Source organism: Mustela nivalis (assembly GCF_964662115.1).
Source record: "Mustela nivalis genome assembly, chromosome: 1".
NCBI lineage: Eukaryota > Metazoa > Chordata > Mammalia > Carnivora > Mustelidae > Mustela > Mustela nivalis.
The window spans coordinates 169,916,380-169,977,327 of record NC_139020.1 but is presented as its reverse complement, the minus strand read 5'-3'; the positions used below and the strand labels follow the sequence as shown (position 1 = coordinate 169,977,327).

Here is a 60,948-nt window from a genome sequence, read left to right as displayed (position 1 = left end):
AATCCGCGACAGAAAAAGAGTATGCAAGAGAAGCCATCAGGGCCTGGTGCCAGAGAAGGCTTGCCAGAGATAGAACAGATAAGGAGGAGTAGTCTGGTTGGAGTGGGGAAGAGGGTGACACTGGTGCTTCTTATGGGTTGAACTGTGTCCCCCACCCCACCCCCTGCAAAAAAAAAAAAAAAAAAAAAAAAAGATGTTGGAGTTCTAACACCCTGATATCTCCCAGTGAGAACTTATTTGGAAATAGGGTCTTTACAGAGGTAAGCAAGTTAACCTTGCTTGAGGTTATTAAGGTGGGCCTTCATCCAATAAGGTGTCCTTACACAAAGGACAGTGTGGACCCCGAGACAGACATGATACAGGGAGGAGGCCATGTGAAGACGAAGGCAAAGATCAGAGTGATGCATCTCTCAGCATCTCTTAGGAGCCGATTCTCCCTCGACGCCCTCAGAAGGAACCCCTGCCGACGACAACTTGATTCTATACTTTCTGGTCCCTCACAACCTGAGAACATAAATTTCTGCTCTGGAAGCCACCTAATCTGTGGTCCTCTGCTACCTCTGTTGCGAAAGCCTTGAAGGTGAGGGGTGTGAGGCCAATTTCAGAAAGCAAGCCACCCTGGTTGGAATGCAGAGTCACCAATCCCTTTATCTCTAATGAGAGGAAAGTGGGTCGGTGAGGGCGCCTCGGGCAACTATAAAAAAATAATAAAAATAATAACCACCTTGAAGATGGGTAGAATGCATGAGATAAGCTCAGGGAGGCAGGAAGTGACTGGACTGGGTGGAAGTTTCCTTGTGGGGATGAGGACCAGAGCCGTAACCCTAGGAGAGAGAGAAATCTATCAGACTCACAGGGCAGGAGACCTGGAGTCTTGGAGCTGTGTGACATTGGGCAACTTGCTTTCTCTGTGTTTTAGCTCTTCAAGCTCTTTCCTTATCTGGGACATTCCATGACCATGTGACTAGCAGCGTGCTTGATGCTGACACCCTGTGTGTGACCGGCAGGGTGAGAGCGAAGAGAGAACAATGAAAAATAGTATCCAACCTCATTTTTGTTCTTAGGGAGCTTAGAGTCTACTTGAGGAAATGGCATTCGTTCAGGCCAGTATACAATAAAAGTATGAAGTGTGGTAAGACGACAGCATCAGCTATTCTCAGGGGCTGAAGTAGGGGTTTCCCGTATTGGTGTGGAGGGGTGGTCCTGATACCTGGATCAAGGCCCCCTGGTGGTTACACCTGTGCTGTGCAACTCCATCTCTCCCACCCCTCCATTGGCTATTGATCCAGGGAATAAACACATGACCTAAACTGGACCAATCAGAGTCTTTCCCTGGGATTTTGGATCTAGGGAAGAAAATTCAGTTTCTTTCTAAGGAAATAAGATTTTTTGGTGGCCACGTTTCCTGCCACATAGAAGGGGCCAGTCTGATTTCTCTCTGTCAAATAAATAAATAAAATCTTAAAAAAAAAAAAAAAAAAAAAGGGCGCCTGGGTGGCTCAGTGGTTAAGCCGCTGCCTTCGGCTCAGGTCATGATCTCAGGGTACTGGGATCGAGTCCCGCATCGGGCTCTCTGCTCAGCAGGGAGCCTGCTTCCTCCTCTCTCTCTGCCTGCCTCTCTGCCTACTTGTGATTTCTCTCTGTCAAATAATAAATAAAATCTTTAAAAAAAAAAAAAAAAAAAAGGGGCCAGTCTGAGGGAATGAAGCTGACAGGCAAATTCAGAGAGAGCAGCAAGTCTGGGGACAGAGAGGGCTCATCTCAGGACCCCGATATGGTGACCTGAGCAGAAAGCAAGAGTCAAGTGCTCAACCAACTGAGTTACCCAGATGCCCCCAGAATTCCCTTCTTCTTAAATCAACAGAACAACTGCTTTCATGAATTGAGCGCATTCTCTGTGGCCTGCACCCTTCTTACCTTATCTCCAGAATCATCTCATCTTCTGGTGTCAGAGGCTTGTCTAATCACCCTTTGGGACTCCTTCCCCACCCCCCAACGCCCCGCCTGGCAGTTGGCAGTCTAGAGCAAGGTCAGCCTCCATGGCTGTTCTTTTAAAAGCCATGCAATCTTCCTTGATAATGACCAACATTTTTAAGGCAAAAATTGACAAATATTTAGGACACACACGGGCTTCACGAGCTAAGGAAGCCCAGAACTCCGACCTGTGAGTTGGACTAGTCCATCCAGGATGGTGGATGAGCCACAGTGGGAATGGCAGAGCCCAGGGCCATCGCTTCATCTGCTGGCTGCCTTCGCAGGGGGACTAGATTTCACTCGCTATCTCCACTGGTGATCTCTCGGACACCCACTTCACCCTGGTGTGGGAACCCGCTGCTTATTAGTTTGAGGCCAGGCCAACCAGACAAGAAAAGGCACATCCCAGTTTCAAAGGGCTGCTGCAGAGCTGGGCAGAGGCTGGTGCCACCTCCCTCCACCCCCACACCCGACCTGCGGTGAATCCGGCTGCACCAGGATCCAGCCAGCACTAGGCAGGCCGGGGTGCTGCTCTGCGGGCTGGAGGGCTTTCTAAGTTGCCAACAGATCGGATGGAAATTCATTTTCCAGGCAGCCTCATCTTTCAGGAGAACAACCTCTGAGGTCTTTTTGGGAAGTCCCAGGGATAAAAGTCCTTTTGGAGAAAAATGGCCCTTAAAAAAAATGCACCCTCACTCTTAGACACATGAACTCTTAAATAACTTTAGAGCATTTCTTTGTTCCTGGTACTATGCTAAGCACTCTATATACACGGGACCTCTCTCACTCCTTAGGACCCCTCATGCAGAGAAGATGACTCCCCTAAACTAATGGTCAGATTTTTTTGGAGGTCATATGGCTAATAAGTGACAGAGCCGGGGTCAAACTCAGGTCTGACTTCAAATTCCTTGCTCTTAACCATAGTACTGTGTTGGGACCTATTATGCATACATTCATTGAAACCTAGATGTTTCCTTCTTGTCCCTTCACACAAAGTGTAGTTCCTAAGGACCTACTGTGTGAGGAGTACACAGTACTTAAATAAAACAGACACAAACCCCTGCCGTCATGGAGCATAAAATACATCAACAAAATTGGAAAGCAGCATTAAAAGTCAGGGATCAGGGGCGCCTGGGTGGCTCAGTGGGTTAAGCCTCTGCCTTCAGCTCAGGTCATGATCTCAGGGTCCTGGGATCGAGCCCTCGTTGGGCTCTCTGCTTGGCAGGGAATCTGCTTCCTCCTCTCTCTCTGCCTACTTGTGATCTCTCTCTCTGTCAAATAAATAAATTAAAATCTATATTAAAAAAAGAAGTCAGGGATCATTGTCTCCACTTGGTAGACGAAATAACTAAGACAGGTGTTCAACATGGTCTACGTAACCTCCCCCAGCTTGTGCTCTCTCTCTAATAAATAAAATCTCTTTTTTAAGGATTTTATTTAAAAGATTTTATTTATTTACATGATAGAGAGAAAGGGAGAGCACAAAGGGAGAGTGAGAGGGAGAAAGAGATTCCCAGCTGAGCAGGAAGCTCAAGGTGGGGCTCGATCCCAGGACCCCAGGATCATGACCTGAGCCGAAGGCAGATGCTTAACTGACTAAGCCACCCAGGTGCCCCTCAAATAAATCAAACCTTAAAAAACAAACCAAAAAAACCCAAAAACAAACAAAAAAAACCACACACTCATGGAGCCATTATTTCATTTGAATTCATCACCATCTTGCAAATCTACTGATAGGTCAAAGGCTTCTTTCCACTTTATAAATGAGGGATGAGCCTTGGAGAGCTTAGATGCCTGGCTCAAAGCCAGGAAGCTGGTTAAGACCCAGGGCTATGACTTCTGCCCTAGAGTTGATTCCAACGAACCTTGGGTCAGGGGTCACCACCAAGAGAGAGAGAACAAAGGGACATCTACAGTCCCAGCACTTACACTCACTTGGTTATTGACACAGGGCTGGCCTTGCCCCTTCTGCTTTAGGTTTTTCTGAGAAACAGCCTCGGGGCAGAAACCAGTACAGCTTGGGTCCCGGAGCAGCAGCTACAGGTTAGGAAGACAGTGAGCAATCTGACAAGAATGTAGATGCCGTAACAGCAGGACCACATCCGTTTCGGTGCCCCCCGGGGGCCCCAGTGCCTAGCACAGCGCCTGACCCCGAGTAGCCTGTCAAAGAATATTTGTTGGACAGCAAAGCAGGAAGGAATGGATGTGGAGGTTATGTAGACCATGTTGAACACCTGTCTTAGTTACTTCGTCTACCAAGTGGAGACAATGATCCCTGACTTCTTTTTTTAATACAGATTTTAATTTATTTATTTGACAGAGAGAGAGATCACAAGTAGGCAGAGAGAGAGGAGGAAGCAGATTCCCTGCCAAGCAGAGAGCCCAACGAGGGCTCGATCCCAGGACCCTGAGATCATGACCTGAGCTGAAGGCAGAGGCTTAACCCACTGAGCCACCCAGGCGCCCCTGATCCCTGACTTTTAATGCTGCTTTCCAATTTTGTTGATGTATTTTATGCTCCATGACGGCAGGGGTTTGTGTCTGTTTTATTTAAGTACTGTGTACTCCTCACACAGTAGGTCCTTAGGAACTACACTTTGTGTGAAGGGACAAGAAGGAAACATCTAGGTTTCAATGAATGTATGCATAATAGGTCCCAACACAGTACTATGGTTAAGAGCAAGGAATTTGAAGTCAGACCTGAGTTTGACCCCGGCTCTGTCACTTATTAGCCATATGACCTCCAAAAAAATCTGACCATTAGTTTAGGGGAGTCATCTTCTCTGCATGAGGGGTCCTAAGGAGTGAGAGAGGTCCCGTGTATATAGAGTGCTTAGCATAGTACCAGGAACAAAGAAATGCTCTAAAGTTATTTAAGAGTTCATGTGTCTAAGAGTGAGGGTGCATTTTTTTTAAGGGCCATTTTTCTCCAAAAGGACTTTTATCCCTGGGACTTCCCAAAAAGACCTCAGAGGTTGTTCTCCTGAAAGATGAGGCTGCCTGGAAAATGAATTTCCATCATTCCAAGCCTGAATTGGGGCTTGATTTTAGGACCCTAGGATCATAACCTGAGCTGAAGGCAGCCACTTCACCAGCCAAGCCACCCAGGCACCCCTCCATGAGCACTTTGGATTTTTCTTTTGGGTCCTACATTCTGCACTAGTGTCTTCCAGTTTTCACTTCCTGTTACCACAATGCTTCAGAAAGGATTTTAGGAAGTCATGCACCTGAAGGTATAAGTAACTAATGAGCATTCAAGTCTTCCTTTCGAGGCCTTGAAAGGAAGGCCTTGAGCCTTTCCTCTTAAAGAAAAACCGATTCTGGACAAAATAGAGTAACAGAGGCCAGATCTACTCTCCCACCTGAAACAGTTAAAAAGTGCCTTCACTGTGTCCTGACAAAACTCGATAGTTATTCATAAGAGTGAAAAAATATCTAGCACCCAGCAAGACAAAATTCCCATCTACCATCCATTTGGAAGAATTTCCGGTGGAAATATCTTGGACAAGAATATAAGACCCCTGAGGGCAGGGATTTTTGTCTGTTTTATTCCCCGGGTCCCAGAAAAATGTCTGCATTTTTCATCGCAGGCCTGCAATAAGTCCTTGCGGAATAATGAATGAATGGCAGGGGATGACAAGCATCCGTCTGGGCAGGGGTCTCCCAGAGTCCGAGAAACCACCCGCTGCTTACGGCCTGCCCGACTGACCCAGTCCTCAAATCAGCCCACGTGTGGGAGATGAGACCCTCTGAATAGTGACAGCCTTTGGGGGAGGGAACTTCTGCCCTGGGGAGCCCTGTCCTCATGTCCGGAGGAAAAGGAAAGCTTTTACTCAGTGATAACCATCGCTGTGAACTCCTCCCCACAGCTCCCCCTCCCTGCAAGCCCCCGCCTGTTTACTGGAAGACACGACCCTGTGCTCTACATCCTGATCTCTGAGAGGTTTCATCACTGGCTCAAGGCAAGACAGAGAAGCTGGGTGTCAAGGTGACAAATTGTGTCAGATCTGGGATGGTTGGGGAGCTGTGGGGGGTGGTGCTCATTCATGTGTTAATCCCTTCATTCCGCACAAAGGGATTTGGGTCACACCTCATGTGTGCATGGGGGCTCCGGAGACAAAAATGAAAATGGTGGTGATGAAAATCATTATAAAAGTCCTATTTTCTGGAAAGAACCAAGATGCCCTTCAACGGACTAATGGATAAGGAAGATGTGGTCCATATACACTATGGAGTATTATGCCTCCATCAGAAAGGATGAATACCCAACTTTTGTAGCAACATGGACGGGACTGGAAGAGATTATGCTGAGTGAAATAAGTCAAGCAGAGAGAGTCAATTATCATATGGTTTCACTTCTTTGTGGAGCATAACAAATAGTATGGAGGACATGGGGAGTTAGAGCGGAGAGGGGAGTCGGGGGAAACTGGAAGGGGAGGTGAACCATGAGAGACTATGGACTCTGAAAAACAATCTGAGGGGTCTGAAGTGGCGGGGGTGGGAGGTTGGGGGAACCAGGTGGTGGGTATCATAGAGGGCACGGATTGCATGGAGCACTGGGTGTGGTGAAAAAATAATGAATACTGTTATGCTGAAAATAAATTAATTTAAAAAAAAAGCCAAAAAGAAAAAAAAGAGTCATATTTTCTAAATGATTACTTCAAAAGGCAATGTGCTGGTGTGGCCAAGAGCGTGGCTGTAAGCCAGTCTACTTGGGTTCCTAATTTCAGCCCTGTATCTTACCAGCCCTGGGACTCTGGGCAAGCTACCTAACCTCTCCAAGACTCCATCTCCTTGTCTCTAAAATGGGGTTGTTGTAACGAAATGAGTTTATATATTCTTCGAACAGTATCTGGCATCCTGTTAGACACTACCCCAGGCTTATGCTGGCATCCTGTTAGACACTACCCCAGGCTTATGCTGGGGTAGCCAGTGTTGTCGTGGGGGGTGGCAGCAGGGGAGTGCGGAGGGCTGGTACTGCCATCATGAGCTCTGAGTTGGAAGCTGGGTACCCCCTTTCTCACTGTGTGACCTTGGGCAGGTCCTTACCTTCTCTGAACCTCCCTTCTCTCACCTGGCAGGTGATGCAAAGTAAACTCAAGGAGGTCGGAGAATTCTGTTTGTTCACTGCTATCTCCTCAGGGCCTTAAACCATGCCTGGCTTAATAAATACCTCTTGAATATTTGGATGAATAGCTCATAGTCAGGTCCAGCTCCATCACTTGGAGAGCCCAGGGTAAAATGAAAAGGTGGGGCTCCCTCGAGACTTGATTCAAGATTGATTCAAGATGGCGATGACTGAGTATAAAACCAAGCATGGGGCCCTTGGAAGTGCGGGGTGGCCCTGTGTGACTGTGTGGGCCACACGCCCATGAAGCTGGCTCTGACGCTAGCTTTCCCAGGCTGTTGACACAAGGATAAACTGAATTAATGCCCGTGAAGCAATGAGCATGTGCCTGACCCAGAGCAGGGTCTCAGGACATGCTGATATTCCTCCTATCCTGATTTGTGTTTACCCACATCCCTACGAGAGCTCACAGGTGTTTGCCCACTTCACAGGGAAGGGAAGCGGGGCTTGGAAAGGTGATGAGGGCCCTTGCCCACTGTCCCACTGGTGAGGAGGGTAGGTCTTATACCCAGGTCAGGCCAATGCTGACTCTACCACGAGGGCACGGTGAGTGGAGGCAGGAGAAGACGCAGAAGTTACAGGAGGCCAGGTTGGAATGGCTTCCTTAGGCCTGACTGTCTGATCACAAAAGTTTGTTCCTGTTGTTCACTGGGGGAACCCACAGGCCTACGGATCTACGATTGGAGGGGTCATGGCCAGCAAGGACCCAAGGGAGTCAGGACTGAGGCCTGGGCCAAAGGGGCAGAGTCTGGGCTGGCCATGGAGGCCTGAATTTATGGATGAAAATCCAGCCTCTGCTACTGACAGCCCCTCACAAAACCACCCCTTTCCTGCGGTCTGGAAGGCTGCTGTGACCAAGCCCCGCTGCCCCACCCTCCCGCCTCCCATGCTTCCCCTCGCTCACCTCCATCCCCCCTTGGACCTCCTAGAAACCCACCAGGTTCTTTCCCACCCCAGGGCCTTGGCTCTCACGGTTAGTCCTGCTGAGAGCAGCCTTTCCCAAGTTCCTTCCCACCCATCCCACCAGAGCTCTTATGGTACCTCTGAAAACAAAAGCCTTCCCTTACTGTTTTTGCTAAAACACCACCATGCTCATAATCTCTATTTTCTTGCTTTGCTTGCTTCCTATCGCCATCTATAATTGCTCTCCTTGGTGATTTGCTTCCTTGTTCACCCTTCACTAGAACTAGAACATACACAAATAAACTTGGTAACAGGAACTGTACTCAGAGTTCTATTCCTCTCATCTACGATAGTGGCCATCACATGGGATCGATACCTATTTGTTGAGTCCACGGACAAATGAATAGCTGTATGACAGTGGGTGGGAAAATGACTTATGCTCTTTGAGCCTTAGTTATCTCATCTATAAAAAGGGATTAATACCTATTTCTTGGGCGGACATGTGGATTAAAACAAGGCTCCCTGTGTGTCAGTCACTGTACTAGATACACGAAGCCTGGCATCTAGAAAGTGTTTGACTAATGACAACTATTACTTGCATTACTACCAGTGTTAACTACTACCAGACCCCACAGGTCGGGCTCCCTGAACTGACAAACTGAACCCAGGATCCTGAGACATCCTCCAGGAGGTTTCATGGAGTCTCAAGGTAGGGAGACAGTCCCGCAGCCAGAGGCGAAGGTGACACTCTGGGAAGGAAAACTAGTCTGAAATTCTCTGGGGTTCCTTCTTTTTGGATTTCTCTTTTCTCTCCTGACTATCCCATTCCACTCCACCCCTGTTCAGCCCCGCCCTTCCCAACCACACACCAAGAATAAACCTCACACCCTGGGTGCCTTCGTGTCACAGTTTCCTGCCTTTATGGTCACGGGCTGCTTGGGCTCTGAGGGATTTTCCAGCTCAGGGCAACGCTAGTGGGACCCAGGGCAATGTGACATAAGAGGAGCTCTGATACAGACCCAGAACCAGGAAAACCCCCAGCAGGCACCGACAGAGAACCGGAGTGGGGCCCCTCAGAGGGCGCCTGAGGCGGCAGCCTCCCCCACCCCCGCCCCGCCCCCTCACTGCTCCCCACCCCCAGCCGCGGGAAGGGGAACCAAGCCTTCTCTCTGCCTTTACCCTCTGCCTCACAGCAGGCCGCCAGAGGCTTGCTGGCAGTGAAGGCTTTCCTGGCTTATGGCCAAGGGTCTCCAGACTGACCAGGCCCAGAACCAGAAATTGCACTTTGTGGCTGAAAAATTCATGGCCAGGCTGGATCCAGATGGATTCCCATTTAGAGACCCACCCATTCCTTGAGGAAGTCCTGTTTTCTCTACCTTCTCTTCCCCTTCAGATAGTTTCCAAGGACTGTCCGGTGTCCTGCGCTAACCCCTAGCAGCCTCAAGGATAACCATCACCCTCAGATACCATCTTGAGAGAGCTATTTCCCCCCTTGCTCTTTCTCTTCTAATCTCCACTCCTGATATCTATCTACTTCCAAACCTGTCAAGGGACCTGGTTTCCAGTCCTGCTCTGGCTCTGACTCACTCAGTGACTTTGAGCAATTTCCAGCCTTTCTCTGGGCCTCCATGACCCATCTGTAAAATGAGGCCCCACGTGGTCCATTTCAGCTCTGACCTTCTAGGGTTTGAAGTTTAGAGATTCAATCACCAGAATATTTACTGGAAGGAATATTTACCTTCCAATAAATGCTGCTCCCTACCGTGTCTCCATACCCTTAGGATTTGAAAGATTCACACACAGTATGACCCACTCCCTGCCCACCTTCTTGGCAATGTGATCATGGCTGCTGTCGAATGGACAGATGACAAGGTATTTGGAAGACTAAAAAGGCAAAATGTCTAACACAGTGCTTCCTAACACCTAGCAGGTGTGCATTAAAAGGAAGCCATTATGAATTGAGTAGAAAAGAACAAGAGGACAGAAAGTCTAAAGGGAAAAAACACGGCCAAAGAATAATCCAGTCAACAAACATTTGGAGCATGTCCTATGTACACTGGGGTTACAGAAATGAATATGGAACTCAAGAACTCAGAATTCAAGGTACTGAAAGTAGAGGAGGCAGATTTTTCAACAGTTGTTTTATAGCACTCTGATTTCTCTATTTCCCAGAATCCAAGTCCATTGTGTGCAGTTGTACACGTTGTCCACTGCACAAGGGTACAGGCTCAGAGTTAATGGGTGCTGAAATTCAAGCCACGTTCCATTTTCTAAGCATGGGTCTAGAGGGCTGTGTCTTCCTTGAAGGGTGCTTTCTCCTACTTCTCACAAATGTGCCATACGAGCTAGCTAGCTTACGCCCAGCAGCATCCACATTTGCCCGGCTGGGAGCCATTCAAGCCCCCATAACCAGAGAGATCATTTCAGGTTTAAAAGAACAATGTTACCTCCCCCCCCCCCCACCACACTACCTCATGAGTACCTCATCATCCTTAACTTGGCCTTCAAGCTTCTTTGCTGTCTGCCATAGCTCCTTCTCATCCAGCTCTACGACCTCCTCCCTGCTCATACTCCTTAAGACTACAGAATCCACACTGTATTCCTTCACTTCCTTCTACTAAGCCAGAAGGCCTTTGCTGGTGCTGATTGCTCTGTCAGGAATAACCTCTTTTCCCTGTTTGACCAGCGAATGCCTCAAACCTCCAACTCCCAGTTTAGACACTATTTTCTCCAAGAAGCCTACTTTGAATCCTCTGCATGCCCCCACCCCATCAGACCTCATTCTTCCTTATGTGCCCTCACAGCTGCCACACTTCTCTAAAGCACTCGTCAGACTCATAATTCAACCATTAATAGTGTCAATAGTTTATGATTGCCTTTCTCCCCTAGGAAGTTAGAAGCCCTTAGAGCATGGGTACAAAGTCTGTTCCATGCTGTGTATGTTTTCTATGCCCTCTATCCTCTGTCTATCGACTTGCTATGTGCTATATCTCCAATGCATATAGTTGGTGATCAATCACTGAGTAAATGCCCGACCACAGCTGAACAGAATGAAGGCCAATAGAGAGGTGAGTTCTTCTTGCCTGAGGAAGAAGCTGTTACAAACAAGGAAGATTGTAAACAGGAGGAATCCTTGTTTTGGAGGGAGTCTGGAGGGACACATGGAGCTCCCAGGGCACCTTGGGTGAAGGCAAGGGCAGAGGGCACTAGGCCTCCGGGGGCCTGTGGAGAGGGGCCACTCCAGATAACTTGGCTGTTGTGTGGGGGTCAGAGATCTCATCTTCCCTAGTTTTCTGAGTGCCCCGGATATGTACAGCCCCTGTCCCTTTGCTAGCACATTGATAGGAGACTCCCCAGATGTCCCCACTGGGTGAATATGAACCCTGCATGGTTCCAAGCCCTGGCACAAAACCACAGCGCGGCTTCAGGAACCCTCTCTCGCATCGCCGCTTGGCTGGTGGGTTGGGGGCAGAGTGCTCTCTTGGATGCAGGGAGGGCCCTTGTGGTCCAAGGAGAGAACCCGGAGGCCATAATGATGCCTGCTCCAGGCGCCCTTCAAGTTCTTTTAGCTGTAGGGCGGGGTGACACAGTCCCCGCCTCAGCCCCCCCACCGCCTCCACTCTGGGACAGGGCCTTTCTGGGGGCCCCTTTGCTTCTCCCGAGTTAATTACGCTTTACACACCAAATGTAAATTACGTTTTGAAATGACCAGGGACATTTCAAACACGTTCGCAATGGGAGAGAACCGTGTAAGGAACCTCCCACCCAAGACCCAGCTTCAAGAAATGCCCATTCCTGCACCATTTTGCTCTATTTATATACCCTCCCCCTGCAATTGGATTCATTTAAATAAAATTCCAGACAATGTATCATGCTATCTAGAAATGCTTCGAGAGATTGCTCCCTTTGAAAATGCAAGTAATCCGGGACGCCTGGGTGGCTCAGTGGGTTAAAGCCTCTGCCTTCGGCTCAGGTCATCATCTCAGGGTTCTGGGATGGAGCCCCACATTGGGCTCTCTGCTCTGCGGGGAGTCTGCTTCCTCCTCTCTCTCTGCCTGCCTGTCTACTTGTGATCTCTGTCTGCCAAATAAATAAATAAAATCTTTTTAAAAATGCAAGTAATCTGCGTTGTTGACAAGGGGGGCAATGTTTTCCATTAAGAGAGGAAGAAAATGACACACAGCCCATCACCTGGTGTTTATTTAAATGGGGTGGCTCTGGCAGGAGTCACTCAGCATTGGGTTTGAAACTCTGCTTTGCTGCCTGCAGTAACGCGACCCGGACCAGGTGCCCCTGCAGGCCTCCGCTTCTGTGGTTAGAAAATGCACAGAGGAAGCATGTGTGTCTCACCTGGGCTTGTTGTGAGGAGGAAAGATGTGCTTAACATCGGCTCGTGCTCAATCAGTGCTGAGTCCAGATGGAGCACCCTGCCTGGTCTAAGACCTGCAACGTGCTTGGCATCAGAACTCTGCAGAAGGCACAGCTGCTTCTCCCACAGAATGGGAGCAGGATCGCTCAGGAAGGGAGGCGGCCCAGTGTGGGAGGGAACAGTTCTGCTTGCCTGCAGGGTCTAGGAATCTCAGATCCCCGAGCCATCTTCAATTGCTTCCAGAGGCTGACCTCCCGGCTGGGTTATTCACGAATCCACACACCATCTGATCAGGGTGACATTTGCCTTCAAATTCTATACCCTCTGGAGGGAAAGGAAGAGGAAGGGCTGAACGGAGGTGTGGTCTAAACACGTCCACTTTGCAGATGGGAAAACTGAGGCCCGCCAAGGGGAGCCACCAGGATCCCAGAGCAGCTAATGGCAGAGCGAGGGCCAGAGAGGCCGGGCTCCAGCCTCAGTTTTGCACCTATAAAACCGAGAGGCTAAAAGCCTGAGAAATGTCAATTCTCATGGGATCCTGAAGGCATAGCAGGCAGAGAGGGTCCACCCCTCGGAACCGGCAAGAGAGCAGCTGAGACGTTTATGCAGTTGGGGTGAGGGCAGCTTCTAAGAATCAGGGCCATGTGTTTTTTCCCAAGAGACTTTTTGAAAGCAAAGCTTGCAGGGACCCTTCTCTTCGAGACAGGAGGTCATAGCCGAGGTATCTGGCCAGATGCAAACAACTTCCCTCTCTGTTCTTGTGAACGCTGATAAAAAGGCTTCCTTCCGCATTCTCAGGATTGGCTTTTCACCCCTTGCTTTGGCCGACTCAGCCACCAGTCCCCTTCGTGTCACACTATCCTCCCACTGCCCCCACCCTCTCGCCGCCCTCCACTTGACCTTGTCCTAGACCGTCCTTTTGGCAGGATTTGGGGGCCGCTCGGCTCTCTTCACCTCAGCTGCTTCCTTCTCTTCTTTCTGACACTGGTGGGTTTGTGTTTCACTTCTCCACGGGGGCAAGGGGTGGAGGCCGGCATGGTGATACGCCGCCTTATTTCTGGCAGCTGTGGTGGGCCTCGGGGGCAGAAGATGTCTAGTTCTGGTTCTGCCGGCAGACACGCCTCTCCACCTGGCCAGCTCTGGTTTCCTCTTTTGCACCCTGGGGATGGTCTTGTCTGCCTTGTAGGATTTGGTGGTAGAAACTGGTGCTAATGACTAACACAAACTGAGCACCTACTATGTGCCAGGGACAGCATGGGACGGACCTCATGGAAGCCTCGGGGCAGCTCTGTTGTACAGACGGACTTGCCCAGCATCATGTAGGGAGTGAGGGGTGGAAGCAGGATTTGGAGCCAGCTTTGAGTCTCCAGGGCATGAGCTCTGTACCTCATCACTGCACTGTCTTCCTAAAAAGTAAGATCTGTATGATCCACCTGGAACTACTGTAAGCAGAAGCTGCAGGTTTTTTTTTTTTTTTTAAGATTTTATTTATTTATTTGACAGACAGAGATCACAAGTAGGCAGAGAGACAGGCGGTGGAGGGGGTGGGGGGGATGGGGGTGGGAGGGGGTGGGAAGAGCAGGCTCCCTGCTGAGCAGAGAGCCTGATGCAGGGCTCGATCCCAGGACCCTGGGATCATGACCTGAGCCGAAGGCAGAGGCTTTAACCCACTGAGCCACCCAGGCACCCCAAAAGCTGCAGTTTTTACAAAGCATAAAATATCTCCTCCATTTGCATGCCCACCGTATTTCAGTGACAACTGTAGACGGGATCCCCTACCACCCTCTCTCACTAAGTAGAAAGCCTCTACTTTTACTGGCTCTATCCCATTGTACTGATGAGGGAAGCGGCAGCTCAGAGTGGTTAAGGGACTGAGCAAGGTCATATAGCTAGTTGGGGGGGCGGGGAGCAGCAGGGAGAGGTGAAGGCATCCTGATTCATTCATTCCATTATTGAGCTCTGACTGTATACCAGCCTGTGTGTCCAGTGCGGTTCCAAAGTGGGGTCCGCAATGGGGTTCCTGCCCTTTCAGGGCTTACACTTGAAGAGGTGGGTGGGCAATAATCTGGTGACAGATCTTGGCAGCGAGGCTGATACCACTCTGCAAGGCTGTTTCCCTTGCACTGTCCACATTGAAATCACGAAAACACTCAGCAGCCATTCATTGCCAGAATGGACGGAGCCCCCCCAAGCCACAGAGCTCTGGAGCTAGACCCTGTGGCCCCAGGTCATCTGCAGTGAACTTGAACGTCCTGCTGTGCCCCTGCTGCCTTGCTCTCTCCTGATAACATCCAGCAGCTGCCAGGCTGCAGGGGAGAGGCCCCCTGGGGCTGGCAGCCCGATGGGTGGGGCCTTGACTCTCTGCCACCAACTGTGTTCCATAGGAACATTCCCCTTCCCCCTCACCAGAACACCCATTTGGAAACCAAGGTGAAAAGAGGGTGGAGCCCAGTCCGGGATTTGAGCCTAGGCATTTACATCTGTGGTCTTTCTCTGTCCTGTCTCCTCCTCCTTCCTTCCTTAGTAAATACACATTCATTCGAGGAAACCCCACCAGGCCCAGGCGGCAGTTCCAGACTGAAGCTGCTGAAGGGTCACCTTGCATTTTAAAAACTCTCTGTCACCCCCTCTTCTTTCCTTCCCCCTCTCAACCTCCCCTCCTCTGGCCACTGACTGACTCCCGTTTAAGTTCCCTCCTCTCTTTCCCCTCTGCCACGCATTGCCCTTCATTTTTGGCACATGTTGCGGGCGATGAGGACTATTTTCTCCAACCCCATACATTTTCTCCTTGTTTGTTTGTTAAGAAAAAGTTGCCTCTGGGCACCTGGGTGGCTCGGTGGGTTAAGCTGCTGCCTTCAGCTCGGGTCATGATCCCAGGGTCCTGGGATCGAGCCTTGCATCGGGCTCTCTGCTCAGCAGGGAGCCTGCTTCCCCCTCTCTCTCTACCTAACTCTCTTCCTACTTGTGATCTCTCTCTGTCAAATGAATAAATAAAATCTCGAAAAAAACAAAAAAAGTCGCCTCCCCCCGACCCCGTCTTCAAATATTCCAAGACTACCCTCTCCCTTCAAAAGACATTCGTTTCATATACTTCGATCCCAGTCACTGGCGGGATTGTTTTTGTGACACATGTCCTTTGGTCATCCTGCTCTTGCCGAACAGAAAGACACATTCGCCTGTCAGGCTGTTGGAACGGAAGGCCTGAACCCAGACCAGCTTCCCCATCAGCACGCTGTCTGGTGAGAGGCTTCAGCCCCACAGCAGCTTTTCTGACTAGGACTGAGGCACAGGCCGGGAGTGGGGAGGGAATGGCATGTGCACTGGAGCCTGAGTCTCCCTGCTCCGGGCCCTCGGACCTCTGTCCACAGGCCTGTCCTCCATCCTCAGCAGAGTGCACAGAAGGCACGGTGCCTGGCTTGTCGGGTTCCTACAAGCCATGACCAAAGCAGAGTTACTGAAAACATAGTTTTCGACCACAGGGTGTTTGTTTAGTCCTGGTGGGTAGGCCAGAGGGAGCGGAAGAGCAGGAGGAGCAGGAGGGAGAAAGAAAGGGAAGCAGAGACATGGCAGGAGAGCAGAGACCGTGAGAAAGTCCAGCCAGAGAAGGAGCGTGAGGAAAACGGACAGAAACGCCATTCGGGAACAGGCACAGGAGACAGCAGTGATAGAGGCAAAACCTCGAAGGAGAAAAGACGCAGAGGGAGAGAGTGGGAGAGCCAAGGGAGCCCGCCCAAGAGTCAGAGAAGGGACAGGACCAAAGGAGGGGAGCTCCGGGGCGGGGGGAGGGAACAAACAAGGAAAAAAACCACAAAGAACCATAGATTTTTAGAGCTGAGAGGGGCCTTGAGAGTTGCTTCCTGATTTGGCCAACACAGAGTCTTCTAGACCCAGACTGCCTTGGTTGCCCACTTCCTAGCTGTGCCGTGGAGCGGGGTTACTAATGCGTCACGCCTCGGTGTCCTCAACTGCAAAATGCAGACAGGAGTCTCTACCTAAGGGTACTTGGGAGGACTGCCGGAGTTAACACACTTCACAAATGGTCCAGAAGGCCAGTTCTGGCGGTTACCAGTGATGGAGCATTGATGTGGCAGGAAGTGTGTAGTGTGGGACCCAAAGATGCCCCAGAGCCCTGCCCTATCGTTGGGGGCGGGTGGGAGTGGGGTCAGGGGTGGGGGGATGTATGCTCTGGTTTTTTCCTGGGCTGTCTAGTTGATTTGTAGGTATAAATAACATCCCCCTTTCACTCTCAAAAGTGCCCAGATTAAGAAGATAACTTATCTCACTGGATTTCTGGGGCAGAGGGTGTGAGCTAATTGGACTGGGTTGGGCCTGCCGCAGACAACGGCTGGAGCCTGTGGAAGGTGATACTGTGCGGGTACCAGGTGCCGGTGATGATGGTGGCTTGGGTTAGCACAGTTCCTAATTTTCCAAGAAAAGCTGGAGATCTAGGTTTTTATGTAAAATCATTCTATTTTTTTTCACAGACTTTATTTTTTTAATATATTATTTCATAGCTTTTTTAAAGAACTGCCTCCCATCAAAATGTTTCCAAATTCCCTTGTAGTCCACACTTAAAGCACACCTGTGGTTTGGGCTAGCAAGCGGTCCATTTCCAACCTCTGCTAAAGGAAGTGACAGTCTATTGAGACTAGTAAACAGACCGTTACCACACAGTTGATAAGGGTGGTGACCAAGGTGAGCTCAGGGTGAGTCAGAACCCAGAGGAGGGGCAGCGACCTCAGCTGGCAGGTGGGAGTCAGGGAAGGCTTCCTGAAAGAGGTGACAACGGAGTTGATTCCTGAGAGATGAGTGGAACAGTTCCCAGAATTGATAATAATGACGGGAGTCTTTTGTCTTGCTGCTTTCTAGATGTTTGGCACTGTTGCTAACAACCATACAGGAATCACCCCCACTTAACCAGCACATATCACCCTATAAATCAGGTACCTCTATTATTCTCATTTCCCAGAAGAGAATGAGGCACAGAAAGAGTTAAGTAACTTGCTGCAGGGCACAAGGTCAACATGTGCCATGTGATCCATCATGCAGGCTCTGAAGCCGTACTCTAGAAGATTCTGTGGAGGAGCAGAAGGACATGCCCTAAGAACTGTCAGCCACGCTAATGAACCTGAAGGTGGGCCATTGCAGCTGAAGCTTGAGATGTGTTTATAACACAAGGCAAGGAAGTGGACGGCGGGCTGGGACACAGGAGGCTGCCGGGACTGAAGCGTGCCCCTGCTCGGGAGCCTGGATTCTTGAAGACTAGAGCGAAATGCTAGAAGATTTAAAGATCGGCATGACACACCCCCCACTTCCCTCTCTCCATTTTACAGAAGAGAAAACCGAGGCCTAGAGCACTTCCCTCACTTCCCCGAGGCCACACAGGCTAGTTCAGGGGCCAAACCTGGGCTCCTGACTCAAACCGGACAGAGCCCCGCCTTAGGGAGTTGTCGAGTGGGAAAGGAGAAGGCCCAGAACCGTGGCTTTCAAGACTTTACACCGAAGATTAAAGAGTTATCTAACAGAAGTTAATCTGCTTGGGTTCTGTTCCCTCGCACGCCCTGGGTGGACCCGGGTTGTTCTTTAGGCCTCACCCTCCCCACCCACCGGCCTCTCGTGGAGGGAGAGCTTTCTCGAGAACAGAGCTCTTCCTTAGAAATCCTGGGTCTGGGCTTTCTCAGGGCCCGCCACTACGGAAAGGCGGTGGATCAGATGGACTGCAGCCAGCCCTTTGAAACCACTCCTGGGTGGTAAATAAAGTCCTTGGAAACCGAAGCAGCCTGATCTGTGAGAGGCCTGACAGGGTGTGGCTGGCCAGGCAGGCAGAAGACCGACAGCCCTTCAGAGACAATTCCTATCTCTGCTCCTGGGCCTAATGGCTGCCGCTGATAGATCGACTCGCGTGCAACTGAGAGGGCGACCCGGCCTAGACGAGTCTGTCTCGTTCCGGCTTGATCGCAGGGCGGAGCAGTCTCATTGCACTCTGCTGTCCTCTCAGGCCGCTGAGCCTGGGCTAATTTGCATGGATGCATTCAAACCACCTGGCTGGCTCAGGGGGTTGGGGAGATCCTCTGAGGATACTGCAGAGGGTCATGCATGCTAGAGCTGTCCTAGGTGGCCTAGAGTGCACAGCAAGCACTGTCCTAGGGCCCACGGGTGGGCAGCACCCCTCGGTCTCATGGGACTCGCATTCTAGGAGAGGGAACAAAAACAATGAATGGGCAAGTAATAAACAACGTCAGAGACAGTGGAGATGACTCTAGACCAGACTTCTGCAACGCTGGCACTACTGGCATTTTAGTCTGGATAATTCTTGGTTGTGAGAGGCCGTCCTATGTATTGCAGAATATTTAATATCTCTGGCCTCTGCCTATTAGATGTGAGCAGCAACACCCTCAGATATGACAACCAAAAATGTCTCCAGGCATTGCCACATATCCCTTGGAGGGCAACATCACCCCTGCCTGATTGGCACCCCTACTCTAGACTAGAGCTCTTCAATGAAAATATACTGCAGGCCACATGCACAATTTAAAATTTTCTAGGACTCGGGCGCCTGGGTGGCTCAGTGGGTTAAGCCTCTGCCTTCAGCTCAGGTCATGATCTCAGGGTCTGGGATCGAGGCCCGCATCGGGCTCTCTGCTCAGTGGGGAGCCTGTTTCCCCCTCTCTCTCTGCCTGCCTCTCGGCCTACCTGTGACCTCTCTCTCTCTCAAATAAATAAATAAAATCTTTTAAAAAAAATAAATAAAAATATAAAATTTTCTAGGACTCACATGAAAAAAAGTAAGAAGATGCAGGTGAAATAAATTTTAGAATATATTTTATTTTACCTGGTATATCTAAAATACTATGATTTTAACGTAATTCATACAAGAAGTTTTTAGAGAGAGATTTTACATCACTTTAGTTTTACTAAATCTTCAAAATCTGGTGTATATTTTATACTCACAGCACACCTTAGTTGTTTTTTTTTTTTTTTTTTAAAGACGTATTTATTTATTTGAGAAAAGAGAGAGGGTGCCTGGTTGGGGAGGAGCAGAGGGACAGGGAGAGAATCTCAGCAGACTCCCAGCTGAGGGAGCCTGATTGGGGTGGGGAGTTGCTCAATCTCAGGACCTTGAGCTTGTGACCTAAGCTGAAACCAACAGTCTAATGCTTAACCTACTGAGCCACCCAGGCGCCCTTTCACGGCTCATCTCAGTTCTGAGAGCGTAATGCTAGACTTCCCATCACTACTGCTTGGGTACTGAGCTTAAATGTACTCTCTCCCAGGCTCATGGGAAAGGCAGCCGCAGACAGAGCCTGGCTGCTCGGAGTGTGGTGCCAGACCAGCAGCGGTAGTGTCACCTGTCCTGTCAGAAATGAATCTCAGGCCCCTCCCAGTACCTGCTGAATCAGAACCTGCGTTTTAATGAGCTCCCTGGGTCGTGTGTGTATACATTAAGGCATGAGAAGCGCTGGTGAGGAAATTGAAGTGCCTGGTGTCAGGCATCTATCTTGGAGGGGACTGAGGTCCATGAAATAGTTTGGTGAGCAGACACTGCATGTTCCTATTAGCTGACCTGGGGGGTCTCAGTTTGCTCATCTATGAAATCGGGATTACAAATGCTCTGGGTTGAGGTGGCCCTAAGTGGGAGCTGTGCCAGACCGCCTTTCCTCAGCCCACAGCTCCCCTGTCCAAGGGCCTTCCCTGTAGGCTGGAGAGGAGTGAACAGAAAGTGATTGCTGCTGCTAGTGGTGGTTCCCCAAGAGGGGAGACCCTGAACCCCACTGCAGGGCTTGCGTAGGTAGGGAACCCATGTAGAGGGACCTAAGGGGCTTGATCATGGGGCAGGCCCTCACTCCAAACCAGGTTTATGGCACGTGCAGGAAGACTTACACACTCTCACACCTCTCACACACACTCCGTGAGTTGTCACGGGGGAGCCTGGGAGTGGTGGAGATTTTGAGGGTGTTGGGGGAGACTCTGCCCACCGATGTGGACTTCCTGTCCCCAAGGCCAGAACTCTATAAAATGATTATTAAGGAGCTAGCGGTTTACTGTTTTCCAAGTCCTTGTCCTTCCTCAGGAGGGCCATATGCTAGGGGTCAACCTGGCATCTACCGGGGAGACTCGGGCCCCCCACCCCCAGCAGCCCAGGATCTGTTCTCTCTGCTGAATGTCAACTCCTCTGGATTTCTAGTTACAACATGTCCAAGTGAAAGGTGCTTATCTCAAAGCCCCAAGGCAGTCTTCGCTTGGTGCTCACTTCCTTTCTCTTTCAGGAGGCCTCTGGGCGGACTCTGAGAGGTCAGGCAAAGGCCGGAGCCAAAACCAGTGTGAGAGGGTGTTCCTGCAAGTGCCGGACCTCCGTCAGGGTAGAGATCAGCCAGCACGGAGGTGTGAGGTGGGCACTGAAAGAGTGCTCTCTGCCTTGATTTTCCCCTTCCCAGTGAAGTACAACTTAATCTTGGGCAAGCCAGAGTGCTGCACTGGGGTTCATGGCTGTGGGTTCCTTTGGGGTGCCATATTTGTGAGGATGAGTGCTGTAAAGAACCAATAAAGCCCCAGTGCTTACCCTGCCTCCATTGTGATGCGTAAATAGTGCCCTGCACCAGGTCAGGACTTTAAAAAGAGGCTGGAGAGGGGCGCCTGGGTGGCTCAGTGGGTTAAGCATCCGTCTTCGGCTCAGATCATGATCCCATATCCAGCTCCTTGCTCAGTGGGGAGACTGCTTCTCCCTCAGCTTGTTGCTTCCCATGCTTGTGCTTTTTCGCTCACTCTCTCTGACAAATAAATAAATAAAAATCTTAAAAAAATAAATAGAGAAGAAAAAAATGTTGGGGTCGGGGAGAAGGAAGGGAGAGTGGAGAGCGGGAGGGAGGTAAGGGAAGAGGAAGAAGGAAGGAGAGGAGAGGGAGAAAGAAGGAAAAAATCAGGACCACATGAAGTAACCAAAAAAAGAAAGAGAAAGGGAGCGCCTGGGTGGCTCAGTGGGTTAAGCCTCTGCCTTCAGCTCAGGTCATGATCTCAGGGTCCTAGGATAGAGTCCTGCATCCAGCTCTCTGCTCAGCGGGGAGCCTGCTTCCCTTCCTCTCTCTCTCTCTGCCTCTCTGCCTACTTGTGATCTCTGTCTGTAAAATAAATAAATAAAATCTTAAAAAAAAAAGAAAGAAAGAAAGAGAAAGGAAGCAAGGGAAGACAAGAGTGGAAGAAACAGACAAAGAAAACTAGATCTACTGCCTACTTCATATTGTTATGGGCATTTTACTATTATTTCTCCTTTTCCTCTTCATCTTCCTTCTACCCCTTTCTTCTCCATCTCATACCCTTTTGCAAGCAAGGAGAGGGAGACTCAGAGAGCCCACTTTGAGCCAGACTGCCTTGGGCTGAAGTGACCCTTACTAGCTTAATGACCTTGGGTGGGTCACTTAATCCCTCTGGACCTCAGCTTCCTCATCTGTAAAATGGGATAATAATAACGACCTTGCAGATTTGTTGAGTAAACAAGATAACACACATAATGCCTAGCAACTGTCTCATGTTCAAAACATGGTAGTTATTATTAGCTTGATTACTTTTAAGGAAATTGTCGGAGGCCAGAAAGCTAGTGGAAAGCCAGAGTTTTGACTTGGGGCTGCTGAGTCCAGAGCACAAACATTTCACCCCAGACTGACTCACTGACAAACTAGGAAAGTGGCACCTCAATTGTAAACCCTCTCTCCCACAGGTGTACATTTATGCCAGGGGAGAATAGACCTATTATTTTTGCCTGCCCAGCAACCATTACCTTTTATTATGGAAACAGCAGCTACCTTTTTCTCAGTCTGTGAGGTTCTTAGTCTGCGAGATAATTTTTTTTAAAGATTTTTTTTTTAAAGATTTTATTTATTCATCAGAGAGAGAGAGAGAGAGAGGGAGAGAGAGCAAGCACAGGCAGACAGAATGGCAGGCAAAGGCACAGGGAGAAGCAGGCTCCCTGCCGAGCAAGGAGCCCGATGTGGGACTCGATCCCAGGACGCTGGGATCATGACCTGAGCCGAAGGCAGCTGCTTAACCAACTGAGCCACCCAGGCGTCCCATTTTTAAAGATTTTTATTTATTTATTTGATAGACAGAGATTACAAGTAGGCAGAGAGGCAGGCAGAGAGAGAGGGGGAAGCAGACTCTCCGCTGAGCAGAGAGCCCAATGTGGGGCTCGATCCCAGGACCCTGAGATCATGACCTGAGCTGAAGGCAGAGGCTTAAACCACTGAGCCACCCAGGCGCCCCAGTCTGCGAGATAATTTTATTGGGAAGGAAGATTTCTTTAGAATAAGGTCTTAGACCTATAGATGTAAGCCCAGAACTATTGGAAGATTTTTTTGCTAATTTTGTGGGCTTATGAAGGCAGAGTTCAGAGTTCTAGATCAACAGATCCCTAACATTATCATTTGGGCACCTGGATACAACTGTGCCTGAAGCCATCATTTGGATTTTTCCCCTCCTAGGTAATCTGAATGCATTTTTATGTCCCTTGCAACCTAGTGTCTCTGCCTAATATAAGGCTTGTCTTATGCTAAGATTCATGTACCTTAAACCATACCAGGTTGACTCAACACTATAGAGACCAAAGAGGAAAAAGACAAAAGAAATAAATCAAAAACTTTCTCTTTCTCACTCTCTTTCATTTTATATGCATGGTACCTATGCTAATGGTTGCTAGATGAGTGTACAAACATGTCCAAGAAAGTCCCTTCATGTTACCACTTATTAATAACCTAATGACCTGCATAATAAACATCATGGTTCTTTGTATTGATACCAAAACTGTCCACATGAAGCCTGTGTCTGTTCCACAAAAATATATCAAGCTCTAATTCCGATGTCTCTTTGAGAAAACCGGAGTTGGTAAAACCTAAAAATATATATGTTTTACTATGAGTTTGGGATTGTCCTTGTGGCTGAACTCCTCCAAAGTAAGAATCATTTACCGAATATTTACTGTGCTCTTCCATGTGCCACTGTCTCAGGGTGTCTTAATCAGGATAATCAAGATAAGTAAAACAATTCCATCATTTCTTAGATATTTAGCATTCCAGCAGAGAACAAGCTCTCTCCTCTCCCTTCCCAAGGATGTATGTCTCCCCTCTTTTGCTTATAGACCATGACTTGGCAGTCCAGGGTCTCGACCTCAGAGCTGGCTTTGATTACCAGAGCCTTCGTGAACCCATCTGCTGGGGTGTTGAGTCAGAGAGTCATAAAGAGGAATGTTTCCCACTGAACCTCACACCAGGGCAGCTAGACTTGGAACTAGGCTGGCTGTTGACTTAGCTGCCCTGGAGGGGAGAAGATGGGAGACGTGGGAGGTAGGGAGCCTGCTCGAGGCAGACGGTCACCCCATGATGACCTCACCTGCCAAACCAGTGACTCACCCCCAGTCCTCCCCCCTCCCTGCCAGATCTTGCTCATGTGGAATACCTGAGGGGAATACCAGGCTCCTGTAGTTATCGAAAAGGCACAACTGTGAGCTATTTTTAAAGGTGTGACGTTTTCTTACTTTCAAGTGGAGGCAGCAACCCCTGCAAAGTCAAGAATTGGGTCTTAGGTTAAAGCCGTCTTAATAAATGCAGGAGAATCTTCTTTTAAAAGACAGAGTAGAAAGGAACGGAGAGCACTGGGGTGGTTGGTTTTCTGTACATGTTTTTTCATTGTGGCAAAATAATACATAACAAAATTGACCACTGTAACCATCTTATATACATGTATACAAGTATACACGTGAGTGACCTTCAGTGCATTCACCATGTTGGGCAACTATCACCACCATCCATTTCGAGAACTAGTTGCCCCTCCTGAGCAGAAACTGTAGAGGTATTAAACAATAATCCCGTTTCCTCCTCCCCCCACCCCCAATGCCAGCCCCTATAACTTCCATTTATTTAACTTTCTGTCTTTATAAATCTGTCTGTTCTAGGTACCTCATAAAAGTGGAATCCTACAAAATGTGTCCTTTTGTGACTGGTTTATTTCACTTAGCATAATGTCTTCAAGTTATCCATGTTGTAGCATGTGTCAGAATCTGTTTTTTTTTTTTTTAAGGCTGACTAATATTCCATTGTGTGCGTATACCATATTTTATTTATTCATTAATGAATTGATGGACATTTGGATTGTGTCTACTTTTTGGCTATAGTGTGTGGTTTAGCTTTGTGTCCTTGAAGTCCACTTTTTAAAAAGTGGTTAAAAGGTTTTCTGAAAAGAAAAGTTTGCGTGTAAATTGGGGCTAGGATGACCAGTTCTTACTACTCAGGAGTGTTGTGGAGATGAAGTTAGGTTCTGGGGAGCAAAGTACTTTGTAAACTCCAAAATGTCCTATAAAAATATTCTCACTTTGTTTCTAATATTTGCTTAGCAACTCCCCCCCGCCCATGGAGAAAAAAGGAACCGTACCCTAGCCCGTCTTCATATTATAAGAAATCTTAGGTGGAAGAGGCACAAATGAATGAGGTTTGGGGGATCTTATGTGCACTGCCCTCTTCCTGTTCTTTCTAAAGCAGAGTGCAGTTGTATTGAATGCTTATTATGGACCAGGATTTGATTTTATTAGTTACTAAGTATTAAGCTACTAGCTGTAGGACATAGACAAGTTACTTTACCTCTTTTTGCTTCAGTTTCTTAGTCTGCAAAGTACGAATCAAAACAATGAAACCCACCTCAGAGAATCGTGGATATTGAATGTGGTAAAATGACTATAGAGGATTTAGCAAAGTGTCTGACATTGGGTGGGCATTCAGTCACTGTTAGCTGCATTTATTTAGGTTGTTATTGTAGATTTCTTATTCTTTCTTTAGGATTATTGCTGCCCTGATCTTCTCAATCATTACTAACACATAATTAAAGACTAAATGCCTGGTCTCTGTATAGTGGAAAAAAAAAAAAAAGCGTCAATTCAAGGCACAGGCTAGATGCTCCATATTAAGCTTGCCCAGAATGACTTAAAACAAACACTGTACCGAAGGTGGATGAAGCCAGGGAATATTCTAAAGAGAATCGTAAGAAACTGCTCCAAAAAGATTAAAAAAACAAAAACAAAACAAAACAAAACAAAAAAAGCCCCCAAGAATTCAGAGTATTGAAAAGTCTATTTTGCCAGGCACGTCCTGTCTTGGGGTTGTTCTTTGTGTTTCGATTTGCGGGGTGGGGGGAAATGTTTCTTAGCCAAGGGTTGGGTGAGAGTGCTTTGAGTCCTGATAATCCTGCATAAAAATAACAAGAAAGGTGGCCCTGCAGGCGTCCCCAGGGGAGCAGGCGGGACCTGCAGCCGTCTCACTGGGCCGGCACCGAAGAACCCGAAGAGCTCGCGGTTTCCCGCAGTTGGTCCGGGTCACTTCTGAGGCAGGTTGGCCTCACCAAGACTGCCAGGATGCTGTCGTCTCCATGACTACAGAGTGCGAACCGGAGACGCAGCTTGCCAGTGGTGTCATCCTCCGAAACCAAAAGCCCCCGCCCCCACACCGCCCCAGCCGCTGGCCGCAGGCAGTGGAATTCTTCTGGGAAGGCGGCTGACGTCGCTGGCGGCCACTGCCCCAGCCCTGGCAGCGCTGATGCAAGCACAGCCCCGCGCCTGCAGGCAGGCAGCCCCCTGGGAGAGCTGGCGCAGCGCTCCGTCTTGTTCTCTTCCGGCCACCCCGCCCGGTTTTCCCTGCGAGGAGTCAACAGCTCCTGGGTGGTTCCTCACCGAAAGGTCCAGTGCGGGTGGGGGTGGGAAGGTGTCTTTGCCTAAACCAGTTCTTCCCCCTCTGTTCTTCCCAGACTTACTTGGAGAGTCAGAGCATCCCAGTCTGACCACGTGTGGGTCAATATGAAGGGCTCTCGGGCTCCCAGCCGCTCCCGGGACATGGCCCGGGTTGCCTGAGACACCTGGTGCCAACTGGTGCCAAGGCAACCGCCCGGATCACGAGGGGATCTGATGTCTGAGTAGGGAGGTGGTGAAGGGCCTGTGAAGTGCAAGGTGTCCACCCAGGGCTGGTCTCCATCGCCCTCTGCTGGGCAAATGAGAGAGTTACTCTAAAGTTCCCGCTGGGACCTCCCGCGCACTTGGGGTGGGGGTGGGGGACGGGGATGGGGCTGGAATAGTAGAGATCACGCTCCTTATGAAACAGACCAGGAAACTGAGGCTGAGAGAGGGCACGGGACCTATCCATCGTCCCGCTGCTAGGACCAATTTGGGACCAGGAGTCACACTGACATCCTCTCTGCACAAACTCTATGTTGTTTCAAGGGAGTGAGAAGTCTTCCCACAGAGGACTCATCATAGAGAACGTGTTTCACGTCCGATTTCCCTGTGACGCATTTCCTCACCAGGGCCTCCCAGCACCGGTCCTAGCGGCCTGGGGACTCCGACCCTTCCAAGGTATGCAAAACCAAAACCAGCTTCATGACAGCTTTAAGCGGCTCTTTGCCATTGTCCCTGTTCCTCTCCGCAGTGTGCAGTAGAGTTTTCCAAAGACCGTAAGACAGGCGGTGCAGCAACAGACTGCAGAAGCAGGTAGGAGAATACAGCCGTCTTCTATGAAGGCAACGTTAAAAGAGAGACGCAAACAAGCGCCATTCTGCTCATGAATTTTTGTTTCATTTTGTTTTAGAAAGCATAGCTGCTCCCACAAAAAGTATCTTGGGGCGCCTGGGTGGCTCAGTGGGTTAAACCTCTCCCTTGGGCTCAGGTCATGATCCCAGGGTGCTGAGCACGGAGTCTGCTTCCCCCTCTCCCTCTGCTACTCCCCCTGCTTGTGCTCTCTCTCCTTGTCTCACTCTCTGTCAAATAAATAAATTCTTTAAAAAAAAGTATGTTAATATATAATATTTACTATGTTTCAAGGAGTTGAGAATATTTAAAACATTTCTTTGTCCTATCTTCTAGAATGGCAAGTACAGATAGGTAGAGCTTCCATGAAAAAAAGCTCATTAGGGTCCTTTGGGATCATGAAGACTGTAAACAGCTCCTGAGACCCGTAAACTTTCAGAGAACAGTTGCTGCCTGGAAGGTGGCCTCTTCCTAGTCACTGTCCCATCCCCCTCTTTTATTTCCTTCCCTGTCCTCTTCACTGAAGAAATGACCTCGTTTCTTATTTATTTATGACTCATGGTGGGGGGTCTTGTTAAAATTCAAATTTGGATTCAGTAGGTCTGGGCTGAGGTTGAGGGGGTCCTCATTTTCCAACGGGTTCCCAGGGACCACACTTTGAGAACTTCTGCTTCAGTCTTGCTCTGCCCTTTCAGATGGTGTGATGCCCGCCTCAAGACAAAACAAATCAGATGGTTATTCAGTGTCATCAGTGAGACTGTTTACGCAGGTGGGACCAGTTTGTGTCTGCTCCAGGGTAAGGACTGTTGAAAAAAATTGAGGGTCAGCTAATATGCAAATTGGGAGAGGGAGCAACAGTGAAGTCAGGCCTCAGAGGCGTTGGAGCTACCGTTGAAAACAGGCGTGGAGCTTTGAACAGTAAACTAAAGGGCAATCGATTAAGGAGCATTAAATCAAAGATGCTAGGGGCTATGTTGCAGCAAGCTACTCATAAGACAGAAACGGTGCTTCTTCAGCTACAATTCTAGAATCAGCTAGAATCGTCCCCAAATCTCAAAGCACATGGTAGACAGTTGAATAATGGGAATTTTAGTTGTCATAAGGGAAAAAAAAAACCTTTACTGTGAGAGGGGGAAAGAATCTAAATATGCTGTATAACATTTTTGCATTGGGGTGGAAAATGTATTTAAAACCAAACTGCATGTAACTGTTTCTGCTATCTAATTTGGGGTGGTAGTATAATTTACATCAGTGGAAAAATGAATATCTCTATACTGGGTCTTTCCACTTACAGAAGGGAAGGAAGAGGACTGACGTAAAACTTGTGCCAGTTGGGTTATATCGCCAGAGAAGGGATTACAACTCAGATGCTTCCAGAGGCCAGACTTTTGAGTCACACAAAGCCAGGGTTCTGGTGGATTCTGGTGAAGAGTAACCGTCTCGCCTGGCAGAAGGGGCAGCTTGCTGCTGCCACATTTGATCAGGGAGCAATCCCCCACCCCCGCCATGTTGTCCTGTCCTCCCTAGGTTTTTGAAAGAAGACGGAGACCAGGGTTTTAGGCGAAATGCGTCCATTTTTTTAATATCGGGGAAAGAAATAAAATCGAATACACTATTGAACAGGTTTTTGTGCTGAGCCAAACAGAGCAAATCCTCCAAACTCTGAGGCAAATGAAGTGGGGAGCCAGGTTTGGTGGGTCTTTCTTCAGCTGAGCGCTGACGTTCAAGGCAGATAATATCTGAGGGGAGTGTGTGTGTGTGTGTGTGTGTGTGTGTGTGTGTGTGTGTGATGGTAAAGTGTCTTGCCTAATCAGATGGGGGAAATTTCAGTATTTCTGTGGGAAAGGAGCAGCTCAGAGGGAGGGCAGTCTTGGGGAACAGAGGAGCAACAAGTTTGAGGAATAAAGGGGGTGGGGGAGATGGTGAGCGTGCAGGGACGGGCCGGCATGGTGGTGGGGACGTATGTACCTCTGTTAGGTGAGGGAGTTTTTGAGGGGGTTGGCGTGAGGATGAAGGAAAGGAAGCTGTGTTCCACCTGCTGTTGGAGCTGCGCAGATAGAGGTTATGAGCCGCCTGAGGTGAGATGCAGCTGAGATAAAATAGTAGGAACAGGATTCAGCCTGGCGGCTGAGAGAACACAGCGTTCCAGGAACTACCAGAAAAAGTTGGGCTTGCCTCCGGGGATGGGTAGGGGCCTTCAGTCACTTTTATGTCTGAGGAGCAGGCAAGACACAGCAGGTAGCCTCTGTAGGGTGGTGAACTAAGGGATGGACCCTTCGAGCCACTGATTGTCTCATCTATAATTTGGGTAAAGTCATTTAACTTCTCTGGGTTTCGGCTTCCCTTTAAAATGAGTAATAATAACATCCGTGTCACCTCCCAATAAGGTTCCTGTAGGAGCAGTTAAGATATTATACGAGAAATGTTTGGTAGAAAAAGAGAACTAGGGACATGTGGGTGGTTCAGTCGGTAAGCATCTCCCTTAGGCTCAGGTCATGATCCCAGGGTCCTGGGATCGAGCCCCGCATCCGGCTCTTGCTAGGTGGGAAGTCTGCTTCTCCCTCTCCCACTTCCCCTGCTTGTGTTCCCTCTCTCGATGTGTCTCTCTCTGTCAAATAAATAAAATCTTTAAAAAGAAAAGAAAAAGAATTAGAATAAATGTGAGGTGTTGGCTGACAATGCTAGTGATTATGGACAGTCACTGAGCACCTACAGTGTGGGGCTGTGCCACACTAAGCGCTTCCCGTGCATGGTCTGATTGAAACTTCCTAGCACTGGCAGAATACCTCGATATCCCCATTATACAGAGAAGAAAACAGAGGTACAGAGAGATAAACTAACTTGCCCAAGGTTACTTAGCTGACATACTGGTAGAACTAGGTCGGAGTGACTCTGAATATGACCTTTGTAATTGCTCGGTGACAGGCTGCCTTGACGTGCATTCCTAATTTTATGCTGGCCTGCATATTGGAGAATATCAATCCTTTGTGCTTTTCAACACTACTATGTTGGTATATACAGGAATACAGGTTCTTCTTCTTCTTCTTCATTATTATTATTATTATTATTATTATTGGTATATACACGTTCTTATTCACTAGAACTTTAAAATATCATTTTGGTCATTCATTCAATCACGGATCTAGATCTAGTGAGTGCCTCCCGTGAGTCAGGTGTAGTGTTACTAGTAAGAATACCTCCACAAACCAAAGACAGTCTCTTGCCTTCCCGAAACTTACAAAGTAACTACAGAGAACAGAATTCAATGGTTACAGATACCGGGTGGGAAAGGCAAGTGCTTTGGTCTGAGGAAGGAGAGGACATCCTAGATAAGGCCTGAAGAATCAAGAGGAGGAAACCAAGGAAAGGTGTGGAGTGAGACAGTGTCCCAGACAGAGAGAATCTAATAAGAGAGAAAGCCAGGAGGTGAGCAAGTGCTGGGGGCCATGGAGGGAAGGAAGGTCAGACTCTGCCCAGCATGGAGGGTTCAAGGGCCAGTGGTGAGCGACGATGCTGGGAGGTGGTCAGGGACCCTCAGATCACGGAGGGCCTTGAGAGTCATGTGAAGGTATAGATAAATAGATCTACATTCGGGGCGCCTGGGTGGCTCAGTGGTTTGGGCTGCTGCCTTTGGCTCGGGTCATGATCTCAGGGTCCTGGGATCGAGCCCCGCATCGGGCTCCCTGCTCCGCAGGAAGCCTGCTTCCCTCTCTCTCTCTCTCTGCCTGCCTCTCTGCCTACTTGTGATCTCCGTCTTTCAAATAAATAAATAAAATTTAAAAAAAAAAATAGATCTACATTCATATGTTTTGTGTATGTTTTCATTTTTTCCCTTAAAAACCAAACCAGAATCATGCCTAATGCAGTATTTTTTAAAGACTTTAATTATTATTTGAGAGAGAGAGAAGATTTTATTTATTATTTGAGAGAGAGAGAGCACGGGCACATGAGCAGAGTGAGAGGCAGAGGGAGGGAACCTGACTCCTTGCTGAACAGGGAGCCCAGGGTGGGGCTCGATCCCAGGGCCCTGAGATCATGATCTGAGCCAAAGGCAGATGCTTAATGGACCGAGCCACACAGGTGCCCCTAAGATTTTGTTTTTAAGTGATCTTTACACCCAATGTGGGACTCAAACTTATAACACTGAGAGCAAGAGTCACACACTCCACCGACTGAGCTAGCCAGGCACCCCATAGTTCTGACATTTCTGTACACCTGGGAAACCATCACCACAATCCAGAGGATCAAGAGAAGGGTTACTTATGCCCCGATAATCTCCCTCCTGCCCCTTCCAGCCACTGGCAACTGCTGATTCGCTTTCTGTTACTATCAGTCTGCGTTTTCTAGAATTTTATCACTTGAATGTCTCAAGTCAATGGACTCAAACACTGTGTACATTTTTATCTCTCTTCTTTCACTCACATACGTATTATGAGACTCATCCCTGCTGTTGTGGATAACATGCTTTGTTCCTTTTCATTCCTGAATAAAGTCCTTTCCTGTTTTAAAACCTCCTTTTTTCTCCTAATATATCAAGATAGCTGGCTCTAGGTCAAATATCAGAATTCGAATATCAGCCGTGCCTTTAGCAAATGGACAAGCTTGGGCGGAGACCTCACTACATTACCCAGTTTCCCCAAACCTCAAGGACCATGTCCGTTACAAATGGATCTTAGCAGCACTACCTCGGTAGGCACGTTGAACGGTAAGTGAGAGGATGTGTGTCTCTGTGCCTGGCAATTGTTCAATAAAGTCATCAGGCGTAGTATTGCTACTATTACTGTTAGGGTTCACACCTGCTACTTTTTTTTTGTATTTTGGGGTTTTTTGTTTGTTTGTTTTTAACTCTTGAGCTTCAATTTTTAAAAATTTATTTATTTACCTAATTATTTTAGTTTTCTTAAGGAATCTCTAGACCCCATGTGGGGCTTGAACTCATGATGCCGAGATCAAGAGTCCCGTGCTCTACCAGGCGCTGACCCAGTCAGGCGTCCCTACGGTACATTTTAAGAGGACATCAGACACAGCCGTGGAATGCTGATGTGCCCCTGAAGCTAGAAAGCAGGGAGCAGAGACCGAGTTCCCTTCCTGGTGAAAGCGTGAGCTCCAGGGTGGACAAAGCCAGTGCCTTCACCTCTCTGCTCCCCAGATTCTCTTCCTCTAGCCCGCTGGCATCCGAAGTGGGGTTCGTGATGTGAGAGGACTTAGAGGTTCCCTCCGGGTGAGCAAAAAAGGGAAGCTGGGTTAACTACAACCCGTTTAGTCACGCAGACAATCATGCCTATCGTTCCAACCCCAGAGCCCCACGTCTTTTTTGATTGCTTGCTCAAACAGTACATTAAATCATCTCTAACATGCAAGAACTATGTTATGTTGAAACAGAAGCGTCTCCAAAAGACAAATACTGTATGATTTCATTCATATGTGGAACCTAAAAAACAAAACAAATGAGCAAACACAACACACCAGAAACAGACTCATAGATAACAAGAGAACAAAGTGTTGGTTACCAGAGGGAAGGGGGCGGTTGCAGAACAGGAGAAATAGTGAAGGGGATGAAGAGATATAAACTTCTAGTTATAAAACAAACAAGTCGCTGGGATGTAAGGTATAGCATGGGGAATAGAGTCCTTAATTTTGTAATGACTTTATATAGTGACAGATGGTGGCTAGGCTTACCATGGGATCATTTCATTATGTATAAAAATATCAAATCATTTTGATGCACAAAACTACTAGGATATCGTGTGTCAGTTGTGCTTCAGTTAAAAACACAAATTAATGGGGCGCCTGGGTGGCTCAGTCTGCTTTTGTTAAGTGTCTGCCTTTGGTTCAGGTCATGATCCCAAGGTCCTGGGATGGAGCCCCTGCTCGGCTGGGAGCCTCCTCTTTCTCCCTCTCCCGTAGGTTGTGTTCCCTCTTTCACTGTCTCTCCCTCTGCATATAAATAAATAAATAAATAAATAAATAAATAAATAAATAAATAAAATCTTTTAAAACACACGCGCGCGCACACACACACACACACACACACACACGCATTACAAAGAATTTTCTCCAAGGCTTACCTGCAAAGGAGGTGTCTGCCTTGTGTCCTGACCACAGCGTTATAAATAAAGCCTGCAAAAATTTATCTACACTTTGCTATCCTTTCAGTGCCATTCTATCATCTCCCAGGGCTGGATGGCCAACAGCAAGGACAGCCATGTCTTCTAATAGAAATATACCTAAAACCCCGAGCTTTGGAGTAGGTGAGAGTGGTGTTCAGATCCCAGTCTTACCAAATATTGATTCTTAAACTTGAGCCAGGTACTTTAACTCCTCTGGGCCTCATCCTTCCCCAGTTCATGGAGGTGTTGGGAGGGCTGAAGGAGAAAGAGAAGGTGTGTACAGCCCTGTGCAGTGCCTGGCACAGGGAGAATGCCTACATGGCAAGTGATGGGGGTGCCATAAACCTGTGTGTGTGTGTGTGTGTGTGTTTCAATAAACACTTTCTCGAAGCCTTCTGTCTCTCTGTCCCTCCTTAAATCACACCTTGTACAGCAGTCTGCCTATTTTAGGCATCTCACCAGCTGGACATGAGGTCCCACGAGGAACAGTCGGAAGGAACAAAGGCTGCCTAAGCCAGGAACTAAGTGGGACACGAAAATTGTCTTTCAGGAAGGACTGCCACAGGAAAGGTGTATTTAATTAGCCTGTTTCAGCCCAAAGGACTCAGACCCATGGGTGAGTGTTACCAGGAGGTGATGAGGAACCATGTTGCTATCAGAGAAGTCTGCAAAAGGAAGTGGACCGCCTCGAGTCATCCTCAGCTGCCGGCTGTGGACGTGTTCAGTGGTGGCTTGAGGACCAGGTGTCAAAGATGCGGTCAAGGTGATTCCTGATGTGGGAAGTTGGACCAGATGGTTGTTTTCAACTGGATGCAAGGGAGGTGGACAGAATCAGAGATGGCAGGCAGGGCTGAGGGGCCCCCACATTCTTGCAGCTACACTAGCACTTCCTCTTTCATCAGTTTTATATATGTGGGTTCCTGAAGATTGAGAAGAAGATCTTGCTACTGAAAACCAGAGCTTTTTTGTGTGTGTGTGCTTGTTTGTTTGTCAGCCTGCTGTCCGGGATGACCTTTTGAGGTCTCTTTAAAGACATCTAAGTTGATGATTCATAATTGCCTGTGACCCTGGCAAAGAGACAACTTGTCAGAACTCTTTTGGTTGCAAGTGTCAAAACTCTTCTCAACTTTGCTAAAGCGAGATGGGGATTTAGTGACTTGAGAAACTTGCAGCGCTGTTGAGGTAGTTCACAGAATTGATTTAAAAAAAAAACAAAAACCCAAAACAAAAAGAGCTGTGACAACCGTGACCTCAGGGGCTAGACCCAACAATGCCGTGCTGCCCGAACTCCCTCTCTGTTCATCTGACTCTCAGATCTGCTTTTCTAATTTCTCCCAGGGCGTTGACCTCTGGTGAACATGGCTGCCGGCGTCCTCAACTGTGAGGAAGGGACAGCTCACAGCATCTATATGTGTTTCCCAGGCCATGGTTATCATTGGCCATCTGGGAATCCATAGCCCAGCCTTGATGGGGTTGGAGTACTATGGTTGGCCAGGTCTGGGTTACTCCGATAGCCAGGGCAGGGATGAGCCTTCACGGACTAAGGAAGGCCCTCCGAGAAGACAAAACACAGTGGGGCCTTTCCTCTGGGCAGGCAGTAAGAGAACGTGTCCAGAAAACTTTGGGGAAAACTGCCGACTCCCCCTCAGAGAAGGGAGCTCCAATTAGAAGAGTTCCTATGTGCTGAGTATTGATTTTTAGGTCAAACACATTACATGCATTACTGTTTTAAAGGGTCATAAGGGTGATCTGAACTAGATTTTTATTTTCATTTTACAAATGAGAAACGGAGGCCCAGGGAGTTAATGAACTTTCTCAAGACCACACAGCGTAGAAGTAAGGGAGCTGCGGGGTTGCTCAGGCCGTCCCTGCGGGCCTGCCCTTCGAGCTCTCCGTCACTCTGACAACACAGAAAATGCAGACTTTCGTCAGGGGTTTGGACATACTCGGAATGCGTTTCTTCCAACACACATGCTAAGACCGGGGCTCACCATCTGGGCTGGTGAGAAAGAATGCTGGACAGGGAGCCGGAGAGACTTGAATTCAAGGCCCAGCTCTGCCTGTGCTACTGATGAGCCATCGGTCAAAAGAATCTTCTAAAAATGCAGATCTCTCTCCGGGTCATTGTGCTGTTTGGAATGCTGCTGTACCCTCAGGAGGACGGCCACGTGTCTCACGAAGGCCAGCGAGTTCCAGCACGCCTGCCTTCCTCCGCAGCTGCTCTGTATCCTTGTCCCAGCTTTCAGGCTTTGTTGCCAACACAGACCCTTGTGTTCGGAATTAATCTGTTTCCTCCACCCGTTCTGAGCCTTTTTCTTTGTGGCCGAAGCTTTCCTGCGTCCCCTTTAGGTGAAGCCCTCCCCGATGGCCAGTAGGTCACACTTCTCTGGCAGACGTCATGAATGGAACGATCTCATGTCAGTGGCCACAGGACTGTAAGCTCTGTGAGGGGCAGAGGCCATTGCTGCCCTTCTCCTCCATGCCCGCAAACCCAGCCTGCGGCTCGGTGCACCAGGAGAGCCCAGCGAGTGTCTACCGAAGGGCTCAATGAAAGTCTGAGCCCCCACTCGGGCCCCCTCTTCCCAGTCATGAATGTCATCTCGTGTAGGTGTCAAATTTTGTGACTTTCAGAGCACCTGGGTAAAGAGGGAGCGAGTGTCAGTGGGTGGAATCTGGTTACAGCCCAGAGAGTGCTGCATTTTATTTGAAGCCTGTAAAAGAAAAGGCTAGCGGGGGGCCATCTGGTCTGGTAACAGGTGGACTCCAAAATGAAGAGGAGAAGTTCACTGAAAAAAGCAGCCTTGCCTGTAAAAAACTCACACTCCTTCCCAGGAGAAGGCTGTCACTTGGTTCCTCTCTCTGGCTCTGACATATGCTTCAATCCCTCGCTCCTAAATATGGTTGATATTCAGAGTTTGCTGCCATGTGAGGAGAGCCTCTGTGAGGACGGGAAACAGCTCCTCTGGGAGCCAGTTATCAGAAGGGAGAGCTCAGTGTTGTCTTCCGGCCCCGAGCCTTTGCACAGTGTCTCCCTGGCTCAGATCTAGACCCTCGCGGCTCCGAGCAAAGATAGCCAGATCTCCCGCTGTGTCGCTGAGGGACAGAGTCTTCTGAGGCTTTGGCTGTAACCACGAGTCTAGGTCTGTCGAACGGAAGGGCGTGTCTTGGCTTGCGTGCCGGACAGACTCTGGAGCCAAGCTGGATTCGAATCCTGTTCTGCCCCCTCAGTAGCTAAGTGATCTTGGGCCTCAGTTACTACATCTATAAAATGGGCATAGCAACTATATCTCCTTAGTATTGTAGTGAGGATTAAATGAGTTACTTTGTGTGGAGTTCTTAGGGTTCCTGGCCCATATTAAGCATCACAGAAATGTTTCTAGCATTACATTTTTATTTATTTATTTATTTGACAGACAGAGATCACAAGTAGGCAGAGAGGCAGGCAGAGAGAGAGAGAGAGGGAGAAGCAGGCTCCCTGCTGAGCAGAGAGCCCAGCTGCAAGGCTCGATCCCAGGACCCTGGGATCATGACCTGAACTGAAGGCAGAGGCTCAACCCACTTAGCCACCCAGGCACCCTCTAGCATTACATTTTTTTAAAAAAAATCTTCTCAATGCCTGCTCTGGCATCAGGCAACTGGACTAATATTTCTCATGGAGGGGTCTGCAGGCCATCTGCATCAGAATCTCTTGGGTCAGAGGTGGTATTCAAAGCCTTTAACACCAGAAAAGGCAAGGACTTCAGAACTGAGGCTCTTATGATCAGAGAGGCCCATCTGTGCCAGGCTTTAACCCCATAATCTCTGAACCATGGCAGATCTGGGAAAGATCAGGGTTAACTGGAGGGATAGGGGATACTCAGATGTGGTAAACAACTGTTGTGCTTTCCCCAGATGTCAGACTTTCACTACTGAAACTGGAACATTCCCAGGCAAACCCGGGACAGTTGGTCACCTACACTCAGGGCGTCTGGGAGCAATGTATGTTTACCGACCGATTCGGAAATAACGTCAATATTTTAACATCCAGTGGGGCCATGCCAGTGCCTACTGGCTCAAAGTCAGTCCTGCCTGGGACCTTATGTAAATACAGATTTCGGGGCTTTACCCCCAGAATCAGAATCGCCAGGGCTAGGAAATCTGTCCTTTCAACATGTACTCTGGGCAATTCTGAACCTTACTCAGATCTGATTTGATTCTTTAGATTGTCAGTTTCTGGAAGATGAGGACTGTGTGTGTCTTGCTGGGTGTCCAGGGCCGGCTAGGGGCAGGTGCTCAGTCAATATTTGTTCAAAGGATGGATACAGGTCGTAGTGTCACAGGAGGCTTCGACTATAATGATTAAGGGCTCCGCACCTGGCCTGGACTCAAATCCTAGTTCTTTTATTTATTAGTTGGGTGATCTTGGGAGAATTAATTGACCTCTCAAAGATTCAGTTTTCCTCATCCAGGAAAAGAGACAGTAAGAGTACTGCTTTATATAGATGTGTGTTAACTGAAGGAACATACCTAAGGCAATTAGCCATAGTGCTTAGAGCAGAGTAAATGCTCGATAGAAAATAGCTATTGCCACTGCTGTGGTTGCTATTGTTAATAATTCAGTTTCCTTTTTAAAAAAATTTAAATTCAATTAATTAACATAATGTATTACTGGTTTCAGAGGTAGAGGTCAGTGATTCAGCAGCCTCACACAATACCCAGTGCTCATTCCATCATGTGCCCTCCTGAACGCCCAACACCCAGTTACCCCATTCCTCCCACCTCCTCCCCTCCAGCAACCCTCAGTTTGTTTCCTGTGATTAAGAGTCTCTAATGGTGGGGCACCTGGGTGGCTCAGTGGGTTAAGGCCTCTGCCTTCAGCTCGGGTCATGATCTCGGGGTCCTGGGGTCGAGCCCCGCATCGGGCTCTCTGCTCAGTGGGGAGCCTGCTTCCTCCTCTTCTCTCTCTCTCTCTCTCTGCCTGCCTCTCTGCCTACTTGTGATCTCTATCAAATGAATAAATAAAATCTTTAAAAAAAAAAGTCTCTAATGGTTTATCTCCCTCTCTGATTTCCTTTTGTTTTATTTTTTCCTCTCTTCCCCTATGATCCTCTATTTTACAGTTTCTTAAATTCCACCTATGAGTGAGATCATGATAATTGTTTTTCCCTGGTTGACTTACTTCACTTAGCATTATGCCCTCTGGTTCTATCCTAATTCAGTTTCCTTTAATTCAGCAAGCAATTACTGAACTGTGTGCCAGACACACTGGTAGGCATTGGGGTTTCCAAGATGGATCAGAAATGCTGCGCACTCTAGAAACACATCTGAGAACGATGAGGGTATAATGCGCTAGGCACAGCAGTGGTATGGTCTTTCTCTATTTATCTTGTAGGTGTCCCAAGAGGCCAGCCCAAGTGATAAAGCACCAGGCTGGGAATCAAGAAATCGGACAGGTGACATCTGAGGACTGGGAATCCCTGGCAAGAACAGAAGAAGCACTTTGTTTAAAAGATGTGGCCGGGCGCCTGGGTGGCTCAGTGGGTTAAGCTGCTGCCTTCAGCTCAGGTCATGATCTCAGGGTCCTGGGATCGAGTCCCACATCGGGCTCTCTGCTCGGCAGGGAGCCTGCTTCCTCCTCTCTCTCTCTCTCTGCCTGCCTCTCTGTCTACTTGTGATCTCTCTCTGTCAAATAAATAAATAAATAAATCTTTAAAAAAAAAATAAAGATGTGGCCATGTGAAAGGTCATGCTTTATCAGGAAAGGGCCAGCCCATCAGGGTGGCTAGAGGATGGAGCTCATGGTTTAGGGACAGTGAGCGGCAGGTTATGAGGTGCTGTGTATTTCTAGTTGGTAAAGGACAATTTGTAAAAACCACCAGGCCTATCCTGGACTATGGGCACCACAGCTGGGGGAAAATTAGAACCAGCCTGAAGTCCACGGTAGCATTTGGTTGAGTGACTTGAAGTTCATCTGTTCTAAAACACTGCAGTGTTTAAAAATGAAGTGATAGATTTATTATATGGCAATTTCTCCAAGATATGTTTTTGAGCAAAGAAAGCAAGATACAGAAGACTTCGATCCTATTTTTTTGTATTCAAATAACAAAAGACTATTTCATTCAACCAAGCACTGCCGTGTACTAGCTGTGTGATCTAGGACAAGTTCCTCAACTTCATAGGGTCTCAGTTCCTCAAACTATAAAATCACGATAATGAAAGTCCCTGCTCCACCGAATTAATGTGAGGATACAGGAAATAATGGTCCACAGACAGCACTGAACCTAATGTTTAGCTTGGCTGAGACACTCAGTCAATAATAGTCATTATTAGCTGTGCAGAGAAAAAAGTCCAGATCACTGTACCCCACAATAGTAATAGTAACTCTTTGTATGGTTGAATGATGCAAAATTTTAAATTTTCTTTCTGTCTGTATTTTCTAAATTGCTACAGGGAACATAAATTACTCGTGGAAAAAAGAAAATGAATCTTGATGGCTTCCCTGGGAAGTGCACAGTAAATACTTCTAGAATAACTGAACGCACACTCATATTCCCAGGTTACATAGTTTAGGAGACTTTAGTCACATCAAAGCATAGTTCTTTAATTTGCCAAGGATTACCTCACTTAAAGTTTTAAAAATAAATGGTTCCCTAAATTCTTTCAGTATTGCTTCATAAATCACTTACAAAGAACTGAAACTTTCCAATTTTTAAGTCTTTTTCCATTAAAGATTAAATTAAAAAATAAGGCTTTATGGGGCACCTGGGTGGCTTAGTGGGGTCAAAGCCTCTGCCCTCAGCCTGGGTCATGATCCCAGGGTCCTGAGATCGAGGCCCAGAATGGGCCTCTGAGAAAGGCCTCTGCCCTTTCTCTCTGCCTGCCTCTCTGCCTACTTGTGATCTCTGTCTGTCAAATAAATAAATAAAATCTTTAAAAAAAAAATAAGGCTTTACACTGATAACGGCTATATTAGGGAGGGGGTGAGGGATAGGCAAAATAGGTGAAAGGGGTTAAGAAATACAAACTTAAAGTTATATGATAAATAAGAACAGTTTAGGTAATATTGTCAATAATAAAGTAATAATTGTAGGGTAACAGGTGAGCATTTGTAATATACGTAATTGTCAAATCACTATGTTGTATACCTGAAACTAATATAATATTACATATCACCTATACTCTATTAAAAATTTAAAAGGACACCTGGGTGGTTCAATTAGTTGAGTGTCCAACTCTTGATTTTAGCTCAGGTCATGATCTCAGGGTTGTGAGACGAAGCCCCATCGCCCCCCTCCCCCGCTCCCAACATCCTCCTGGCCCTACCTGCCCCAGTAGGCTCTGTGCTAGCATGGAGCCTGTTTTAAGATTTTTCTCTTCCTCTCCCGCTGCCCCTCGGCACCCACTCTCTATCTTTCTTAAAAAAAAAAAAAAAATTAATGGGACACCTGGGTGGCTCAGTTGGTTAAGCAGCTGCCTTCGGCTCAGGTCATGATCCCAGCGTCCTCAGCAGGGAGCCTGCTTCTCCCTCTGCCTCTGCCTGACATTCTGTCTGCCTGTGCTCGTTCTCTCCCCCTCTCTCTCTCTGATAAATAAATAAAATATTTTAAAAAAAATTAAGAAACAAAGACTCTTTTAGATACAAGTTGTAGATATTCAGATGAAACTGGTTTAAGCAAAATAGAAAAAGATTTATTTTGGATATTATGAATAAGTATCTCTAGGTGTTAGGCTTTTTGAGGGGGTCCAGATGATCTCATTATGCTTCTCTCTCTCTCTCTCTTTCTTTTTTTTTTAAGATTTTTTTTCTTTTCTTTTTTTTAATTTGAGAGAGAGAGAGAACACCAGTGAGAGGAGGGGCAGAGACATCTTCAGGCCTCAGTGAGTTTTTTGGTAAAATTAGAGAGTTGGCTTTGATGATTTATAGATTTTTTTTTTTTTGAGGGTACTGAGATCCCAGCACCACTACATCAAAACAAATTCTGCCTAAATTTCAAAGTAACTCATTTGCACCAGGCCATGTTTTCCCAAATGGTAATGACCTTCAGTGAGGTCTTAAAAAGCAAAGAACAGCATTTATTGATTACTCACAGTGCCAAACACAGTCCTAATCACTTTATATATTATTTCATTTGGTCTTCACAATTCTGAGGGGTAATACAGTAGGCAAAACAATGATCCCCCCAACTTTTTCCACATCCTACTCCTTAGAGCCTCTGAATATGTTAAGTTATATGGCAAAGAGGTGGTAAGGTTGCAGATGGAATTAAGGTTGCTAATCATCTGGCATTGAAATGGGAGTTTATCCTGGGTAACCCCACTATAGTTGCAAGGGTCCTTATATGGGACAGAGGGAGATGGGAGAGTCAGAGAAGGAGTGGTAATGACAAGAGCAGAGGCCCGGGATGATGCACGTACTAGATTTAAAGATGAAAAGGTGTCATGCATCCAGGTACGCAGGTGTCCTCTCAAGGTGAGAAAACAGATTCTCCCTTAGAGCCCCCAGAAGGAACAGAGCCCTGCAGACACCTTGATTTGGGAGACTAATTTTGAACTTCCAACCTCCACAACTGGAAGGTAATGCATTTGTGTTGTTTAAGCCACTAAACGTGGAGTAACTGGTTACAGCAGCCAGAGGAAACTAATGCAGATAGACACTACGAACCTTCTATACCAAGGAGGACACACAGTCATAGACAATTTCAGTGCCTTGCCTGAAGTTACACTACATGACAAAGTCACAATTTGAGCTTGAGGGTACTTGGCTTTAAAGCTGGTGCTCTAGGGGCGCCTGGATGGCTCAGTGGGTTAAAGCCTCTGCCTTTGGCTCAGGTCATGATCTCAGAGTCCTGGGATCGAGCCTCACATCGGGCTCTCTGCTCAGCTGAGAGCCTGCTTCCTGCCCCCCTCACTTGTGATCTCTGTCAAATAAATAAATAAAATCTTAAAAAAAAATTAAAAAAAAAAAAAAAGCTGGTGCTCTAGGGCGCTTTGGTGTCTCAGTCAAGCGTCTCATTTTGGCTTAGGTCATGAATCTGGAATGCTGGAGTCGAGTCGTGTGTTGGGTTCCCTGCTCAGAGAGTCTTCTCCCTCTGCCCACACTCATGCTCTCTATCTCTCTCTCTAATAAATAAATTTAATTTAATTTTTAAAAAGTCCATGCTCTTACCCACTGCACTGTATTTTTTGAGTGCCACGTATATGATACAATGTTGGACTACAGAGGTCACAAAGACGCACAAGAACATAGTGCTTGGCCTCAGGGAATTTATGAACCTGTAGAGGCTCACACAACCCGGCAGTACTAATAATTACCTTTTACTGGAATGACTGAGTGCCAGGCACCTGACATATATAATCTTTGAATTATTACCATTATTGTGGAAAGGAAAGACGTTTACCATCTCTTCTGGGCTGACTTGTGTCTGCCCACCCCCAGCCCCTGAATTTGTAGGGTGAAGTCCCAACCCTTAGTAACTCAGAATATGACTGTATACGGAGATAGAGCCTTTAAAGAGGCGATTAAGGCAAAATGATGTCATATGGGTAGGCTGTCACCCAAAATGACTGATGGTCTTATAAGGAGAAGGGGTTACAGTACAGACAAACTCAGAGGGGAGACCGTGTCACCCACAGAGAGAAGGTGACCAACTACAAGCAAAAATAAGAGGCCTCCCAATAAGCCAACCCTGCTAGCACATTGATCTTGGACTTTCAGCCTTCAGGACTCTGAGAAAATAAAGATCCATTGTTTAAGCCAGCCAGACGTAACATTTTGTCATGGCAGCCCTAGCAAACTGATACATTGTAAATGAAGGGACTTACTCTTAGCCAAACTTTATACATTGTGACTGAGATTTGTCTGCTTTGTGTTTAAGGGGCTAGTTCTTCTTCTTCTTTTTTATTTATTTTTTTATTTTTTCCTTTTTTTTTAGATTTACTTATTTATTTATTTTTGTGTGAAATACAGCTAGTGAGAGAGAGCATGAGCAGAGGGGAGGGGCAGGGATCGAAGCAGGTTCCCTGCTGAACAGGGAGCCTGATGGGGGACTCAGTCCCAGGACCCTGGGATCGTGACCTGAGCCGAAGGCAGATGCTTAACCAATTGAGCCACCCAGGCGCCCTTAGATGGACAGTTAAGTGAGGACAGAGGAATTTAGGGGCAAGCTGTCTACTCTAGTCAATCCATGTCCAGGTCTTGGGTCTCAACACTCCAGGAGCCCAAAGGGACCGCTCTGAAACTTTCCTTTTCTTATCTCCATCTTCCAGGCTCCCTACTTCCATTCAGATCATGGCTCCCATGCTTCTCCCCACAGGGTCTAGCCCTTTGTTTCATTTAATCTCTAGTGTGGCTTTTCTATCTAGCTCCACCGAGGGATGAGGCATGATTCTTAAAGGCATGGGGATAAGAATTCTGTACAATAGTCTGGTCTTAGACTGAATTATTTAGAAATGAATCAGACTTTTCATAGCACAAAGGTTAACCTTTTGTTGGTAAATCTGTATACCTCCTATCACCTTCTCTGTCAGAATCTCTACTCTTTTGTTTGAATGTATCAGTTTGTATCTGTTAGGAAAGCCTAGATTGGGTGGCAGCAACCAATAACCCCCAAATCTCATTGTTTAACACTGTCAAGTCTATTTCTTGCTCATGTTATGTGTGTAATGTTTGCTGCAGGAGCCTCTGTTCCTCATAGTCACTGGGGAACCCAAACTGGTGGAGGCTCCATCTATATTTCAGCAATGGCCCAGGCAGGGTAAGAGTGTGGAAAATCATACTGGCACATACAAGTCTTTGCCTGGAAATGAGACATAGCACTTCCTCTAACTTTGCATTGACCAAAGCATACCAAATATGTATCCCTTATGTCAAAAGGGGTAGGTAGGGAAATGCAAGCCTGCCATGTGCCTAGAAAGCGAAAATGCAAATAATTGCAAACAGCCGTGATAACCATGTTGGAGGATACATTTGACCACCAATAACTGTCCAGAGGTGGCTAAAACAATGAGATTTGTTACTTTATGTAACAAGGAACCCAAATGTCAGGGAGTTGCTGGGCAACTCCCTGCGCAACTCACTGGGCAGCCATCATCATCCAACACCCATGTTCCTTTTGTTTTCTGCTCTGCTGTTCTCAGTTTGTTGACTTAACTTTGTAAGATGACTCTCTCATGGTCTAAATATGACTGTCTTTGGACGCCTCGGTGGCTCAGTCGATTAAGCATCTGCCCTCCGCTCAGCTCTTGATCCCAGGGTTCTGCGATCAAGTCCTGCATCAGGCTCCTTGCTTAGTGGGGAGCCTGCTTCTCCACCTGCCTATTGCTGCTCCCCTTGCTTGTGCTTGCTCTTTCTCTGACCAATAGATGAAAAAAATCTTAAAAAAAATAAAGATGGCTACCTTTTTTCAGTTACTGCATACAGATGACAATGCTCAGAGGTAGAAAGGGACGCATACCTGTCTTGTATCCCTTTTTAAAAAACAACGAAAACCTTCCCAGAGGCTCCTGAGCAATATCTATTCCCCATTTCCTTGGCCAGAACTATATCATGCACTCTTGTCTAAACTACCTGTCTGCCAGAAGGATCAGGACTGGCTTAAATGAAACCAGATTCATTCCCTAAGACTACCTAGGGGGCCAGTCCTCCTGTCTCTGCAAACAAAGAACATTGACCACTTAAAGGAGAGCAAACCAAACTAGGATCTTGTTTCTGAGATTAAAGGAGTACAGAATCACAGCTGAGTAGAAAACTAACAGTGCCTACCGCCCCAGGCTCCAAGGAAAGGAGACCTGAGTGTGAGGAGTTGAAAGAAAACTGTTCCAAATCTTCACATTAAACTTACGAGACAGGTTTTCTTGTCCTGTTTCAGAGATAAGAAATGTGGCATTAGGTATACATCAGACTCCAAAGTCTAAACTGGGCCTGCCTGTTTATCCATCAAATTCACTTAGAGAGTGGAATGTCAGAATAAGTTTTTTTTTTTTTTTAAGATTTTATTTATTTATTTGACAGACAGATCACAAGTAGGCAGAGAGGCAGGCAGAGAGAGAGGAGGAAGCAGGCTCCCCACTGAGCAGAGAGCCCGATGCGGGGCTCGATCCCAGGACTCTGAGATCATGACCTGAGCTGAAGGCAGAGGCTTTAACCCACTGAGCCACCCAGGTGCCCCAGAATAAGTTTTTTAAAAAGTCCTTTGGGGAAAGCAGAAGAAGTTCATCAACCATTAGTCCTGGTACAAATAGGATTTCCATGATCCAACTGGCTACTCACTGAATTCCTCACTGACGTCAACTAAAAATCCCTTTTTAACTAGGAAGAGTGCCCACTTTGTGAAGGAGAAAAGAGCAGGTGTGCTAATCTGCAACTATATCCAGGACTAAATTTACCTAGAAAAGGAGTGTGGCCAAGCTGTCTTTGAAGCAACTCTCCATTACTGTAGGGTCGAGGCAAAATGTCTTATGACTCTTACACTACCAAAAATTTTTTTAGCCTCATCTCCCTAAAGAATAGTGGCATCAATTTAAAATTAAGCCCTTCCCTCAGCCTTTGCTGATAGCCACACTGATAAATGTCCTAAGAGCCCAAACTTAAGAATCCAATTGGTGGGGTGGAAATACGGGGCAAGCAGGTCTTAGGAGGGCTTTCAGGGTAGAGCACAGAAGTGTCCACTGACATGCAGTACTTTCTGCCATGTTGGACCTCATAGCCTGCTCCAGTAGCTCGCTGCCCAGCTCCTGCCTGGGCCATTCACTTCAAACCTGGACAGATCAAAGACAGCCCAGGGTCTGGTCCTGCCTGTATATATTAAGTGGTACTACCTTTTTTGGAGGCCTTCTTAAAGTGCCAAGCACGGAGTTAAAGACATTGCTGATACCTTCGCACATAATTCTTACTCCAACCCTTGGAAGTAGATGCCTTTCCCATGAATGAAGCTCAAGGAAGCTAAGCCACCAACCCAAAGTCATAAGGAGGTGGTTGACTGGGATTTTATCCCGGGTCTGACTGCAGACTTAATGGCCTTCACTGGTCTACCCTACTTTCTCTGTTCACTTGAAATACTTGAGTGTTTTTTAAACCCCATGAGAAGTCTACCAGGTGGATATGGACATGACTATCTTATATCAGCTCAGAGAAATTTAAAAATCTTGCCTTAAGTTTTCCAGCTAATAAGGAGGGGAGCCAGGATTTGAACCAAAGTTTGAATGGTCCCCACCCACAATCCCCCATGCATGAATTGCTTCCTTCTGTACATGAGCTGCTGATCCTTGCATCCCCCCTTCCTGAGAGGGCTACCACCTGGGTAGCCAGCTTCTTTATAATTGAGAATTGCCATAGTTTTAAAAAAATCATGAAGGAAAGGATTTTGTTTGCCTTTACAAGCTGGTTTTGAGAGTCATATATATATATGTGTGCACGCGTGCGTGTGTGTGTATAAATTTTTTCTCTCTTTGAAGTCACTCCAGGTTTTCTAAAGGAGTCTTCTGCTATTAAACATGCCCCATCCATGTTCCCCAGGTCTCTTCAGGTCAGCATATTTAAAAAAAGAAAGATCTGAACTTGTCATTCAGCTCTCACTCTATGAATCATAACGGGACTGTACGTGGGAAAACAGCCTAGTTCTAGGAACTGGTAATAGAAGCTGGGGTTTGCCACCTTCATGGGTGCATCTCAGATCCTACATGGGTGCTTCTGGGGCTTGTGTGATGGTACACCCTTGACCCAGGGGGAACGAACTGAGCAACTGGGTCGTGGCCACCTCAACTGACAGATGGCCCGGTCACACACACACCTACCTCAGGGACCAGGCTCTGGGCAGAGGCCAAAGAGTAGAGAAGAGTCTTCAGAGGGATGGCCTCTCCCTCCCTTTAGAATGACATTTTTAAATCCGGGCTAATAATATAACAACAATAACAACAGCAGGTAACATACATCGAGTGCTTAGCTACCACTGTCCTCACTGGGATTGATGCTACTGCTCGTCCATTAAGGAACTAATTTAACTGTGGAAGTACTCAATAACTCAATAACATTTATGAGTATAAGTAGCGATTATTCTTGCAATAATGTGTGTTTGTGTGGGTGGCACTTAAGAGATCAGGCTACAGGGACAAAGAGACCTGAGTTTGACACCTACTGTCCCCTCTCCCTGGTCATGTGGGTCTGGGAAGTTACTTCGACTTACCTCAGTTATCCTCGTCTGTGAAATGGAGGCAATAAAAGTAACTGTTCCCACAGAGCTGTTGGGAGGATTGGATAGGGTCCTATAGGTGAAGCGGGCAATAGTTTAGTTGCTAGTTCAAAATGGGGTCTCAGTGACCAGAGGGGATAATTAGCGATTCGTGCCATTTCTGCGCCTCCCATGAGAGCTGGACTTCCAAGGCCAGGTATTCTCGGCCTGTACCCTGTGAGCACCAGCCAGGATCTGAGCTTCCCGACGCTGATGATACAGGAGGAAAAACAGACACTCAAAAAAAATCTCTAGAAATAAACTGATGTCTTGCCCACAAACCAGAAACTGGTGCTCAGGTGTCTGGTTTGGCGGGTGTGAGCTCGGCAGGGCTGGATCGTGTGGTGTTGGGGGGAGCATAGTGGAGGATGTAAGGAGGTGGAGAGAAATCTATTTTTCAGCTTTCATTGCTGTCCGGAATTTCGTACCAAATAGATTTCCTCACCAACAAGATCAAAGGCATGGCCTACCTGACATCGCTCACGGCCTCTTGGCCTCTTGCTGGACAGCGGGGAGGAGAGGGAAATAAATCTGAGTATTTGCGACCACAGTCATTTGCGTCTGAGAAGAGAGGATGACATCAATCTTCACTGTGAGCTAGGCCTTGAAATAGGGTGAGAAGTTGCTGCAAAATGAATATTCAGTCAGGAATGTTGGTGGCCTGCTTTTCTGAAGAGTGGAGTGAGTCTATGGATCTGATGATCTTTTAGGACAAACCCAGTAACCCAACTCTGAGTTTGGGGGTTCCTTCCCTCTTCCCATCCAGTTTCTTTTCCACTGACATCTACTGAGGGCGAACCCTGTAGCAGGCACTGGGCTACCTAGCAGGGGATACGGGGTAATGGACTCCATGTCGCATCTACCCTAGGAGTGTCCCGTCTAGTGGGGGAGAGGGACACAGGGTCAAATCCTACACCAACGCTAACTGTAATTGCATGACATGTAAAGAGGCAAAAGGCCAGGACTGATAAGGGTAAAACTAAGTGGGAGAGCCCCGCACCTAGCCTGGGAGTTCAGGGACAGCTTTTCTGAGGAAGTGATGTTTGAACCGAGACCTGACTGGTGAGCAGCAATTAGCCAGGCAAGGAGTGGGTGGTGGGGATGTGGGTGGGGAAGCTTCAGATTTTCGAGAAACAAGGAAATGGCCAGTGCGGCTGGAGCCCAGAACACAAAGGGAAGAGTGACGTGATATGGAGCCGGTAAGGGAAAAGAGCCAGGGCTGGCCTACTTTCCTCTTATTTTGTATGGCTCCTGTTTCGTTTTGCTATGTCCAGTTCCTAGAGGGGAGAAGGCAGGCCCGCCTTTCCTGTGGTGGGGCCACAGGTCTGTAGGCCAGCAGAGTACTCTCCTGGGTCTGGCTGAGACCTCCTCCTCGTGCATTATGATGCCCAGTGGCTGTCCAGCCCCTCCGTTCCCTTCCCACCATGGTGGGCTGGTGTGGCTTTCATCTGTTTGTTCCACGGCCTCCAGGCGCTGACGCCGATGCCTTCCTTGCATTGGTTTAAGGTGTTTTAAGGAGCCTTGCTATGAGGCTGATCCGGTTTCCTCTTGTGAACGGTACTGCTGCCTGTGATCTTGTGTCCCATATAGAAACCAAGTCTCCATTTCCTACCCCAGCTCCAGTACCTGGTTCCTTTTCTCTGTATCATCCTTACAAGACCTTCCCCGTCAGTGCGTACAACTCCGGTGATATGTGCCTGCTTAGCATCAAGCACTCTTGGGGAGAAAGGGGAAAAACCTAGAGAGTCCTACTCTTGAGCAGCTCATGGACCCCACCCGGCACTATGCTAAGCACCTTACCTATGATCTCATCTCATGCCCAGAACCACCCATGTGATAGAGACTATCCCTAGTGCCCATTTTATAAATGAGGAAACTGATCCAAAGGGAAATAATACAAATGGCCCAAAGTCACACTTATCAGCGCAGGGGCTGGGATTTGAACGTACATAAACCCAAGGCCCAGATTTTTAACCAATAACCTCTATCATCTCTACTCATCTCTCTGCCTCTCTCTGAATTTCTAGAAGTGTTCTCACGCTGTGATTCTTCAACAGCTGGGGCCTTGTCTTGTGGGTAGAATCCTGCCATGCACCCCTATGTATTCTTGTGGCCACAGCTCACCTTCCTGTTCTCGCACACCCTATTGTGTCTCATAGGGCCTCTCTGTCCGTGTCATGTGTTGGCCTAGTTTCCTGCTGTCACCATGTGTTTCCCCAGTACTGTGTGCTCTTTGGAGCTGGAGTTTCACCAACTGCCTGAGGTTAAGCTCAAAAGGGCAGGATTGTTCTTTTCTGAAGCTAATGCCATTTCTTCTGTTGCTACCCCTTGGATTCCCAGCTGGGTGGTAGAGTACAGATGAGCACTGCAGTGATCACCCCCCATAAAGTCTGAGAGACCTGAAGTTCTCCTAAGAGCTGCAACTTTAAGGACGTGCTCCTCAAAGTGGATAGTACCATCCTCGGGGGATGTTTCCTTGTGAGGGCACTTTTGGTTTTTGTAGGTATTGCAGGGGTGTGAAGGTGGAGATGGGGAAGGTCTCATGTCCTGCTGGTTTGGGGCACCACTGCGAGGCAGGCCTGTTGGGCAAGAGTTGTCCTGTGTCCCCTGAGGATCTGAAATGTCCCACTGAGTTACACCTGGGGAACTCAGTCTGTTAAGCATTTGTCTTTGACTCAGGTTATGAGCCCAGGGTCCTGGGATTGAGATGAGCCCTGAGCCCTGGGCCGGGCTTCCCGCTCAGTGGGGAGTTTGCTTCTCCCTCTCCCTGTGCCCCTCCACCCAACCCGTGCGCGCTCTCTCTCTCTCTCTCAAATGAATAATAAACTCTTAAAAAAAAAAAAAAGAAAGAAATGTCCCACCATACATTTACAACAGGTGAGAACTTTTTTTCATTACCTTACCATAGATCCTCACCCTTTTTATCCCATATAAACATAAAGACTGGTATCGTTTTAATAGCCACTAAGCTTCCCAGAATACTACTGCATAAATGAACGCAAGCCTCTACCATTTTACTAAGAGTTGTCTGCCATTTTGGAAAATGACGTCATTAATGGCAGTACCATGCTTGGGATCTGAGTCATTAATGCCACACAATCACATCAGGCTTTACTTATGGCTGAATCAAGTGCGGAAATTTTATGTATGCTTCTTTAGCCCTTATTTGGAAGTAGCACATACAAAGCAAAATGGTCAACCACTTTCTGTTGTGCATTAGTCTCACTCTTATCAAATCTTGATCTATTCATTAAAAGTAAAGGCAAACACCTGACTTCTCCTGCCTTCTTGAATCATCTGAGCACTTTCATATTGAAATGCATATTGTACTGTAAATCCTATCTTTTGTTTCTTCCTCACATGACATTTAGAGCCATGTACTGATGTTTAGAAATGTTTTGTAGGTATTGTACTCTCTATGAATTTCAGTTCAGTATAGTGAAGACAATGTAAAGCCAACAAAAATGTTTTAATTAAAAGGGGTTGTGATAGAACTAAAAACTCCAGTTTTAAGGAAATGAGAGTGACTTTTTTTTTTTTCTGCCAGAATTTATATAGCAGGTAAATGATAGTCTCATCCAAGCCTTTTTGGCGACCAAAGACTTATTTTATTGGCTATTTTTTCTCCAAAGGCTTTTGGTATTCTCTTGGGACAATCTTCAGAGGCAGGCACCATTTTATTTGTCCCGCCCCTCCAAGAGAATTTTCTATGGTTTTGCTTGTTGAAAAAGATTTTGTTTTTTGAAAAGAGCCAACAGTTTTCAGAACAAATTGTTGAGACCAAGGTCAGTGATCAAGCTGACTGGTGATATTCTTGGGCACAGACTGTGAGGTTTGGGGGCAGGAATTGTGTTTTATCCGTCTCTGACCTTCCACAGCACTTGGTACGTGGTATACAGCGGATGCTCAGTAGGGGGTTGAAACAGAGTTTGTCAAATATGTGATGTAAGCTTGGGGTAAGAGAATTGAATCAATGCTTCTGTATTGTACTGAATTTTAAATGATATAGAAGTGTGTAATATAACAAAGTAAAACCTCCTCTGGGTATCAGTGAAAACATTCTAAAGATGGTATGGCATGAGCATAGTCTAGTAAGAGGGAACACTGGCTGTGACCAGTGGGTAAGCCCACTTGGGTGCATTCCAGTTGAATATTAGCCCTGCTCCTTCCTCTTCCTGCCCTTAGAAATCCCACTTCCCAGAGGTAACTATTAGGACTAATGGCGGGTTTTGAAAATTCTCATCTCCTTGCAACAAACACTACTAACAGTTTAGTGAACCTCCCTCCAGACTTAAAATATATCCGTGGAAGAGATATGCGTGTGTGTGATGGGGCTATGTTCATGGAAAGTGAGAGATATTTTCACATATGCCTTTAATTTGAAGAAATTGGATTTTATCAATACTGTTCTAAAATGTGCTCTTTTCTTTCTTTTTTATTTTTTTTAAAAGATTTTATTTATTATTTATTTGTCAGAGAGACAGAGAGCACAAGTAGACAGAGAGGCAGGCAGAGGGAGAAGCAGGCTCCACATGGAGCAGGGAGCCCGATGTGGGGCTCGATCCCAGGACCCTGGGATCATGACCCAAGCTGAAGGCAGTGGCCCAACCGACCGAGCCACCCCGGCGCCCCAAATGTGCTCTTTTCCATTTCTGTATCACAGCCCATTTCAAACCATGTCACAGTCAAGTGTTCGAATAGCTTTGTTCTGAAGGAAATTCAGAGCAAGAATGCCAAAGGGGTTTTGAAGATAGGAAGACAAGAGGGCAACTTCAATGGAAAACTTGCTTTCCTATATTTGAGTTCTTATGGATGCATTTTTTTCTTCTCTTTTGGAACTGGAACCTAGGAGTTGGTTTGATTTGAGTTCAAATTCCAGTGGTGAAGAAGAGCTTATGGTGTAATGTGGGAGACCAACACCAAACTGGGAAACGAGTAAGGAAACAGCATCCGTGTCTTTTACATTGGGGTACATGTTCTGAAGGATAGAAATAGTGTGATGGCTTAGGGACTGGAAGGAGAAGGCCACTTTAGATAAAGTCATCAGGGAAGACCTCTCTGTGCTGATAAACCCTGAGTCAAGACCAGAGATCACGCAAAGGCCATGAAGTAGGAATGGGCTGGCGGTACTTGAGGAGCTCCATGAGGAACAACCGATCGGTGACCACAGAGGAGAGTTCTAGGAGGTGAAATCAGACAGGCAAGCAGGGACCACACCTTCTAGGGTCTTGTAGGCCTACAAGAACTCCAGGAGTTTGAGTTTTATTCTGAAGGGAGTGACTTGGGACACCTGGGTAGGCTCAGCCAGTTAAGCGTCTGCCTTCGGCTCAGGTCATAATTCCAGGGTGCTAGGATCGAGTCCCGCATCCAGCTCCTTCCTCAACGGGGAGTCTGCTTCTCCCTCTGCCTGCCATTCCCCCTTGCTTGTACTTTCTCTCTCTGTCTGACAAATAAATCAATAACATCTTAAAAAAGAAAAGAAATTCTAAGAATTTCCTTTAAATAAATAAATAATAAATGGAGTGACTTGTTCTAATTTGATTTTAGAGAAGGACAAAGGTCAAAGCACAGAGACCAGCTAAAAGCCATTGCCACTGCCCAGGCAAAAGAGGGTGACAGCTTGGATGAGGGAGGTGCTGTGGAGATGGAGGGAAGTAAATGGACTTGAGATGTCTTTCACCAAGATTTGCTGACAGAGTGATGTGGCGTGTTGTGGCGTGTGTGCGTGTGCGTGTGTGTGTGTGTGTGTGTGTGTGTGTGCGTGCATGCCTGTAAGAAAGGGATCACGAAAGGGCCAACGCCTAGGGTTTGGGCCTGAATTACTGTGTGGGTGATGGTGCTATTTATAGAAATAGGGAAGCACGCAAAGAACAAGTCTGGGAGGCAGAAGGGTCAAGGAAATGAGAATTTCTTTTCAGTCAAATTCATTTTGAAATGTCCCTTTGAGGCTCGAGTGTGGTATCAAGTTGACAGATAAATACAGAGAGGTTCTGGGATGGGTCTGTCTGGAGGTGTACATTTCAGAATTATCCACATGCGGATATATTTAAAGCGAAGGGAGTTGACATTCAAAGGTAGCTCTCTGTATTTTCCAGTTTGTAAACATCTTATTGCCAAGTTTCTAAGTGATAAGAAAAAGAATGTGAAGAGAGGGGGCCGGGAGCGGAGAAAGAGAAAGCATGCACAATTCCAATGGTGTCTATAAACTATGTCTTGCCGCAAAGTAAGTGTATGGTCTCACACGTGTGTGCGCACACACACAGACACACACACCACAGCTGCAAACTGCAAGCTGCATACCCAAGTCATGTAGAAGATACACTCACTCTCAGTCCCGACCCCAAACAGACCCTGCCTCCTCCTCAGCTCCTGCTAAGTCCTGGACAGGCAACTTCTACCACATTTCCATCACCTATCCGTGCCTGGAAGGCAAAGACATGAGGGCTCCTCTGCCATGGGTGGATCTGACTCCAGAAACTCCTGGTGTCCCGGCTGGTCGGAGAGCGGGACTAGGGTCAGCATCTGGGCAAGGCTCATAGGCTGCCGCGGAAGAGGATTCAAGAGTCTCCACTCCTTCAGGCAGCCAAAGAAAATGACCTGCGCTTCCTGAAGAAACTTCTACTGGAATGAACCTGCAACTTGATACAAGAGCAGCCCTGGGGGAGGTGGTACTGCACACAGCAATCCTCTGGGACAATCTCAGGGCAGCCACAGTACTGACCGAGGCTGCCCGGGAGCTGGTCAAGGGGGTCACCGTGGGTAAGGCGTCTGTAGTTGGACTGCTGGGCACACAGCCATCGTGAACCAGAATGTGCCCTCAGCGTGAGGCCCGGTTGCCCACAGGGCAGTGTCTCTGCAAGAGTTACAGGCACCGCTTTCCACCACAGCCCCTGCAAGCTTATCTACTTTGGGGAGCACCCTTTGTCCTTGGCGGCCCATGTGGGCAGCAAGGAGATTGTGAGGCTGCTCATGGAACACGGAGCCAGCATGTGGGCCCAGGACTCCCTGGAAAACGCCATCTTGCTCATCCTCATCCTCATCCTCCATCCCAACCAAACCTTTGCCTGCCAGATGTACACCCTGCTGCTTGCTGTCTCCGATGGTGCAGTGACCACGCACAGTCCTGGACCTCACGCATGCCCAGTCACCAGGGTCTCACCCCCTTCAAGCAGGCTGGACTGGAGGGCAACACTGCAAGTTTCCAGCATCTGATGCAGAAAACAAAGCACATCCCGTGGAATTATGGGCCACTGACCTCCACTTTCTGTGACCTCACAGTGGTCAACTCCTGGGGAGAGAGCCCCTGTCTCCCCCAGAAGCAGGGGGCTCACCAGATCCCGGAAGAGACCCCAGTGAAACAGCTAGTGAGCTTCAAGTGGAAGAAATATGGGCAGTGGCACCTTTATGTTCTGAGTGCCTTGTTCCCCCTCTGTATGATCTGCTATGTCTACCGCCCCCTCAAGTTCCATATTGGTAATGGCACAGGTTCCTGAGGTAACACCAATTTCCAACAGAAATCACCCAGGAGGCCTATGTGACTTGCCAGGCTAAAATCTGGCTGGTGAGGGATTTGGTGACTGTCCTTGGAACTGCGGTCATCCTGCTCCTAGAGATCCTGGGCATCTTCAGTGTTGGTGTCTCTTGCTATTTGGGACAGTCCTCTGGGGGCTGTTCCACGTCATTGTCATCACCTATGCCTGCATGGTGCTGGTGAACGTGAGGATGGGGCTGTCTAACATGAAGGGAGAGATGGTGCCTATGTCTGTTGCTGCGCTGGGCTGGTACAATGTTACGTGATTTGCTGGAGAATTCCAGACGCTCCGTCCTTTCACCGTCAGGATCCAGAAAGATGACTTTTGGTTTTATTTTGCTTTTTCTTTTCTCTTATTTCTTAAAATAATCTCTACACCCAAGATGGGGCTTGGACGCATAACTCAGAGGTCAAGAGTTGCATGTTTTACAGACTGAACCAGCAAGGCACTCCTTAAAGATGGTATTTGGAGACCTGAAGCCTTTCTGCCAGCTGGTGGCCTTGTTATTCTGGGATTTGCCTCAACATTTATGTCCTTTTCCAGACACAGGACCCAGTCAAGCTGGGACAATTCCAATGCTGCTCCTTTCAGCTTTTCCTCACCATCATTGATGGGCCTGCCAACTATGAGGTGAACTTGCCCTTCACGTCTGGCATCATCTACTTTGTCTTTGCCATCATCACCGCACTGCTTATGCTCCACCTGCTTATTGCCATGAAGGATGACACACACGGGAAGGTGGCCCAGGAATGGGCAAGCTCTGGAAGGCCCAGGTCTTGCCACCACCGTGATGTCGGAGAGGAAGATTCTGCGCTTCCTGTGGTCTTGCTCTGGGATCTGTGGCTGCCAATATGGGCCGCAGCTCTACTGATTCCTACAAAACAAGAACCACCGTGATCAGAATCCTTTGTGGGTGCTTCATTATGTGGAAGGTTTCGAGAGCTCAGATAAGGAGCATGAACGAGAGCAACTTTCTGGGAAATAGTCCTCTGTTTCTGAGATTGAAAGTGGGATCCCAGCCAGAGCCTCCCTGGGCCACACAACCCATGCCTGTCCCAGATCACATCTCACAGCAAGAGCAATTACCAGGGCTGGGAGATCCTTTGTCACTACACCCTAGGACAGGTGAATCTCAGACTGGATCTTGGCGAGGGGGATGGAGAGGAAAATATCAATGATGAGGACCCCTGTTACTGTGGACCTGACAAACAGGGAGCCCTGGGTGGGGAGGAGCATTAAATTTCATGCCTATTAATCATGGGAGGCAGTGGACAGAATAATTCTTTTTTTTTTTTTTTTAAGATTTTATTTATTTGAGAGAGAGATCGTGCACATAAGTGGGGCGAGGAGCAAGAGAGGGAGAAGCAGACTCCCCACTGAAAAGGGAACCCAATGTAAGGCTCGATTCCAAGATCCTGGGCTCATGACCTGAGCTGAAGGAATATGCTTAACTGAGCCACCCAGGGGCCCCCAGAATAATTCTTAAAGGCCATGTGTCACTGTTCACATCAGCATTTCTGGAGATGTGTGATGGACATCTGTGGTTCCACGTATCTTCTGAGTTCCTGAAAGTCCACATCTTGGGAAAAGAAAGTATCTTTGCAAGCAAAGTTGGACTTGGCCATCAAAGGTGTGAGGTAGGGATGCTAGACTAATATCTACCCCATCTTTCTTTCTGCCTCACGCAGGCACTAGAAAGTAGGAGGCTTTTCCGGTTCAACAGAGCTTAATGTGGGTAGAGCCAGACATGGCACTGAGGTTGTAGCCCTTCCCTTTTTTCTATACTCTTAGAGGATTTTCTCCCCACCTAGCAACCAAATGCCAACTAAAAAACTGCAAGAAGAAAAAAGATTCTTTGGGATGCCTGGGTGTCTCATTCAGTTAAGTGTTTGTCTTCAGCTTAGGTCATGATCCCAGGCTCCTGGAATCAAGTCCTGCATTGGGCGCCCTGCTCAGCAGGGAATCTGCTTTTCCCTTTCTCTCTCTGTTCACATGCTCGCTCCCCCTCCTTGAATAAATAAATAAAATCTTAAAAAAGAAAGGTTCTTTGCCCTTTCATTCATTCATTCTTTCTTTCTTTATAAGATTTTATTTATTTACTCAAGAAAGAGAGATAGTCAAAGAGAGCACAGTCTGGGGGAGAAGGAAAAGCAGGCTCCCTACTGAGCCTGGAGCCCAATGCAGGCAGGGCTCGATCCCAGACCCTGAGATCATGACCTGAGCTGAAGGCAGATGCTTAACTGACTGAGCCACCCAGGAGCCCCACCCTTGTTTTATTTTATTTTTTAATTTTATTGTGGGTAGATACACATAATATAAAATTTACCATTTTGGACATTTCTAAGTATACAACTCAGTGGCATTAAGAACATTTATATGCCACTACTCGTGTACAAGTCTTTTCCATCTTTCCAAACTGAAACTCTTATACCCATTAAACATTAACTCTTCACTATTCCTTCCCCACAACCCCTGATAACTTTCTATGAATTTGACTACTCTAGGTACCACCTGTAAATGGAATCATATAATATTAATCCTCTTGTATCTGGTTTATTTCATTTAATATGTTTTCAAGATTTATCCATATGGTAGCAGGTATCAGAATTTTAATCCTTTTAAAGGCCAAATAATGTCTCTTTCTTTCTTTCTTTGAGAGAGAGGGAGGGGGAGAGCCTGTGCATACACATACCCATACCCACACATGACAGGGGGAGGGGCAGAGGGAGAGGGAGAGAGAGGATCTCAAGCAGACTCCTCTCTCAGTTCAGAGTCCTATGTGTGGCTCCATCTCACAACCCTGAGATCATGACCTGAGTTGAAATTGAGTCGGATGCTCAACCAATTGAACCACCACCCAGTGCCCCCAAATAATATTTCATTGTATGAATGTATCACATTTTATTTATCCATTCATCTGTTGATTGACACTTGGGTTGTTTCTACTTTTTGGCTATTGTGATATCACTGTTAATCTTGGTGTACAATGATCTCTCCGAGTCCCTGCTTTCAATTCTTTCATATATATCCCTCCACGCTGAATCTGGATCTTATGGCAATTCTTGTTTAATTTTTTTGAGGAACTGCTACACTGTTTTCCACAGTGGCTGTGCTATTTTCCATTTCCTCGAACAGGGCACAAGGGTTCCAGTTTCTTCACTTTCTTACCAACACTTGTTATTATTCTGCTTTGTTGTTTTCTTTTCTTTTTCTCTTTCTCTCCTTCTTTCTATAGCCATCCTAACCAGTATGAACGGGTACCTCATTGTGGTTTTGATTTATATTTCTCCAAAGACTAATGACAATAAACATCTTTTCATATGCTTATTGGCCATTTGTTTATCTGTTTGGGGGGAAATATCTGTACAAGTCCTCTGTCGAAACAAACAAGTTCTTGGCTTCTGCTAGCAGTGCCTTGAGATGGTCCAAGTTATGAGACATAGGACACGCACGCCACCTGCTGGCCATTTCTTAGAATTTCCCAACACACCCTTCAGGGCAAAAAAAAGTTTTTAGTTCAAGGAATTACCAAAGAAACCAAGGTCAATGTCACTTCAGATCATAGATGCCAAGGGTGTGTTCTGACAGTGGGAGGAACTTGGACTTGGAGCAGAGAAAGCCAGATTTGAATCTTGCCTTTGATTAAGCAAAGGGCAGGTCTCTTTGCCTCTAAATCCTAGGGCAGTGTGTCCAGTAAAAGAACAAGTCACTCCACACCCAGGTCTTCATGATGATGAAAGTGTTCTAGATCTGTGCTGTGCAATGGGGTAACCACTAGCTACATATGGCTGTTGAGCACTTGAAATGTGGCTCTTGTAAATAAAGAACCGACTTTTAAAACTTAATTGCAATATGGGGCACCTGGGTGGCTCAGTCAGTGGTTAGGTGTCCAGCTCTTGATTTTGGCCTAAGTCATGATCTCAGGATTGTGAGATCAAGCTCTACATCAGGCTCCATGCTGCGTAGGGGAGTTTGCTTGAGTTTCTTTAATTACCTTAACTGTAAGTTTCAATAACTGTCCATGGCTACTGACTACCGTATTGGACAATGCAATTCTAAAGACTCAGTTTCTTCATCTGTACAGTGGGGATGGGAATAGCTCCCGGGGCGGGAGGCGGTTTATGCAAGCAAAATGAGATAATCTGGGACAACATCTAACACAGTGCATGCTTGTAACAGGCAGCTATAATATGTGTTTGGATAAACACCCCATGGAATCAGTAGAACATTCCACCAGCACCTCTCCACCCCTCACTAAATTTTTCATTAATCTCCTGCTGTGAATTCAAAAGGAAAAACAGGGAATATTCATTAGTACCACAGGTCTGTCTCTCTTAAAAAACATTCTGTTTGAAATGAATCAGTAAATGTGGTGTTTTGTATTTTTCCCCCCTTTCTCCGAGACGGGAGACTGTATCAGCTTATGGTAAGAAAGCCATCCCAGTCAATGAATAATCAGAGGCAAAGCCAAGCAGATGATAAATCTTGGCCTCCATCCTGTGAAGCCACCCACTAAGCAACGTTGAATAAATCTGTTAAGCTTAGCATATTTTTCAGGGTAATTGGTTGCAGTTTTCACAGACTCTTTGATTTTTAACCTTATCTTGGGCCTATTCCAAGCTAATGAAACAGAGAATGAAGTAAGTTCTGATTTTGGCTTAAGTTTCAGGGAGGGGAACAAAGCATTAGCCTTGACAAGGCTGGGAGCAAAAAAGATGTTTGTTCATGCTTCTCTCCCCTGAGTGCAGGCAACTTCTAGGCTTCTGGTTTTTTGTTTGTTTGTCCCCCTTTCTCCCCAGATAATTCCCTTCTCCTTGAAGAAGGTTACAGGTGACTTAGAGAGAACATCACAAAATACTATGTAATTAAGCTGATTATAGCTTTGTGGATGCAAGATGCTAGCAATTATTTAAATCACAGGGTTTGGAGGCCATGAGGACAAACAACAGGTATTCTCTAGAAACGGTTGACTGTGTAGGCACAGGGTCAGGAAATCTAGGTTCAAGTTCCAGCCTCTCCATTTGCCCACTGTGTGACCTTGAGCAGGTACTCAAGATCTCCGTCTTCTTGCCAGTAAAACAGAGTACTAACTCCGTCAGAGGAGAGATAAGATTATGCCTGTGAAGTACCAGCACAGTACCTGGGGTGTCATGAGGACTCAGAACTCCTCCCTTCTTCAGTGGCACATAGCAGGGCTTTTGAGAGAAGAAAATCCATAATGTGGCTTTTTTGTGTTCCCGGCTGTTAGGGGTTGTGTCATACGCCCCTCCTCCCAAATGTGTGTGTCGAAGTCGTAATCCCCAATACCTCAGCACGTGACTACATCTGGAGATGGAATCGTTCAAGAAGTAATTAAGGGAAAATAAGATCACGAGGGTGGGCCCGAATCCAGTACGACTGCTGTCTTTTTTTTTTTTTTAAAGATTTTATTTATTTATTATATATTTACTTATTTAAATGAGAGAGAAACAGAGAAAGCATGAGCAGGGGGATCGGCAGGCAGAGGGAGAAGCAGGCTCCGCACTGAGCAGAGAGCCCGATGCGTGGCTCCATCCCAGAACCCTGAGATCATGACGCGAGCTGAAGGCAAGACACTTAACCGACTGAGCCACCCAGGTGCCCTTGGTGTCCTTCTAAAATGAGGAACTTTGGACACACATAAACAGACAGAGAGGAAAGACCATGTGAAGACAGACGGGGAAGACAGCAATTTGCAAACCCAGGAGGTAGGCCTCAGAAGAAACTAACCCTCCTGACACTTTGATTTCAGACTCCTAGCCTGCAGAACTGGGAGAAAGTACACTTCTGTGGTTGAAGCCCCCTGCTCTGTGATATTTTGCAGGAGCCTCAGCAAACCCAAACTCCCACTCTGCCTGGGCCTCAGTTATTGATTTTTTTTTTTTAAGATTTTATTTATTTGGGGGGGGGCAGAGAAAGAGGGGGAGGGAAAGAATCCCCACATGATCCCCTGACCCTGAGAATGACCTGAGTTGAAATCAAGAGTTGGACACATAACCAGCTGAGCCACCGAGGTGCCCCCTCAGTTATTGATTTTTTTCAGTAAATATTTTTGTGCTTATTGTGTTCCAGGCTCTGAGGACACAAAGATGAATGACACAAAGTCCCTACACTCATGGAGCGTATATCCTAGTGTAGTGCACAAATAAGATAATTCCCATC

General features: G+C 47.2%; 2 long non-coding RNA genes and 1 pseudogene across 4 annotated transcripts; 2 read left to right on the top strand and 1 right to left on the bottom strand.

The window, feature by feature from the left end:
• Positions 1 to 16,801: 16,801 nt before the first annotated feature.
• On the bottom strand, positions 16,802 to 26,388 carry LOC309863712. Its single transcript, XR_014311211.1, has 4 exons — positions 26,157 to 26,388; positions 23,817 to 23,917; positions 20,935 to 21,142; positions 16,802 to 17,649 (listed from the first exon to the last, which is right to left on the bottom strand). It is a non-coding gene; the product is annotated as an uncharacterized lncRNA (long non-coding RNA).
• LOC309863718 lies at positions 25,329 to 28,542 on the top strand. 2 transcript variants are annotated; one of them, XR_014311212.1, is made up of 4 exons: positions 25,329 to 26,082; positions 26,825 to 26,886; positions 27,618 to 27,718; positions 28,217 to 28,542. It is a non-coding gene; the product is annotated as an uncharacterized lncRNA (long non-coding RNA). The 2 variants fall into 2 exon arrangements; XR_014311213.1 differs by lacking the exon at positions 25,329 to 26,082 and having other exon boundaries at positions 26,761 to 26,886.
• Positions 28,543 to 33,644: 5,102 nt separating this feature from the next.
• LOC309861930 (transient receptor potential cation channel subfamily V member 5-like) lies at positions 33,645 to 56,007 on the top strand (annotated as a pseudogene). Its single transcript has 5 exons — positions 33,645 to 33,795; positions 36,924 to 37,089; positions 38,404 to 38,464; positions 53,711 to 55,024; positions 55,200 to 56,007. The product of its transcript is annotated as a transient receptor potential cation channel subfamily V member 5-like (transcript).
• The last annotated feature ends 4,941 nt before the right edge of the window (positions 56,008 to 60,948 follow it).